The 72,089-nt window shown below is 36.9% G+C and overlaps 1 protein-coding gene across 1 annotated transcript; it reads left to right on the top strand.

Moving 5' to 3' along the window:
- The first annotated feature begins 14,838 nt into the window (after positions 1–14,838).
- LOC110702769 (multiple RNA-binding domain-containing protein 1-like) lies at positions 14,839–31,674 on the top strand. The gene is made up of 16 exons (XM_021880514.1): positions 14,839–15,004; positions 15,947–15,998; positions 16,415–16,522; positions 16,635–16,749; positions 18,063–18,697; positions 18,815–18,946; positions 21,243–21,332; positions 23,882–24,002; positions 24,804–25,127; positions 27,179–27,243; positions 28,085–28,250; positions 29,218–29,322; positions 29,405–29,506; positions 29,634–29,807; positions 30,989–31,120; positions 31,313–31,674. Coding segments are annotated over exons 2-16 (2,412 nt in total). The 5' UTR covers positions 14,839–15,004; positions 15,947–15,996; the 3' UTR covers positions 31,454–31,674.
- Positions 31,675–72,089: the final 40,415 nt, after the last annotated feature.

Below are 72,089 nucleotides of genomic sequence, written 5' to 3'. Positions count from 1 at the left end.
TTAGGGGGCTTATCTAGGGTCTTGAGCTTTTATCCCTTTCTTCTTCAACCTTTAGCCTAGCCACGTTACAACCCTTAAAAAGACCTTTTTGAGGTATACACACACTTGTGAGGTTCGAGTAGAGCTACGTTCAGCCTGATTCCTAACAGATACGTAGGCAACCTCACATCGAGGTGCGGCCGTAATAAACATGCATTCACATTCACACACCATGATCATATCAAGGGATCCCCTATGCTCATCCCTATCTACTTAGAGCTAGACTTGGGGCTTGATCCTTACATTGTTAGCCTACCTAGCCTAAGAGTCACCATTATTTGACTCTTCTAAAAATAATATCTTTTTTCCACACACTTACCCCTTGCGGCCTAACTTTAGTATCACTTTCACACACCGCACACACACATGACCAAATATATTTTCCCTTAGGAACCCTTTGTCATGAAATCTTAACATAACGCTAAAGCATGCCTTGTCATATCAACATTAACCATCATTGCATCACAAAGTATGAAGTACTTAGCCTCCGCGCCTAAGTTACCTAAATACTTTCATTATCGAGTCAACTAGGATAGTCTAAGATGTTACAATCCTTGTACTATGAGAGACAACATTTGATTAAGCTCATTCAACATGCACCTTCAAAAATTTCGATTCTTTCTTTTTACGTGTCTTTCTTTTTCGGGAGAAAGTCGGTACCCTCCACAAAAATGACGGAAATTTTTGCTTTTTTGCATTTTCGAGTCGCACGATCACAATACAATGCACACACGAGTCATGAGTCACACACCTTGGGTCAACCTCAAGTCAGTCAGTCACGTTGAGTTAACCTCAAGTCAGTAAGTCACATTGAGTCAACCTCAAGTCAGTCAATCACCTTAGGTCAACCCTAAGAAAAAACATAAAGCCTTAGGTCAACCCTAAGAAAAGCACCATCAAAGTCTTTTGGCAATCTTTTGATTTTTACAGGATACAATCATTCAGAAAATCTCCTGTTTGCAGTCAACCGAACGATCGCAACAAACATTCAAGTATCAAAGCTCCTTGTTTAGAGACGCGTGGACATTTCTTTCAAGCTCTTTTGCTCAAAGACGCGTGGGCATCCTATTAAAAGCTCTTTTGTTCAGAGACGCATGGACATTTCTTTCAAGCTCTTTTGTTCAGAGACGCTTGGACATATCATCAAAGCTCTTTTATTCAGAGACGCGTGGACATATTAAAAAGAAGCTCTTTTGTTCAGAGACGCGTGGACATATCATTAATACTCTCTTGTTCAGAGACGCGTGGACATATCATTCAAGCTCTTTTGTTCAGAGACGCGTGGACATATTAAAAAGAAGCTCTTTTGTTCAGAGACGCGTGGGCATATTAAAAAAAAGCTCTATTGTTCAGAGACGAGTGAACATCAAAACAGCAAGGTGGCGTTCCATAAATTGTGGAAGGTTGTCACAACAGCAAATGCAACAACTAATCGGTTACCTCCAGAGACGTGTGCTCGACAGTGCAAGATACGCGTTTCTTAACTCTCTTATCTGTTTAACTAGCGCTAGTTTGCAAGTATCGGCGTTACAAGAGTGATTTAGGATCGCAGAACGTTCTGAATCATTCTCCGTCCCTATCATTACTTTGACTTTCGTTTTTAAAACTTGTGTTTCTCCATACTCAGTCAAAGTAGGGGCTTCTGTAGACACCCAAATGTGTCTCCCCAAAACCAAACCCGGTCATGAGTATCTTTCACATCGAATCATAATCGAATGAAGTGAAAGTGTGGAAAGTCTAGTGTTGCGGTTAGTTTTTAATTATTTTCTTTCTCTTTGTTTTTTAAAACCTATTTTAAGAAAACAGCCATTCCAGTTTGGTTTGGTCCATAGCAAGGGTCCAATAATGGTATAGTTGGGTCGGGTTCGAAAAGAGCTTTCCAACGATATATATTATAAGCCCAATTCCGATGAATAATGAGGAAGTTATGGCCAAATTACTAAACTGGACCCGGTTTGATCTTTATGTGCAGCCCAATGATCTAGAGGAGGGCCTAATATTTATTTGTCATTCCTAATGCAGTTAGAATTGATTTTAGTCTTCTAAATTCTTCTAGAAGGTTCTTTTCATTCCTAATTTAATTAGCATTGATAAATTGACTTTAGTTGACTTTTTAGAGTTTTGATCAGAATAAAAGAAGTGTTTTTTTAAGGAAAATACGATTTTGCCCTTCTGTACGGCTAAGTTTTATCAAAATTAAGAAAACGCGTGAAACTGGTTTCTAGTGCCTGACGACAGGATTAGCGCCTGACGCTAATGTCTGGCGTCTGGCACTAAGTCTGTTTTATTCTCTCAAAACTCTGATTTGTTTTTCTATCCGTCCGGCTGATTTTCTCTATAAATAGCCACCTAAAACCTCCGTTTTCAATCATCAACAACAATTATTTTTCTTATTCTCTCTAGTTTTCAAGATTTCTCTCTCTAGCTTTTGCATACAAAATTCCGCATTCACAAGATCTAGAAACACCTAGCCGAGTTCGAAGTTGCCTTCGCCCTAGACGTGAAAGGTTAAATTTTGAGGGTTTGGTCCCAAATCTCTCTTTCAATTATTTAATTAAATTGTTTTGATTTATTATTTTCCTTGAAGTTACTAACGCGTGTATTTTGTTATTAGAAAGAGATACGAGGCATCCAAGTAAGTACTTTAATTGATATAGAAATCATGTCTAGGTTGTTATTTTGATTCCTAGTATCATGTTAGGATGTTTTTCTTAATTTGATGTTTTAAATGACAACAATAAGTTCCTAGTATCATGTTTAGGGTAAAGTTATAATATCAAATATGCTTATTATGATTTCTGTGATGCCTTTTATTGTCTTTCCTAATATTCATGTTAGTATCATGTTAGTGCTAAAGCTTTGATCTTTATTGTTTAGTGACATGCTAGGGTTTGTTATTAATCTTGTTAGTATCATGCCTAGGATCTTGCTATTAAAATTATGCTTTAACATGACTATTATTTTAATTATTATTGTTATAATTGTTATAATTTATTATGATTATTATTATGTTGCTTGATATATATTTATTGTTATTGCTTGATCACACCTCTTATGCATGTTTAAAGGGAAGTTGTACTTGTAATCACACTTAATAAGATAATTAATAATCTTGTTTAGGGTTAATTTGATTATAATTCAAGTGATCGCCAATAATAGTTTTATTTTTGCATTAATATTCAACCAACATAGATAAACAGGTTTAGGGTAAACCTATTGATTGCATGTTAGTCAGAAAGCGCACATGAATACGATCAGAATAGAGTAGAGGCCTATTATTAGGGCAAGTTCAATCTCTTTTAGGTTGGATTTGTACCTTCATCCCCGAACTACCAGTCATGGTTCCAAACCTATTGGAGTTGACGATCTCCTGGATCGTTAAGGGGTGTAACCTTCACCCTGTGAACGGTTTACAAGTTCTTAAAACTTGTTGGCGACTCTTTTGCTCTAGGTTCCTTCCCTTTGGACGCCACCATGCTTAAGTGTATGATCACAGTGGGGTTCAAGCTAGGGATAATGCTTGAAATATTCCCTACACTAACATAAGTATTATTTCTTACTATCATCTAAATCTCTATTTCTTGAACATGGAGTTTTATTATGTTTCGAGTGAATCCTTGTCTCCTTGATTCATAAAACTAAACTTGCATCACCACAAAGTATACAAATTAAATTGTTAATATTAGTATACTATTAGATAAGCTATAAGATAAAATTAGAATTAGTAAGAAATATCTAAATGAATTATATATATTCTAAAAAAATATATACCTTTATCTTATTTGATGTGATTTGGTCGGATGAATTATGATCCTTTTTCGTTGAATCGATATTATCAAAAGGGCATTTTACGGTTTCTTTAATGACTGTAACTTCATCTTTTGAAGCATCTTCATTATCTTTTATGACATCTTTATTCTACATCAAAATTATTTATGTAAAGTTTTGAAAAAATATAATTTAAAATTCATGACTTCTAAATAAACATTAAATACTTGTAACAATTATTAGTACCTCAATGACACTTTTGTCAAAAATTCTCATCATCGTAAAAGTTTGTCGAATTGTTGTACGATTATAAGCGGTGATTTTAACTTTGAATACTAACTCTCTTCCAATGATATTTGCAATCATCTTTGGAATTTGTGTATCATCATCTTCATTGTCATTATCATCATCTTTATGATCATTGATCTATTAATATTATTAGATATAAGTGATAAAAGCATTTATTAAACAATTTAATCTTTAAACTATTGTTTAAAAACAATAATTAAAACATTTTCATAAGTATTAGCCTAAAAAAGATTACTTGCATCTTGTTCTATTAGTTTCTTTGCTTCTTCATCAAAAACTACAAATATTGTTGACCCACTATGATCGATAACACTAAGCTCCAAAGATATCTGATCGAAAAAAAAATAATGCATGAAGAAATTAGGCACTATATAATTTATTATTCGTTTAATCTATTATCGTAATAATATGGATAAAGTAGAAATTTGAAACAAACCTTGGGATGGCCCTTTCAATTTGCTTTTTACAAGCAAAGCACCAAAATATATGTTTTTCTTGGAGTGATGCGTCTTTGACATGCTGGGCATGAGATATAATACTAACTATTTTCACTCATAATTGCATCCACTTTTGCCATGCAATAGATGATTAAATCCTATATGATTTATAAATAAAATTAGGTTTGAATTTAAGATTTATCATATATATCGTATTAAGTATAATAAAGTGATGTATTTTTTGTTGAAGGAATAATAAAGTGATGTATTAAAATACCTTTTCTAAAGTTTTTTGTACATGATTCATAAGCGTTAAAATATCAATTTTTTTAGAGTTAATTTCTTCGGGTCCAATCTTGATATTTTGAATTTCAAGTTTTCCAATGGTAGCATCATCTAACTTCTCACTGCATTATAATGATCATATATAAGTGATATATTTATGTAGAAAGAATAGTATATAAATTAAAATTATTGAAATTACATATCTCCATAAAGATTTCAATTCATCAACCTCGGAAATTTGAAGATCAATATAAATTTTGGTTGATGCAGAAGTATTTAGATTAATTTTTCCTGTAAACAAAATGACAATGTCAAATTAAGTTATTCGTTGTAAATATTAAAAATAAAATTTATTATAACGACTAATATATGAATATGATACTTACTATTAAAATATTTGACCATTGTTGAAGTAATAACTATACCAAAAGGCTTAGTAGAATCAGCAAGTAGGTCTTTTTGTCTTGAATATTCAGGAAATACATTATCCCAAATTTTTAGTGGAATCAACCATGATATCAAAATAGAAATGATTTGCTAATAAATCTTAAAATAATCAAATAAAATTATCTTACAATAATAAATTTTAGTTTATCGTAATTGATAATAATAAGATATAAAAATATATCAAAATAATAATTACCATTTGTCTTCTATTTCAATTGAATCTCCAACTTCATTTACAACCATGCCAACCACACCTTGTAGGACAAAGTGATAAAAAAACAATAAAAAAAATTGAATGACAACACTATAGAATTTTTTAAAAAAATAAAAATTTAAAATATATACTAGAGAGTGTTGCATTACTACAGAACTGATCTAAATGTTGCAATTGAACAAAATCAAATCTATGCAATGGAATTTTATTATTATTTGCAACGCCCTTGACAGTTGTATTTTGAAAAAATTGTATAATTATGTTGTTATCGCTCACAATTCGATATTCATTATTGTTAGGTACAACGGAAAAATATCGAAAAGTGTAAACTTTGCCTTCAATGAGTTTAGAACGAAATTGTTGAACAAATTTTCTTTTGATTGAAGCATGAACATAATCACCCTACATATACAAAATAATATTGTAAGTTACACAATAGATTTAAAAAAAATATATTATATATTATTCAATAAATTTAGAACCATAGGACATTATCACCCATAAAATTAAAGGCATGCATACCTCTTCGTCAACTAAAAAGCCTTGATACGCGTACTTTAATTTTCCAATCATTTTTGTGTAACTTCGTCGATTCGAAAACTAATCAAACTATTATGTTTCCAAAAGTTCAAAATATCAAAAAGCCTTGATACGCATACTTTAATTTTCCAATCATTTTTGGAAGAATTAAGTTCTCGAATCGACGAAGTAGACCTAAGAAAACAATGCAATGAAAAAAAGTACGCCGTAGTTAAAAATAATATTACCATTAACTACAATTTGAAAAAAAATGAGTTAAGGAATTAGACGTACATTTTCTTAAACCACAATATAAAATTCTAATTTTCTTTGTATGAAGTATTGTGTGATTCTTTGGTGCTCCGTGAATTAGATTAATGCCTATTTATAATAACAACAAATCATAAGCTTATTAAATCAATCCATATCTTTTTCTTAACTTAAATGATAAGAATAAATTTTTTTTAAAAGGATTAATTTTTTAAGATTTATTTTATTTCCGTTTGATGTTTTAGTTTGAGAATAAAAAAAACCCCATGAATGGTGTTTAAAAAAATTAGTCATAAGAAAAAGATAAGTTTTTGTTGGGTTTGAATCACAGTACTTGAGCACGGATTGAATTGAATTTATCATAGATTATACTACACATTTTATTTGAAGTAACTAGATAGACCATTAGAAAAGTATGATAAGTTTTATTTTTATTTTGTTTTGCTGCTTAAATTATTTTTTTTTATTTTTTTTATTTTAAGCTTACACAGTAGTTAATGAATTTGGATTGTTATATTTTATCTTGACTTTTTCTTAAAATTTTATTATTTTAATTTTTAAATAGTTATTATCCTACGTGGCACATATCAAAATCATATTTCTATGTGACGCGCTATTTTTTATAAAAAATAACAAAATCCTACGTGGCTCTCTAAAAACTCAGGAAAAAACTCTCCTTAATATATATATATATATATATATATATATATTAGATTAGTCCAACTAATTTAAAATATATCAGTAAGCCAAGTTGAATAGAAAAGTTGAAAATCCCATTTATATAGACACAAGAGAGTAGAGAACAAATCTCCATGGCTTTACCAATCGCGAGTTTCTCAAATCACATGGCCCGCAAAGGCAACCATTTCATTAACAAATGGTAATTTTTTTTTATTTTTGTTATAAAGAAAACTTAAAAAAAAAACTAAAACTAGGAAAATGAAGCTCCTTTGTTTGGATTTGATGGCAACAATCAATGGATTGAATGATAATTTGGTACTACTTTGAACAAAATAATTAAGAACCGTATACATTGGATTTCGGAGCATGGGAGGAAATAGGAGAAATGAGATATAACTTAGAAAAATCGGACAGAAATATAGTATCAATTACCAAAGTTAATTACCAAAATTAATGAGTATCAATTACCAAAGTCAAGTGATTTAATTACTTTCGTAAATTAAAAAACAAAGAATGAACAAGTACGGAGTACTTAATTATGGAAGTTGAAGGAGACCAAGGAGTACATGGTAGAAAGAATCATATCAACAATCTACATTGGGCTTCAGAACATTTCGGGGCCCTAAACTTATTGGGGCCCTGTGCTAAGGGTCTGTTTGCACAGGTCCTTAGCTGGCCATGATTAAGACATATTTATAAGTAAAATTATTAGTACTCATTAAATCATTTTATTTTAAAATTTTTGTGAAATAAATATGGTACACATTTATTTATGTTTTCACTCACCTAAATTAATGGTATATGCACTTAATTATTATTATAATAATAATAATAATAATAATAATAATAATAATAATAATAATAATAATAATGTTCAAATATGCTCTGCTCTGCTCGGCTCTACTCTGTTCGTCTGTTATCCTGAAATATGCTTTGCTGAAATTAAATCTGCACCGCTCTATTGACCCCTGCTCTGCTCTGCCTAGAAGCTCAAAAGAACAGGGCCTTATACTTTATATTATAAAAACTTTCTTTACCTGCATTATTTTATTGAAGCCTACAAACATACTCTATCTATACTTAGTACTACCTCCGTTAATTGTTTTGTGCAACTTTGAAGGGGTTCACGGTTGTCAATGCAAAAAATGGAGGGCATTGATTAAGGGTGAGTAACATGCAATTAATTAAATGTAGAGGAGAGAGAGAGAATGGTTCCTCCATGTGTTTTGTTGGGGAAATCAGATTTCTTTGGTAGGAAATATGATTCCCTCCCATTATTTCACCAAAATTTCAAACATTTTGAAATTTAAGGTGGGATTAAAATTCCCTCAACCTTTTTTTTTAAATAAAAGCATGCATTCAATTTTTGTCCACCATTTAAACAACCACCATTCATCATTTATGAGGCTTATAAAATGAAGCCCCCATTGTCAAAAAGCTTTGATAGTTCAAAGCATTAATTAAACCAACAACAATGTTTAACCAATACTATCAAATGTTTACCCCAAAAGTTAGCACCTAAATCCTAAAATTAGCCCATATTAACCCAAAAAATTACAACCTAGATTACATTAGTGGTGCACAAGGATACCCACCATCTTCAAGAGTGCTTAGGCTCGTTCTTTATGTACACAAAAGTTTAGGGTAGCTTCATCTTCACAAAAACCTTCATCTGCCACCCCTACAGCATCATCAACAACCTGGAAAAAAAAGGGACCCCACAATGGTATATTTCGATGAATCTTAGTACTATGAAGTTGATGAATTACTGATAGAGGAACTTATGGCAAAATTGTACTTTGAAGAGGAAGAACAAATTCATGATCAAGACACGGAGTTCTATGACTCTGAAAATGAAAACATGTAGCAGGAAGAAGATTCTGAAGAAGGGACTCAAGAAACGGATGGGGCAGGTCATGAACAGACCATCCATTAAGAATCAGTACATGCAACAAACACAATCAACAGAAAACAACTTACCATGTACCAGAGAAGAAAGATTGTTGATGCAATGTTGATGAAGATGCAAGATGGTGCTTTGCAAGAGGATACAAAATGCAACTTTCAACACAATTCAGAGTGCATAAATCAACAATCACCAGAATATTCACAAACATAAAAAAAAAAAAAAACAGATGCAGAAGGGAATATGATTGATATCAGGACTAAGAAGTATGGCAGAACAGGTCCAAAGCCAAGGGAATTCACAGATGAATTCCTACAATCAGTCCCTCTTTATTTAAGGCAGACAGAAAGGTCCTATGCAGCATCTCTCAACATTTCTCATGTCACTCTACACTATTTGAAGAAAAAGGGAAGGCTAAGAACACACACAACAAGTTGCAAACCAGCACTGACATCATATCACAAGATAGCTAGAATGAAGTGGGTAAGTCATATAAACCCAGTTAAAGGAAATCAGGACCCCACTTTTGAAGACATGAGTTATGTCATTCACATAGATGAGAAATGGGCCCTTCAAAATGTAAACACGGAGGTGATCAGAGAGATGTTGCTTAACAAAGTAATTACAGCAATCATGGATAAATGGCCTGAAAGTCTGCCTAAGAATGTTGTCATCCAATGGGACAATACAAGGCCACATCAAATACCAAAAGATGAAGAGTTTGTTGCAGCAACAACAGACAATGGATTTAATATTCAATTTGTGTTCCAACCAGCTCAATCTCCTGACCTAAATGTGTTGGATTTAGGTCTTTTCAGGTCTATCCAGTCCCTACAATATCAATCTTTTCCTAACAATCTTGATGAGTTAGTTGAGAAGGTGATTGACTCTTACAACACATTCAAACCCGAAGTCAATAAGTACATATGGGTCACTCTACAGAGATGCATGATCAAAATACTCAAGGCACAAGGTGGGAATAGGTACAAAATTCCACATATGAACAAGAAAAAACTTGAAAATCTAGGCATTCTGCCAGATCAAGTGCATGTTCAGAAGGACATAGTGCTAGAGGCTGTAGAGTACTTGAACACAATGTTCAGACCAGCACCAGAAAGGACTCATGAAGCAGCAGAGGACATGGAGGTGGATGCAGATTAGACCAGAGTACACAGCAAATCAGGACATCAGCATATACTGCCACACATAATCATCTAAAGCCTTTTTTTTTTGTTTTTTAATCTTTTGAAATGGTAATGAACAGGTGGTCAGGTGTATTTTGTGTGTTAGGTTGTCATATACCACTAAGGCAGTGATGTGTGTTCTAGTACTCATGTAATAGGCTTTTTGTAGCCACATTTTGATTGGAATGAAGAAGCAAATTATTCTGAAATCAAAAAAATCCATCAGAGGAATAATAGTGTGTTGAATACAACAACTCAAACAAGTTTAGCTCAACAACAATCACTTCATTGTGATTGATGCAGCAACATACTTGTTCAAATTGTAATTCATTGGAGTCCCTTCATCATATGGATTAAACAATAACATCATACTCAGAAAAAAAAAATGGGACTCTCTACTGAGTACTACACAGGCAACAATTAGAGACTCACATTAAGTGGTTCTACAATAAGGAATTCACAGTGTTCACTTTTAAAAAGATCATTGAGAACATTATTTGCAACACACAAGCCAAAATAGCCTCATCATTCATCAATCATATTCCCTTAAAGGCCATAACTAATTCAAACACAGTAATCAAACAACAACTACAACAAAGGCCATTAACACACAACATAACCCATCATTCTGTCCATAATCCATCAAACACCAATAATAAATCAACCAACAAAACCCACAAACAAAGTCAAGCCAAAAATACACCAGATCAAACATATTATCCACTATCCAAAATTTGTCATATTCCATACTCCAACAACAATAATCAATCAACCAACAACACCCACAACCAGAATAAAGGCCAATATACAACAGATCCAAGAATTTATCCACAACCAAAAGAATCATATACCATACTCCAACAACAACAATCAACCAACCAACAGAACCCACAAACAACACCATTAAACAACTAAAATCAAGCATTAAATAGGGACTTAGTAACCAGCAGATAACTAGCACACAATCACACACAAACACCAGATCAATTGACCACCATACACAAGCATCAACAAAGAGGGACTCAAACAATTTAAGAAATAAGTTAGGGTTAGGAATCGTTATGAGAGCAATCACTTAGAGGGTTGAACACTAGGGTTCATCCGCCTCACATAGCACTTCACAATAGGGACAGAGCAAGAGACTGCCTCTGGTTTGTTGGAGGGTGGTTCCTCGTCAGCCTCCTCATCAGATGAAAGCACGATCAACTCGTGGTCAGGAAGCCCACGCATCCTTCTCAAAGCAACACGCGCCGCCTTCCTCGAAGAACGAACCTTAGGTGGTGGCCTTTCCCTCTTATATTTGGGCTTAGTTGGAGCCACAACACTTCCCTCTCCACTCTCAGCAACCAGATCCATAGGATCCTTAGAGAAATCGAGTGACTTTCTACGGGACTCACCCTGTCCTTCCTCCCTCTTTTGTCTTTCTTCCTCCTCAATACTTTTTAGGACTTGACCTAGAGATCTATGGTGTATAAGGTACTATACAGTAGGGACCCGTTTTGCTGGACTCATAAAAACGACGAGGGAAGGGAGAACCAATCTCAAAGCAGTGGATGAGATGGTGGATCAGATTCACCTCTTCTTTGTCGTTGGTAGCCATGTAAGCATCATTCAAAGGATCCAAGTTAACCATTGTTGAGAGGGGACTTGTGTTTGAGAAAGATCGAAGGAGAGAAGATTAGATTTGGAGAGATGAAGTGGGAAATCGAAGAAGAAGAGGAGAGAGAAAACCCCAGATGATGAACTACGGTTTATATGGAGAAATCTCCAGAAGAAATAGAGGAGCCCAACCATCGTAATTAATTTTTGGTGGTTGGGGATGTGAGTAAATGAAGAGAGTTGGGGGGAATTGGGGTAATAAATGGAGGGAGTCATTGGATTTGGGTTATGTGATGAGATTAGGTTAATGTAATTAGATTAGAATAAGGGCAAAGATTAAAAAAAATGGTTAAGTACGGGTAAAAGCATAATTTTAGGCTTTTTTTTAACTAAAAATAGAAAGAAATCAGAAAGTTGCACATAATACAAAACATCCCGAAATGGCAAAAGTTGCACAAAACATTTAACGGAGTCTATACCTAATATTTAAAAATACAAACCATCATGCCCATCATGCCACATGTACACTTTATTTTTCACCAATGCAATGCCATATGTCACCTCATTAACATTTTATTTAATTAATCCCCTTTCTCATATATATTTTTTTTTAAAACTAGCTTTAATTCAATACATGTATGAATGTTGTTTGGTTCACTTTCCCTCAACTTAATATCTTCTACAATTACATTTAATTTTCACCTCTTTAATTTGTCTCCTTTATAAACTATTTATTTTCCAATAAAAATATGTTGTAAAAAAAAAATTAATATTGTATACATATAAATAACCCGTGCATTGCACGAGACAGAAGGCTAGTTATTAGTATTTAAAAACTCAAACCAAGATGCACACATGTCTCCACCTATATTATCTTTTCTAATTGAATGTGTCAAGTGTTCACTATTCCAATCCAATGTACCACATGTTCACAATTTTAATCAATGTGCCACGTGTGCACTATTATCATATTAATTCAAAGGGAAAGTTATTATTTAATTAAAAATTTATAATTTATAATTAATAGTTTACTAAGTATGTAGTAATTGTATATTAATTATATCTTTTAACAGTATATCCACCATCCATGGCCTCTTCACCTTCATCAGCAAACCTACAATAATCGACCCCACACACTCTTTATCTTCATCTCCCCTCTTCAATTTCCACAAATTAATTTCTATAATCATCTTTTCGGTTACAAAATCCTCCCATAATAATGATGATAATTAGTTTTTGGTATTTATTCACAATTCACTAACCTCGCTCAATGCAATATTACCTATAATTAACATAGCTCCACCTCCATCACATTTGCATGCAGATTTGGTGAGTGACGTACTATAATTAACATAGCTCCACCTCCGTCATAGGAAGTCATGCAGGGTTAAATTAGTGTAAAATCACTTTCAAACCTTTTACAAATTAGAAATCATGGGTTCAAATATATTGGTAATCAAACCCTTCATCTTCGTTGCCTTTAGGATAAATATTTTAGTGGTTGAAAATAACTTAAATCATATTGTTTTTTTTTTTACTTATAAACAAAGGCTTATTACATGCTTTAATAATTATTGGCATCTACTTAAACAATAACTAATTTTGACTTATTAACACGTCTCAAAGTGATAAGACCCATTACTTAAAATATTCTAACGAAATTCGTTAGGGAGATCAAGAAAAAGAGTTAAAATATAAATCGTACATATGCAAAGAGAACAATATCATCGGCTGAAAAAGTATCCTTAAAATAAGCCCGTACATTGTATAGGCCAAAAGACTAGTTTTTTTCTTAAATTACGAATATTACGTACACTCCCTACCGTTACGAACTTACGATTATTATAAAACAAAGGGAGTATCCCTACCTTATAAAAAGTGGGAAAATACTCTTATGAATAGTGTCAAGACTATAATACCCTTAAAAAAGTTAATTGACATATTTACCCCCAATTAAAATTAATTTTGATGCATTTAAGTATTTGACCTTTCATATTTTTGTCCTTTATTTCTTTTGTTTATCTTCCTTCTTATCATTCCACTGAAAAGGCCAAAAATTATTTCTCAATTTCCTTTTTTCTAACGAACTCCTTTTCTGGTTGCTGGAAAATACTGCCAACATGTCAGTTTCCATTCCCTCGGTCACCACCCACCACCGCGATAATTTTATAAGGATGATGACCCTGTGGTTGTTTTTTTATACTAAAGGAAATGTAAAGTTTGTGCAATCTATTTGTTTATGTTATACGAAGAGGGTAGGTGAATAAGCATACTATTCGGAGATGCCCGTATCCGGTTAGAGTTGGGGACAGCTCAAGATTGGTGGAGTTGACGAATGAATGCAATAATGGTACCTTCGTAGTGGTACGGTGGAGTGTAAAGTGTAATTGCTTGGATACCATTAAAATGATAAAAAAAAATAATAAAAAAAATAAAAATAAAAAAAAAAGTATTACTTTTGGGGTAATCTCTTATAGTTGTGTTTATAAGGGAGTCAAACAAAGCAACTCATTTGATGAATCTTTTACGGAATGTAGCAGTTATGTCTTACATATGAGGTACTATAGTCTTATACTTTTGATTAAGAGGTTGTTTGAAGATGTATTTTGCTTTAGTTACTATGTCACTGGCTCGATTTTTATCCTAGGAAAAACTTATAGTTTATGATTATAGGAAAGAGTTAAGACGTACTCATACATCATTAGTTAAATACTCGTAGCTCATAAATGTTATCTCCTCCATTATATGGTCCAAAGACTATCTAATTTGCAGGGAAATATACTAATTCACATAGCCTTTAATTTGTGCCAGGGTGTTCAATGAGGGTTTTGTCCTCTCCATAACACTCCTATTGTAGTTATAGAATGATGCAATAGCTTTGTTCGCCTTTTTATATAGTAATGCGTACATTGGCGAGTTATAACATATATATAATCATTTTCAAAATAAATAATCATAACACAAAACATGTTTTTACAATTATATAAATTAAGATATAATCTCTTATTGATCGACTTAAGACAAGTATAATTCAACAGCAACTCAAAGTATGTAAACTTTGAGGTTCGAATTTTTAACTCCTCTGCGATGGCTAGCTGTATCGCGCGTATTGCGTGTGTAGGCTTTCCTAGTTTAAGAAATGTAAGGATAAAGAAAACTAATGCTGTACGAAATACTCCGTACTTTAAACAGGTTTACTTCTAATATTAAACCCTTGTAAACCCCTTATGTCCCTGCCTCCTCCTCCTGTTCTCCTCTCTCACAGTTATCCATTGAATCGCAGTTGACATTCTCCGTTGAATCGCACTTCAAAATACTTGTATCCTTCATCGAAGCACCTTCAGAGGTAAGTTGTTTCTTATCAATTTCATAATCTAATTTAATTGTCACTGCATAAATTGTAGGGTTCGAAAATCTCAACTATTGGTTCTAATTACTAAATGGCGATTATTTTACCAGAATATAGAATTATTAGCCGAATTTGATTATTGAATCAAATATCCCTAAGATTATGTGAAATTTCGAGATAATTGAATCAAATTTGGTTGCTTATGTATTGCACAACCCTTTAATGTTAGGATTCAACTATGAATTTTGACCTCTTTTCCCTCCTGCCTTGTGTCCTGTGTTTGTTGGTTCTTCAATCAATTGAATCAAATTTGGTTGCTAATGGGTTGTATAGGACCCTTTAATGTTAGTATGGAACTATGAAATTCGACCCTTTCTCCTAAGGCCCCGGTTTAGTTTATCGAACAATTGCCAAAAAGCTTTGGTTTATCTATCTTTTTCAATAACCTGTTATGATTAATTGTCAGTCTAATTCTTCATTTGTGTTTCTGTATATTGACAAAATCTCTTTTTAGTGGGAATCACAATAAGAGATGAAATTAAGCTGCTGTTTTCCTCCTTACACATTTATGTAAAAAAGCTAAAGGCACAAGCTGTGCAGTCGGCAAATAGGCAATAGGGGGTTTTGTGGCGCCTTGAGAGCACCTGCTTGTACCCTTTTCGCCTAATGCATTAGGCACACCCATTTTATTTTATTTTATTTTATTTAATTTTTTATGTCTCCCATTTTTCCTTGTAATTTTCAAGTCCTTGGTGTTTGTTCTGGTTTTTTGGCTGTAAGATTATATTAAATTTGTTGTGAAATAAAATATTTTTGCGACTAAAGTCTAGTATATTTCTGTATATTTGTTTGGCCTTTGACTACATTTTGCACGTCTTTCTAATTTTTGTTTCACTTATAAGTTGTAACAATGTGTAACGTATTCTCTTGTCCTTGTAGGTTATAAATATTTCAGACGCCAAGTGCCACTGGTGTATGTATAACGCAAGATGTATGTTAGCTACTGCATTTCAGATAAATGATTTTTGTAAACAAGATCAGAGAACATTTTTTATTTTCTATGTACATCCAGTGTAAATTATTTGAATATGTGTCAATCATTTTTTTAATGGAAACAATTAATCCTAAAGATGATCCTCCCTGACATATTTGAGGCTAATTAAGATTTTGCCAAAATTTTTAGCCTCATGCCTCTCCATGGATGGCAACAAACTTTGCTACACTCCTACAGGGTGCTTTATATTCCTTTCATTTAATAAGATGACTTTCTTATTCGTCTACTCCGATGGGGTGCTCTATATTCCTTTTATTTTAATTGGACGACTTTCTTCTATTCGGCTAATTTGTTTTTCCTTCGCTATTATGTGTATGGTATCTTGTTTTTTTATCATTTTAATAATTGTGTAGGTCTCGAATTATTGTGAAGAATTTGCCCAAATATGCAACTGAGGATCGTCTTAAAGAATTCTTTTCTGAGAAGGGTGAGGTTACTGATGCCAAGCTCATGCGTACCAGGTCAAAATTTTTCTGGGCTTCTATTGCTCCCAGTTTCATGGTTTCCTTTTGTTTTTATAATCTATTGTAATTTAATGGAAAACTGATTGATTGAATATATTGCGAATTGCAGAGAGGGTAAGAATAGACAGTTTGCTTTTATTGGTTACCGAACTGAGAAAGAAGCTGAAGAGGCTATAAAGTACTTCAACAAGTCTTTTATGGATACATCAAGAATTATATGCGAGGTTTGTTGCATATTTTAATGCCTTTTAATTTTATTTTCTTTTCTTATTAAGAATGAAATGGTAAGTGGTGGTGTTGCTAAAAGTTAGTACAAACCAAGATGTGGAATACAATAATGACATAGTGAATAATATGCTAATTGTTCTTTTAATTTTATAGTTAATAATATACTTATTCTTACGGCTCAAGGAAGAATGAATATTATCTTACCTTGGAATTTGTATAATTAATTACCTGTAAACTCAGAACCGAACCCTCCTTCCTCTTTTTTATTGCATCTTCTTAAGAATTGTATAATAGAATCGGTTAGTGAATTGGTTGGATACCAGTAAGTATCCATTGATGTTCCCATCATCACTAATTCCCTTGAGGCAATTTGTTCTGCTTCCCTGTGCCAAATTGAATTCTGTACCATGTAACATTGATGTAAACCCTATTATTTAGAGTGATTTATCAACTAACTTTGAGTTGTGTTCTTTCCCCTTTATTGTCTACTAGTTTATAAGTATTATTTAGTACTATGAGATTTCAAAGTTTTTTTGTTTGACTATTTATTTTCATATAACAAAAGGTTTAGTGACTAATTGAATAATAATTGTCTACTATTTCAAATGCATCTCCCTCATTAGTAGGTTTTCTTGTATGACTAAACTAATGGTTCTAATCTAATTGTTCAAGTGAATGAAAAATTGGAAAGGGAAGGAGGGAAAATTGAGAATTAAACTCAATTGAATGAGGGATTTAGTTGGAGGGAAGGAGGGAAAGTTGAGAATTAAACTCTATCGAAGGGATTGAGTTGGAAAATTGAAAGAATCTATTTATACATGGGAAATTGATCTTGATGTTTGAAGGGGAAGATGAATATTTATTGTTTTTTTCTTAAAAAAAGGGCAAGAATGAAAGTGAATAAATGAAGATGGGTTTATTGGTAGCTTTGGAAGAGACGAAAGGAATGGAGTTAGAATGGTCATTGATTGAGTTGTCTATGAGCAAATGATACCGAATGGGTGAAAAAGTGATAGTGGTTATTTAGTATAAAATGATGGAAAAACTATTCTGCATAATTTTGTATAGGTTTTATGTGAGGTTTTGCTTCTGCCAGCTGGTCGTTTAATGTCTATTTTAATTTTTAATTTATTTTTATAATAAGTTTAGTAATCATTCATGACAAGGACTATTCCAAGCAAGATTAGCTTTTATCTACCTTCTATAAATGTTTAAGTCATTTTTTTTTTAATTTTATTTATTTTTTTTTTTTTTTTTATTGATTTCAGATATATTGACCATTTAATAATTTTTTGGGGTTTTTGTTAAGGTTGCTTGGAAAGTTGGGGCTATGGATATTCCTCGTCCTTGGAGTCAGTATTCTAAGGAGAAGCAAGAGATAAAGCCTGAGAAGAGCAGTAAAATTCTTAGTGGAAAAACTAAGCCAGACAAGAAGAGCTCCAACTTGAGTAATGAGAACGATGACGCTAAACTTAAAGAGTTTCGTCAGGTTATGCAGCCACGAAGCAAGTCGAAAATGTGGGCAAATGATCTTGTAGTTCCCACTCATGACCAAAGTGGTAAAGGTAACAAGGAGCATGGTACGTTAAAAAAAGATCTCAAACAGCTGAACAGGGAAGAAAATTCTGGAAGGGAAGTTGAGATGCCTGATGAAAATCAAGTGCTCGGAGGGGATGATGAAGACTCAGATACAGATTACTTTAAAAGTAGGGTAACAAAAGAATGGTCAGATTCAGAAAGTGATGGGGATGGTGAAAACGAGTTTAATCTAGATCCATCTGAAGGTAATTTGGATAAGAAGGATTTTAATGAAGAGGATATTGACGAAAGTGATTTTGAAGAATCTAATGTGAACCCTGGAAATGTGTCATCTAACTCTGAAGACACTAATGAAGTGCTTCAGTCTGGTCGCCTTTTTGTCCGCAATCTTCCCTACGCTGCAACGTATGAACTTTCCATTTTTTTCTATTTTAATTCTATGTACACTAGTATTAGCAGCTAGCTAATTATTAATATTTGATCTGAGTTTTCTTGTTTTGTCTTAATTGCATATTTTTTCAGTGAGGATGAGCTGGCGGAGCTCTTCAGTAAATTTGGAAACATTTCAGAGGTCCATCTTGTGATTGATAAAGAGACTAAGCGGTCCAAGGGTTTTGCCTATGTTCACTATAGAGCTCCAGAAGATGCTCTCAGGTAATTAATTTATTTGGCCTGCTGTGTACTGATTGTTTGATGTGGGAATCTTGTAGATCTCAAATAGAATGATTGCTATAAGTCTTCATCTCATAGCATGTCATGATTGTTATAAAGTTTTAAAGGATGAAATAACTAATGGATTGTTGGTGCAGAATTTTCAAAAGGAAATAGTCATTGGTCAGAATCTCATGTTGTGTAATGTCTAGAATCATTGTAATGATGATTGGGCCATTATATTTTGTTTCTTTTTTTTTTTATAGGTATGTGTCCAATACTTTAACAATAATGAAATATGACTCAGAAAATAGAATGGCAACAACGTATTGATTAGGATTAGATTAGCAGAAGTTTGTTTTAGATCTTAATATTTTTTATGCAAAAATTGGCCACAATAGCACAAACTATTGAGCCTGGGCATGGAGTAGCATATCCTCACAACCTTATCTCATGCATAAAGTACGGGGTATGGATGTGACACATTACATAATTGTCCTCACTCTTTGGGTGATTTGCCGGAGTCGGAATGTTTTGATTTTTTTTTTCTTTCTTTCTGTATAAGCAACTATCGTTCTAATTATTATTTTTATTTAATCCAACTTTTAACCTCACATCCTCATGTGACCTTTCAATCAAGCAAAGCCATGGGGCAGGTACATGAACCAAAAGTGATTATTCCGTATAGTCATGCACAAAAATTTTCCTCCTCCATCCCTTACGATCAAATACCTCATTCTAATGCAAATCCATATGCTTTATATCCTTCCTAACTCTTTCCAACCAAGTCATTTTCGATCTCCTTAACTTTTCCATGATCTTACTCTTCCACTATTCGTACAGTGCACTGTGGTGTTACATGTCCGAACCAACGTAGACGATTTTACCTTAGTTTGTCTGCAATGCCTGCTTGCGACACTCACTTTCTTGCAAAAAACTTCATTCCCGATTCTATCTCTTATAGTGTTAGCGCACATCCATCTTAACATGCGCATTTTCGTAATCTCCATCTTTTTAATGTGCTTCTTCTTATAAGCCCAACATTCTATACCATCTAGACATAGAGCAATGTTGGTCTTATGGTAGTCCTATAGAATTTCCCCTTCAAGTCTTGGTCATGTAACACTCGTGTGACCTCTTTCCATTTAGGGTACCCTGACATAATCCTGTGAACCACATCTTGATCAATGTCACCATTCTTGTGGATGATCGACCCAAGATATTTAAAAGACCTTTTAAAAATTAAATCTTAGTTCGCCACCGTCTATATCATCTTCATCCTTCTCTCTCTTTCCTCTTTTACTAAGCCTTAGTCATCATTAATTTCTCTCCAATTCTTTTTGGCATCCTAACTAATAAAAGCACTATTCAAAACACAATGCTGAAAATGGTAAAAGAAAACCGTTGTCATTTTTTGCTAACCCAAAAAGTGCAAGTGAAAAACCATTTTAAGAAAGAATTTATCAGGGGAGATGTGATCCAATGACCATTGAGAGAGGAGTTGAATGTGGTGAGAGTGCCAGAGTTGGTGGAGTTAATGTTAATGGGGGTGATAGTTGGGAGGACAGAGAGTGGGATTGGGAGAGGGATGCAATCCCACTAAGGTCGAGAGAGTGAGATTGGGAGAGGGATGCAAGTTTGGGCATCTAGGTTTTTTATGTTTTTGCAATTTTTTTTTTAATTTTTTTATGCTTAGTTTAGATAGGGCTATTTTTCCTTAAGTCATTCCTTCCCCCCCCCCCCCCCCCCCAAAAAAAAGATTGGGCTATTATAATTTTTTGATCTTTTGGTTTTGACTAGCTCATGGGCATGATGAAATACTCTAATTGGATTATTGTTATATCTTTTTAAGACTATCTTGATTGAAGTATTGTATTTGTTGTTGGCTGCAAATTAGTGCTATTTGTGTTATATTTTTGGGTTTGTTGGTTGGTGGACAAATGTGGATGAGGAGAGTGTTTGTGGTGGTTGTGGCAGTGAATAGAGAGTGTGGAGATTATGTTTGAGCTACTGATGTGATGTGGGGCTGAAGTAAAATAAAAGGGTTTACTAACTAGGGGAAGGAATAAAAAAAATGAAAAATGCCAAAAAAATGAAAAAAAAATTAAAACATTTTAACTCTAGTGAATATCCGGTAGGAGAGTCATCTATGTTTGCGTGGCACCAATATCACATACTTTGCGCCGGGCTTTGCACCAAAGTTCATGTACCCGGGGAAAATAGCTTGTGGCCTTGCGACAGGTTTTGCTTTTTTTGTTTTGTTTAACTTATAATTTAAATTTTTTATATTATTTCTCAGGGCTTTAGAGGAGCTAGATCATTCAATATTTCAAGGTAGATTATTGCATATTATGCCAGCAAAAGCAAAAGATCTGTCATCTAATCAAGGGTAAGTGTCTTGTAAACTTTCCTTTGTTTTATTTGATTTCCAGCAAATCCTAAAAGAAAAGATTGGATGCCATGCTAGGGTAAGCAAAAGATGCTCGGAAAATCATAACAAAGTTTCTATATGTGGGTTGTTGACAAGCTAAGAATTAGGTCATTTGTTAAATCTTAGATATCAAACAAATAAGTAAAGCTCAAGCAAGATACTAGTTCTAGTAGCAAGCACGAGGTCGAACCACGAGGAAAGGGGAAGCTAATTGCAATAGTTTATGATTAAGCTATTCCGAAGTCCTTCAAATGATGCAAATTAAGTAGGAAAACAAATGCTAAAGGCACTATAGAGTTAGGATCCACATTATTACAAGCAATTGAGATAAAATGGGGAATCAATCAATCAATCAATCATTATGTAAAGAATAGAATGTAGGGAGCAATCAAAAGCAATCAAGAACACTTTCTCAATTTCCTAAGCCTAGATCACTCTATGACTCATTCCAAAGAGAAACTTGATAAAAAAATATGCTATCAATTATGATGATCCAAATTCACATTCCCATGCCAAACAAAGATCAACATGCTATTATGCTTATCAACAAGGTTAGCTAATCCTAATTTGATAAACAACAAGCAAACCTCATCGAATCACCTTTAATCAAAAAGTAACTTTGATTAATTTCCCAAATTCTACTCAAATCACCATATAATCATGATTCACCCTAATAGCTAGGAGTCTACTCACTAAGCATGATTATACTATCAAGCACAAAATCAAACAAAAGCATCATCAAAACTGAAATTGGGTAAGAAATTACCTAGAGGATCAATTAAGCTAATCAAATCAATTAAGATCAACTAATACCAAGTAATTCAAAGTAACATCAGCACAAATTATAGTGCAGAAGTAATAGATTTTTCTAGAAAAAGATGCTAGAATTGTGAGGAAATCTTGAACAATGCTTGAATTAAAATTGAAGATCAAATGTTGAAATCACACTATCTCTCTCCTCTAAGTTGAACTAAAATTGTACTAAAAATCTGCTTAACTCAATTACAAATGGTCAACTCCTATTTATAAGAAAAGAAGTGAAAGAAGAAATAAAACCGGGCTGCAAAGCTCAGCGCGTACGCACCAGGCTGCTGCTTGCGCACGCTGAGGGGTCGTACAATGCTTGAGTGAGAGCAGGTGCGAGCGCGCTTGCGAGAGTGATGATGCAGCTGTGAGCGAGGGGGATGAAGTAGGGGAGGGCTTATGCGAGCGTGGTGGTTAGCGATGATGCTAGTCAGATTCATTTGCACAAAAGAATCCCAATTTGGTGGGGGCACACCAGGGGACGTGAGAGGAGGCCATTAGAGCACCAAGCTGATCCTCTTACTCTTCTTTGCTATCTAACTCCTCAAATGCTATAAGCTTGGCTCCATGACTTCCAAAATCTCCGGAAAATACCTCCAAATCACATCTTGAGCGTTGACTAAATCCTACACGTAACGAGAGAAAGACGAGTGAAAGAATAAAAGAAGAAATAAGCAATTTAAGCATGAAAATGTAAATTAAGCACTAATTCATAAACCATATTTAAAAGAGACGAAATCAAGCATTTATCGGAAATGAAAGCTACAAAAAGGGAGAAAATAAGGCTAAAATACTACCCTAAAAGTGCCATAGATGCCACTCATCAGTTGTTTAGAATTCAAATATTGATTTTTATAAAAAAATAAACTATATATAGGAAGCTGGAAGCTTTGAGAAATGCATTTATGACTATATGAGATCCCTTCAAGTTCAAAGGCTAAGATAAGGGAAAGAGAAACAGAAAGGGGAACGCTTGGGAATTACGAATTTCTTCAACCCTCCCTTAATAAATCGGGTGAGAGGGGGGGTGGTTCAGTATTCTTTTCTTTCTCCCTCTCAACAAACTCTAGTTGACTATTATTAAATGTGTATCCATAATGATCTAGGTACTAGATTTTAATTCCCTTACAGAATAACTCTTCTGCTGAAGATATGGTGGTAAATATTGTGGCTTTCTGGTCAGTGCTTGTGGTCAGTTGGTGGCCAGGTTTTGATCTTAAAAGTCTTCAGATTGGGGGCAAATATATTTGTGAGTAATAGGGAGAGAAATGGAGGCAAATATATATCTGGTATCTGAATAGGAATAGGTCATCAATCAGTGATTGTGAAAAATAGTTTTCAAGGGAAGGTTTTGGTGATTGCGAACTATCTCTCTTTACCTGTCAATAAGAGTCTTATTGTATTCAATATTCAATATATATCTTAATCTCGTTTTGTTTTTTGGTGGTTTTTGTGTAAGTTTGTGTATATTTGCCTATTGGACCAATCAAAATCCTATTCCAGCAAAAATTTATGCTGAGTTGTGTTTTAATAAGATGCAATACGCAGAGAATTTTGTCTCTTGATAATTCATCCCAAATGAAGTGAACAATTTAATCCTTACCAAAATTCCTACTGTAATTTTGCTTATCTGTCTTGTGGCAGCATTGATTCATGGATTTGTATTTGGAACAATTTAATAATTACTAAATTATCTTATTCAGAAATCTTTTCACGGAGGGGAAAACCAAAACACTGAAGGAGCGGAGGGTGGAAGAGAAAAAGGCATCAGAAGCTGATGGCAATACTCAAGCTTGGAACAGCTTGTTTATGCGTGCTGACACTGTATGTCTCTATTTCTTTTATGAAAATCTTTGACCCATTTGTTATGCTTGAATTTTCAGTTGTCATGCTGTTGGACTCCTTTTATGTTAAAGGAGTCTGTTCTTTGTGTGGTCTGTACAAATGTTATCTACTTGATGCTTATTATCGTAATATATCTTAGTGTATATGACTCCTAAAGTGTCCGTGCTTTAAAAAAACGTTTGTCATTGCTTATGATTTGTGTCGGGTGTAGTGTTATGTTCAACTTTTAAAGCTATGTGCTATGCTGGTGTTTGTGTGATTCTGGAGTCATAGGTGCTGTAGGCGTTTTTTACATATTGGGCTTTGGTTTGTCTAATGTGTGCCCATGGGCACTTGTTAAGTTACAAAAAATAAATATAGTCCGGCTACACAACATAGTAGGTGCTGTAGGCGTTTTTTACATATTGGGCTTTGGCTTGTCTAATGTGTGCCCATGGGCACTTGTTAAGTTACAATAAATAAATGTAGTCCGGCTACACAACATAGTAGTTGAGATTATTCTAGAAACTCCTTGTTGGGACTATTCTTTTGAACATTTTGTTTCTAATAATCATTTACATTTGATAAAATAAGTATCCCTGCTTCCAATTTTTGACAGTTATTTGTTTTCTGTCGTATCCATAGTACTAGAATCATCATATCATATGTGGTGCTCTGCATATCCATTATTTAGAGACAACCTCTGGCTGTTAAAAGACAAAGTGTTTACATTAATAGAGACAGAACGTCTGGCTGTTCTCAATTGTAGCATTGATTAATATGAGCTCAATTTCTCCACAGATTGTAGAAAATATTGCTAGGAGATTTGGAATCAGTAAAAGTGACTTTTTAGATCGTGAAGCTGATGATCTTGCAGTACGCATTGCTCTTGGAGAAACTCAAATCATTGCTGAGACTAAAAAGGCTTTGACAAACGCTGGAGTAAATGTGGCTTCCTTGGAAGAACTTGCTACCAGGACAACTGAAGGTGTAAAGAGAAGTAACCATGTATTACTTGTAAAGAACTTGCCTTACAGCTCAACTGAAAGTGAACTTTCAAAAATGTTTGGCAAGTTTGGTAGCATTGATAAAATTATACTTCCTCCAACCAGAACATTGGCCTTGGTAAGTCGGTGAGATGCTCAGAAGATATTCTTTAATTTGAGTTAAATGCAATTTCTGCTGGTCTCAATTACGATTTTATAAAGCTTTGTTTATTAAGTTTAATGTCCACGTTGATAGCTGGCCTTCTGCTGGATGATTGTCTTTATTGTCTAGTATATGGTTCCTTTTTCTTATCAATATGCTAGAAATTATCGAGACCCCCTGTTTTAAGGGTAGAATGAAGGAGGGATGGGGGTGGGTAATGTAGTACTGGAATGGCTATGAGAAATTGAATTCTGCAGTGACTACAAACTTTTTTATTTCATTTGCAAATGCAAAACCTTTTTGTACTTGTAACTAATAGTTTCAGTTTGCTATTGTGTGAGTGTTGGCTATTTTGTGAAAAAATTCCATGATTTTGAACTAAAAGTGAAGTGTCCGGGTGTCATATCAATGTCTGAGTGTCTAGGATCCAACACCGGTAGTGAGGTGAAATGAAGCGTCCGAGTAACATAGACTGTGGTAGGGTGAGTGTTGGCGGTGAGGGGTGATTCATTAATCACCACCATTTTCTCTCTTCAACTTAATCTAACCTTTAATAATTTACTAATATAAGCTTGAAATATTTTGCCTAGGAGTCTATGCGGATCTCTTTGTTGCAAATAGAAGTCAATGGAGGTAGTAATGATATAATTTTTTTTATTTATTTTTTTTTATTTTTTTTTTTCAGTTGAAGAAATAATTACTCCCTCTATTTTTTTGAAGTGCCCCACTCACATTATATGTTACTTCTCTCTCTTCCTTTTGACACCACTATCATTTTATAATATTTTTCCCTCTCACATTATACCTAGTGGTCCCATTTATATCTCTTTCTCTCTCTCTTACTTTTCCAAAATTTTTTATTCCTAACCATACCCACTTATATGCTTTCTCTTTTTTTTTTTAGTTGACACCATTTGACTTTTGCACTATTCACAAACTACACTTTCACTACCTTTTTTGATTTATAACTACGATAAAGTATAGTCACGTGAGATCTTGTTTCAATTTATATTTTATAAAATCTATTTTTTCAAAAATTTTATAATATCAATAATTAGAGATATTAATCGTTAAAATAGTGCATTGACAAGCGTGATAATAAAAAGGTGGCAACGCATTATTTTACTCTTTTTCCTAAAACTCTGCGTAGGTGTACACCCCAATGGGGCACTTTAAAAAAAAACAGAGGGAGTATCTGAATTTAAATAGCAATGACGAAAGCATTCTTCACTGTAGAAGGTATAAAAACAACTTATATCTCCCGAAAAAGGTCTGAAGTATTGACAAAGAGATAGAATTATCTGGCTTGTAGAAGCAAATGTAGTGGGCAGCTAAACTTGATTGATGTGTCTATACTTCTTTAGAGGTGATGGATAAATGGAATTTGGGATTTAATGTTTGACGAGTATATTAAGGTTTTAAGGATTATGTATTTTACTCTTCTTTTAAATAACATAAGATCAATTGTGAGTTGAATGGTGCAAGTCGCCGGTTGCTTGATGGTACAGCAGTAATCTCAAGTTTGTATTCATCTAATCATCTTAATTGTGGTTATCTAGTACCTTTGTGATTTATATTGAATGTCATGACAAATATTGGTATTTTCTTAAATTTTAATTGCATTATGTGGTGTGTCTAATTATCTGTATTCTGTACAATTATATTAAGCTTAATAAATTTAGCTTAGTGTTACGTCAGATTTGGTAACTCCTATGGGCTATGGCTGGGCTGCAAGATGGGAATGTTTGTTCAGTTTGAGCTTCATGCATATATTGTCAACTGGGAATTACTTCTTTTGTTCCCATAATATCGCAACATGACGAGGGGACATGTATTTTAAGGAGAGGAGAGAGATAGAGAGGAATAAAAATAGGTAGCCATTTGATGAAGAGAGAGAAAGAGAGTGAGAGAAAGAGAGAAAACGTGTGCAAATAGGGAAATGTTGCAGTATTTATGGAATGGAGGAAGTATTTTTATAATAGTGAAATTTAATATGATGGTATTCTTGTTCACTCTTGGTAATTTAGGTAATCTTTCTTGAACCAGCTGATGCCCGTGCTGCTTGCAGAGGCCTGGCATACAAGCGTTATAAGTAAGTCTTATGTGCTACTATTTGAAGTTGATAGATGTAACCATTCCTTAATTTGGGTACTTTCTCCATGTTTTAATAAGTGTTAAGTGTTACACTTACCAAAAGCGGCCGTGTTTTTATAAGTGTTACATTTATATCTCTATATTTTAATATTATATCTCTCTCTTCTCGTGGTCCCCCACCACTACTTTTTTTATTATTATTTATATCCTTTTACGTTCATTATTTTTCAATAAACTATTAACCCCACTATCTTTCTTTTACAATATTTTAGTACTCCAACTACCTGCTTACCTCTTGTTCTATTTAAGTCAATTAAATTGCCTAAAACTATGTGCCGGTCAAAGCGTAACACTTATTTAAACACGGAGGGAGTAATGTTTTCATTCAGCCTTTGGTAAGTGAAGTAAAATTGACTCTTAGTATCCTTTGTCTCAACAGCAGTTATAACTACTAAACCTTTCCAAATGATTGATCTTCTTTTGAAAAAGACGTCACCTTTCTCTGTGTATTTACTCTCATGTTTTTCCTCTCGTGTTGATCATTAGAAGTTATCTACTGATATCATCTTCATTTAGCAGATTGACTGGTCCTCAGTATAAATGATAAATGCCTCGTTAACCCTTCCATATAATTCTGTACTATTGTATCTGGGGAAGGTGATAAACCAATTTTACCTCTGCCTGTTGATCTGAATTATTGGATGAAATTGTGTAACCACTGGCACTAACCATTCACCCACGATCTGTTAATGTTGCCATGTTGTGACCTGGTCTGCTTTTAAATAGTACTGCTTGATTACTAAATGAAGCTTTGGTCTTATTGTACTTTCTGGCTCCAGAGATGCTCCACTGTATTTGGAATGGGCTCCCGGTAATATTCTTAGTCAAGATTTGGACATTGACAAGAGTAATATGATTGTTGGTGAACAAGAAGCTAAGAAGGTTTCACTTGAACATCAAATTAAGGAGATATCTCAAGATGAACTGGATCCTGATCGTGTTGAGGTTTGACAAATTACAATTTTCTTTTCACTATGTTGTTTCTATTAATCTGATCTCATTTGATAGGGTGTTAAAAATAATTTGGTGTATTAATTATGTCTTTTCTTGCTGAAAATATTGAAGAAGTAAAGGGGGATTCTGGGAGAGATATATTGATTTAGAGATAAAGCTATCTTTTTCCGTGGATAAAATTCAAAAGAAAAAAAGGAAAAATTTAAAGAGAAGGGGACATGTGGTACTAATGGTGAAAAAAATAACCGGCATATGTATATGTTAATTGATCTCAACTCTCTTGGCTAATCGAAAAGATTTTATCACCTCACTGGCGTGCCTGACCTTGTTTCGCTTCGCAATAAAAATTAGAATGCTAGGAAAACAAATTGACCAATAACCTTTTGTTATTGTGTAATATTAATGGTGGCTCGAAAACCCATCAATGCAGTTGTAGATATAGCAATAGGTCGTTTGAATCAGGTTCGGGATTGGCTTTTGTAAGGATTCTAAGGAATCGTCCAATTTGGTTTTGAATTCGATTTGATTTTATGGCCAGTAAGCTTATTGTGATAACACAATCATTGTTGGACAGATTGATGGTTGGGTTGGGTTGGTGTGGGTCAAGTTTGGGTTGTGTCAATAATAGGTGTTATGATTATGGGAAGAGTTTGAGTTTTGGTTCGGGTAAGGTATTTGGGTAAGTTTCAGCTTTGCTTGGTGTATACAGGTGTACAACAAACCTTTTAGCAAGAAATTGTTGGAAAATTTGCTTCAGATTGTTATTCTTTCCCCTCTCTCATCTCTATTTATAAGTTCAACAGAAATTGCATTTTAGTGAAGGCTCAAGCTGTCAATTTAGTTACTGGCATATCAGAAGCAAATGGCTTATGATAGGACTGTTAATATGTGATTAAAAAAGTGTGTTGCAGTTTATATTATCCGTATTATTTCTCAACTTCCATTTGTTTCATTTCAGTCGCGTTCTCTTTTTGTGAAGAGCTTGAATTTTAAGACAGCTGATGAAACTTTGAGGAAGCATTTCAGTGAAAACATGAAAGAAGGGAGAGTTCTAAGCGTCAAAGTGAGCATGCCACACACTCTATTACAGTTTGAAAACTTTTGCTCGCAGTAGCTTGTAACACTCAATTTTGTTCCCCCTCCAGATAAAAAAGCACTTGAAAAATGGGAAGAATGTTTCAAAGGGATTTGGGTTTGTAGAATTTGATTCTGTGGAGACAGCAACAAATGTATGCAGGGATTTACAGGTAAAATAACTATTATTTTTGCTATGTTTATTATGGTCAACCTCAGCAATTGTAAGTTATGTAAAACAAGCAGCTTATTGTGATTTTTTTTAGAGCTTCCACCAATTGTAATTTTGGTTATTTGTAGGGAACTGTGCTGGATGGACATGCTTTAATTTTGGAACTTTGCCACGCTAAGAAGGATGAAAAAGTTCTGAAGAAATCTGGAAATGATCAAAGCTCAACAAAAATAATAGTAAGAAATGTAGCATTTGAGGCAACAGAAAAGGATCTCAGACAGTTGTTCAGTCCGTTTGGTCAGGTAAGATACTTTGTTCTGTTAAAACTGCTTCTCCAACCAACATCTTCACAGAGTACCCTTTTTTTTTTTTTTTTTTTTTTTTTTTTTTTTTTTTTTTTTACATAAACTCATTTGCAAACTTTTGATTCCTCTGTCAATGTTTTTATCAAACTATTTCTGTGTTTTTATTCGCATATAATTCCTCTATTCTTTATTTTTAAACCTATTTTCAGACATTCCCAAATTTATTTATCTGTTTCCGCTTCTGTTTTATTGCTCGCTTTGTTTTGTTCATATTTTTCGTCCACTTTAATATTATCGCTTTTTTTTTTTTCAACTACAATTTTTGCGGATGGTTCCTTTATGATTTATGTTAGCTCACTTTAAATCAATTTGGGACTAAGGCGTAGTAGTAGTAGTAGGAGTAGTAGTTCTGCTAGGCCTGTTATACTCTGCATTTTTTCCCCTCACCCCCTTACAAGAATATTTGTTACTGCATACACACTCAAGGGATATCGTCAGATTATTGGGTTGGTGACTTGGTGTCATTAGCTAGAATTCATTGTTCGTTTGAATTAGTGCCTGTGGCCATGTGGGGCTGGGTTTTAGCCTACCTATTTCAGTTTAGCTCATCACTAATAAGTCAAAAACCAACTGGATCCAACAAGTCGACAAAAAACGAAGAGACTTGAACACATTAAACCTTCGTGCACTCATCAATTCATTACTCTCCATTGTTTTTTCAAGTGCCCTGTTTTATACCAGCACTAAGTTTTAGAAAGTTAGTTGAATGAAATTAAATATTGTGTGAGTGGGTCGATTGTGGAATTAAAAATTATTTATGAGAGTTAGGTCCTGTTTTTTCAACTTGTTTTTAGCTGAAGTGAAATTATATTATTAATGAACTAAAACAATTTTTGCTTAGCTTGAGTTAATTTTTCTAACTCAAAATATGTTTACCATATTGAAGTTATTTACTATTTTCTAATATATATACTCTCTATAGTTATTTTTACCGAATTGAACTTATTTTTATTGAAGTGAAATTAATATGAATTAGACCTAATCCACAACAATGGTTGATTCAATTTGGTACCCTCCATTCCATGTGTTATTGGTCCGATTTGTAGTATGATTCTATTTGCCGGTTGTTTTTTTTGGAATTTACAATTTGACAGTAATAACTCTTTCATGTGTAACAGATAAAGACCCTGAGGCTTCCAATGAGATTTGGGAAACACAGGGGTTTTGCATTTATCAAATTTGTCACCAAGCAAGAAGCTCAAAATGCTCTCAATGCTCTATCGAGTACTCATTTGTATGGGAGACACCTGGTAAGTTTTATTTCTGTTTGTATTCTCCTATATTCTTTAGGTTTCATGTAGTTTTTGCTGCAATGCTGTAAATTAATCGAACAGAAAATGTTTTCACATTTTCTTCAATGTTCATAGTTGTATTTTGCTCAACCAATGTAAATATGCATTAGGGTTTTTTTAAATGAATTCTGAACCAATTTTATTCTTAAGGTCCTAGAAAGAGCAAAAGAAGGAGAAACTTTGGAAGAACTTAGGGCTCGAACTGCTGCTCAGTTTGCTAATGATGAAGAAGGGTTCCAAAATCCTACCAAAATCTCAAAAAAAAGAAAAATTACAGCTCTTGCTGATTAGTGAAGATGATTTTTTTTCCCCTCTTGTAAGCCTCTAATTTTTGTTTATCTTCTTTGAATAGCCTAAGTGAGCTTGCTATGGTTTTGTTTAATTTTTGGTATCTCATTTATTTATAGATTAAATTTTCAGGTATGATATCTAATCTAATCTAATAAACTTAAAGCACAACCAAATACTCCATCCGATCTTTTTTATTTGACATATCTTGACCTTTTGCACTATTCACGTCCTCTTCTTGACCATTTTTTATGATTCATATGCAAATAAAAACATATTTTTCGCGTGATCTTGTTAGAATCGTCTCAATAAGTATTATAACAACATATAATATTATAATTTTTTATAATTTTACCTCTTTCATTAGAATTACAAATATTGATGATTAAATTGTTTAGTGTTAATGTCAAAAATTAGAATCTGTTGTGAAATTAAAGAGAAAGAGGAGAAAGTAGGGAGAGAATATATGTAGGGAATATTTCAAGCATTACCCCAAATTTAAACCCCACTGTAATCATACACTTAAGCATGGTGGCGTCCAAAGAGAAGGAAGATAAAGCAAAAGAGTCGCCAACAAGTTTTAGGAACTTGTAAATCATTCACAAGGTGAAGGTTACACCCCTTAACGATTCAAGAGATCGTTAACTCCAATAGGTCTGGAACCAAAACTGAAAGTTCGGGGATGAAGGTACAAATCCAATCTAAAAGAGGAAGAACCTGCCCTAATAATAAACGTCTACTTTATTCTTCTCGTATTCATGTGCGTTTTTTGATTAACATGCAATCATTAGGTTTACCCTAAACCTGTTTAATCTGTGTTGATTGAATATTAATACACAAATAAAACTATTATTGACGATCACTTTAATTATAATCAAATTAACCCTAAACAAGATTATAAATAATCTTATTAAGCGTGATTACAAATACAATTTCCCTAAACATGCATAAAAGACGTGATCAAACAATAACAATAAATATAATCAACACAATAATCATAACAATAATAATAATAATAATAATAATAATAATAATAATAATAATAATAATAATAATAATAATAATAATAATAATAATAATACTAATTATAATCATAAATCATAAAAAAAAACTCATAATCATGTTAGAGCTTAATATTAGCAAGATCCTAGGCATGATACTAACAAGATTAATAACAAACCCTAGCATGTCACTAAACAATAAAAATCAAAACTTTAACCCTAACATGATATTAGGAGAGACAATAGGAAGCATCATAGAAATCATAATTGATATAAGCAAATCACCCTAAATATGATACTAGGAAGCAATAAAACAACCTAACATGATACTAGGAATCAAAATAACAATCTAACCATGATTTCTACATCATAATATCAATAAAGCAATTAAAGCACTTACTTGGATGTCTTGTACCTCTTTCTAATAACAAAATACACACGTTAGTAACTTCAAGGAAAATATAAAATCAAACAATTAAATTAAATAATTGAAATAAAGATTTAAGACCAAACCCTCAAAATTATCAAACCTTTCACGTCTAGGGCGAAGGCAAATTCGAATTGGGCTAGGTGTGTCTAGATCTTGTGAATGCAGAATTTTGTTTGTGAAAAGGCTAGTTTAGAAAGAGAGAAAATATCAACAATTTCTTGATGAGAGTTGAAAATTCAAAACGGAGGTTTAAGGAGGCTAATTATAACGAAAATAAGCCGGAATATGATAAAAAAGAATCGGAGTTTCAAGAATAATAAAACACGACGATGTCGCCGTACTAGCCTCTGTCGCCGCGCGACAGGCCTGTCGCTAGTGTGTAACTTGCACCGTCGAGCACACGTCAGCCTGTTGTGCGGCGCTGCAGGCAGTTTTCCACACGTTTTCATATTTTTGATAAAATTAAGCGTACGAGGGGTAAAATCGTTATTTCATTTAAAACACTTCTTTTATTCTAAATAAAATTCATAAAACTCAATTATTAATGCTAATCACATTAGGATTCAAAAGAACCTTCTAGAAGATTCTAAAAGAATGTAATCAATCCTAATTGCATTAGGAATGATAATTCATAATAGGCCCTCCTTCAGATCATTGGGCCGCATATAAGGATCAAACCGGGCCCAGTTTAGTAATTTGGCCATTATTTTCTCATTATTCATCGGCATTGGGCTTATAATATATCGTTGGAAAGCTCTTTTCAAACCCGATCCAACTATACCATTACTGGACCCTTGCCATAGACCAAACTAAACTGGATTGACTCTTTTCATAAAATAGGTTTTCGAAAACAGAGAGAAAGAAGAGAATTAAAACTAACCGCAACACTAAATCTTTCACACTTTCAGTTCATTCGATTATGATTCGACGTGAAAGGTTATCACCGGATTTGGTTTTGGGGAGACACAAATGGGTGCCTACAAAAGCCCCCACTTTGACTGAGTTTGGAGAAACGTAAGTTTCGATAACAAAAGTCAAAGTATCGATAGGGACGGAGAATGATTCAGAACGTTATGCGATCCCAAATCATTCTTATAACGCCGATACCTGCAAAACTAATGTTAGTTAAACAGATAAGAGAGTTAAGAAACACGTATCTTGCACCGTCGAGTACACGTCTCTGAGAGTAACCGATTTGTTGTTGCATTGTTGTTGTGACAACCTTCCACAAGCTAGGGAACGCCATCTTGCTTTTTTGATGTTGATATGTCCACGCGTTTCTGAACAAAGAGATTTGACGATCTTCCTCAAGCTAGGGGATACCGCCTGAAGACTGCTACGCTTGTAACTGCCTCCAATTTCCGCTGTGATAGTCTTCTGCAAGCCAGAGAATCCTATCGAAGACTGCTTCGCTTAAAACGATCTTCATCGCTTTGTGTCCATCTTCCGCAAGCCAGGGAACATGATCGAAGATTGCTTCGCCTGAAGCGATCCTCATTTGTTGCGATAATACTCTGAAGAATATCACTGAAGACCAACGCTTGTCAATCCCTTAAAGTTTGCTTGAACTTGCTTTTGCTATGCCAGTGCGTTGATATGTCCAATTTATATAGTGTTTTACCCCCGTCCCATGGTCATAATTAGTAGTGTTTTTGGCTCTTTAGGGCCACTTTTATTACTAATTTGTGTTTTCTAGTGTTTTCGTAGTTTTAGTTGTATTTTTAAGAAAGTTTCACTTTTGGAGCATTTTCCCGGGTTTTTATGGATCAACTACGGAAGCTAGAAGGACACAGCCACTCTTGAAGCCCAGGATCGGTGAGAGCCGATGATTAAGGGCTCGGTATGAGATACAGGGGCTATTGGATCGATTAATCAAGACCTGATGAGGAAACTTAGATTGGGCCGAGGAATTGAGCCCGATCGAAATCTAAGCCTCGAAGAAGAAGACCGGGCCCGATCGGGCAAGCATACGCCCGATCGGGCGGCTGCGCGCATAAGGACCCTCAAGGAAGAGGCGCGCTCGATCGGGTGAGCGTAAGCTCGATCGGGCGCGGTACACCAGCAGCGGGCAAGGCAAAAAGGCGGGCCCGATCGGGCGGCCCTTCGCCCGATCGGGCGCGTGTTTTTCTCAGAGCTGATTAGATTAGTTTTAATTTTTGTTTTGAGGAATGTTTAAGTACGAATTATGTACGTAATTTTGGATTACCTTCTTCTTTAGACTTTCTCTCTTTACTTAGGATATTTCTCTCTCTTAAACTCTCTCTCAACTTTTGTTCTTAATTACTTTCATTAATCCAGATTTCTTTTGGTAACAATTTCTTCTCTTTTAATTTCAGCTATTTTATTTACTTCTTTGATTATGCTTTGCTTTATTTATTTGATTAGTTTAGTTATGATGATGCTTGAGTAGTTTTATTTCTAGGGTTTATGGGGATCTAATAAATGATATGAAGGGGTAATTTTGTGATTGTTAATTATCAATGCTTGGTTAATTTCCTATTGATTGATTTTATGCTATGCAATTAGGTTTGGCCATATTTAATTGTATGAGTTTAGCAATATTAATTCGAGATTCGACAGATGAGAATTGATGTTTAGGCTTAGTTTCAATATGCGGACTAATTTATAAATGGTTAAGTCGAGATTCTACAGATGAGATTTAATACCGGTAAATTAACTCTGTGATTATAATACGTAGCGAAAGCCCTTTATAATCTGATCAATCAATGCTTGATGATTGCTTATTATGATTTTCCCTGGAATATTGCTTATTAGTGAACCTATGCCCTAGGTCTTTTAATATTTGATTTCCTCCTATTTTATTTCTTCCGACCTTATTCTTCGTAGTATAGAATTTATTCCCAAAAATATTGGTTACTTAGATAATTTAGATTATAAAAAATTAATTAGGAATAGAAAGACTTGTTTCCCTGTGGAGTTCGATCCTACTTCCCTATCTACTTTAGTTAGAGGACTTAGGTAATAATTTTGATTAGGGGATACGACTTTACCCTGTCAAAATTTGGCGCCGTTGCCGGGGAAACGGTTTTATTTTTATTTTTGATTAATTTTTTGTAGTCTAGATTATCCCCTTTTGTTTCAGAGAATGTTAGTTCTTTGAGGAAATTCTCATATTTGTCTTTTAGTTCCTTGTTTATGCCCAGGTGTTCCAGATCAGGTTACATCCCATTCGATCCTGAGATCGAGCGCTCTTTTCATAGGCAAAGGAAAATCTATAGACAAATTCTGGCGGGTTCCGAGGAGGACAACAGCCGAAGAGATCCTCCCTCTGATTCTAGTGACACAGATATTCCTTCAGATTCAGAATCAGAGATGACGGCCCAGAAGAAACTCAGTGACTACTCGCAGCCGAAGCTCACAGATTTCCCGCACCTTACTCCCACTCCGGCACTAGATGGAGTTCAGTTCGAAATCAAGCCCCAATTTATCACTATGATAGAGAGGAAGCAATTCAGTGGAGCTAAGGGTGAAGATCCTAATCTTCACATCGCAGATTTCTGCCAGTATTGTAACACCATTAGACAAGTCGGGGTCACGCAAGACCAAATCAGGGAGATTCTTTTTCCTTTTTCATTATGTGGCAAAGCTAAGTTATGGTTTAATGGTTTGAATAGAACTGCACTTGGTATTACTGACTAGGAAACTCTTGCTTTGTATTTCTATAATAAATATTATCCTGCAGAGAGAACAGCGGTACTAAGGAGTGCTATTCAGAACTTCGCTCAAGAAGCCGACGAAACGCTATATGAGGTTTGGGAAAGGTTCAAGAATCTACATAGAGAGTGCCCCCACCACAATTTAGCATAATGGCAATTGATCCAAGCATTCTACACTGGACTTGGAAATTCTTCTAGATCAGTGCTAGATTCTGCAGCCAGTGGGAGGTTCATGAATTTAAATGTGGACGATGCAGGACAGGTTATCGAAGACATGGCAATACACAATTCCCAATACGGGAATCCGAGAGGGTTTTTAAATAAAGGAAAACATAATGTCGATTCCGTATCCTTTTTGCAAGCTCAATTAACGTCTATTTGTCAAAGATTAGATAATCTTACTATTGCCCCTAACTCTGTAGCTAATGTTTCTGCTGTTGCTAACAATGAAGCTTTTTGTGAAAATTGTGGAATTGTAGGGCATTGGGAGCAAGATTGTAGGAGCTCTATGGAACAAGTTAATGCCTTTCAAACCTATAGGTAGAATAACCCATATTCCAATTCCTACAATGCCGATTATAGGAATCATCCATATCTTTCATACCGGAGCACCAATGTACAAAACCCTCCACCTCCACAACAACCACAACAACAAACCCCACCACAGCAAAAATATTATCATCCTAATTCCGGCCAGAAAAGCCAAGCATCACCCTCATCATCTTCCGACCCTGCCATGACAGAAATTAGAGCAATGCTTGCTAATATGCAAAAGCATATGGAGAGTAGGGATGCGCAAATTGATTCCATTCTAGCCCATAATAAAATCATGGACAATCAAATTGCACAACTTTCATCTACCCTACAATCCCGTCAGCAGGGAGCTCTACCATCACAACCTATCCATCCTACAGATCATGCCAATGCAATCACTCTAAGGAGTGGTTCACATTATGATGGACCTCCTATTCCAAAGGAAGATAGACCAGTTCCTGATCTAGATTCCTCTATACCAAACGCTAATCCTGCTAGCCCTGCAGGGCTACAAATAGATACTAACTCTACTAATGTTTCTGTGCAGAGTAAATCACAGGATAAGGGAGGAGATGTGCAGAGCCCGGTTATCAAACTTCCATTCCCTAATAGACAACTGAAGAGTAAGTTTGATAAATAATTCGGTAAGTTTTTAGAGGTTGTGAAAAACCTGTAGGTAACAGTTCCTTTTACTGATTTAACCACTCAAGTTCCTGCTTATGCTAAGTTTATGAAAGACATTCTGACTAGGAAAAGGGCCTTTAATGAAGTAGAAACTGTAGCTTTCACAGAGGAGTGTAGCGCTTTATTGCAAAATAAATCCCCTTCTAAATTAAAGGATCCCGGTAGTTTTTCTATCCCTTGTCATATAGGGAATGTTTTTATTGATAAAGCTTTGTGTGATTTGGGTGCTAGTGTCAGTGTCAGTGTCATGCCATCGTCTGTCTGTGCTAAACTTAATATGGGAGAATTAAAAGTTACTAATATAACTTTGCAAATGGCAGATCATTCGGTAAAATACCTCTTAGGTATTTTAGAGGAAGTCCCTATTAGAGTTGGTAAATTTTTTATTCCTGTTGATTTTGTTGTATTAGACATGGCAGAGGATACGCAAATACCCATTATATTAGGTAGGCCTTTTCTCCATACTGCAGGAGAAATTATAGATGTTAAAAATGGTAAACTAACCCTTTTTGTAGGTGACGACAATGTTACTTTTAATTTAGGGAAAGTTTTGAAAGGGCCTATGCTAGAGGAAAATTGTTGTTATATTGATGTAATTGATATAATGGACGATATTTGTGATGATAGCTGTAGACACCCATTTGTGTCTCCCCAAAACCAAACCCAGTGATGAGTACCTTTCACGTCGAATCATAATCGAATGAAGCGAAAGTGTGGAAAGTTTAGTGTTGCGGATAGTTTTTAATTTCTTTTCTCTTCTCTCTGTTTTTGAAAACTTATTTTAAGAAAACAGCCAATCCAGTTTGGTTGGTCCATGATAAGGGTCCAATAATGGTGTAGTTGGATGGGGCTTGACAAGAGCTTTCCAACGATATGTTATAAGCCCAATTCCGATGAACATTGAGGAAGTTATGGCCAATTTACTAAACTGGGCCCGGTTTGAGCTTTATATGCGGCCCAATGATCTAGGGGAGGGCCTAATATGATTTATCATTCCTAATGCAATTAGGAATGGTTTTAGTCTTCTAGATTCTTCTAGAAGGTTCTTTTCATTCCTAATTCAATTAGCATTGATAAATTGACTTTTGTTGACTTTTCAGAGTTTTAATTAAAATCAAAAAGCATTTTCGAGAAAAATATACGATTTTATCCTCCAGTACGGCAAACTTATCTGATTTTCGAAAACACGTCAAAAACAGGCCTGACGCCTAACTCCAGGCATTGGCGCCTGGAACCAGGCTTGGCGCCTGGCGCTAGTGTTGGTGCCTGGTGCCAGTTAGCCAGGGTTGGCGCCAGCTCTGTTTTACGTGCGCCAAGTGCTCTATTTTGATATTTTATCTTTTTGGCTGATTTTCTCTATAAATAACGTATTAAAAACTCCGTTTTGATGGACCTATAATCAGTTTTCATTCGCAATCATCAATTTCCTAATTCTCTCTTAATTCATTCATCTCTCTTTTCAAAACTTGCTTTTCAAATACAAAATTCCGCATTCACAAGATCTAGAAACACCTAGCCATATTTGAAGTTGCCTTCGCCCTAGACGTGGAAGGTTTAATTTATGAGGGTTTGGTCCCAAATCTCTCTTTCAATTATTTAATTTAATTGTTTTGTTTTATTATTTTCCTTGAAGTTACTAACGTGTGTATTTTGTTATTAGAAAGAGGTACGAGGCATCAAAGTAAGTACTTTAATGGTTTTCAATTGATTTATTGATGTTATGATGTAGAAATCATGTTTAAATTGTTATTATTATATTCCTAGTATCATGTCTAGGGTAATTTTAATAATAAATATGATTGTCATGATGCTTCCTATGTTCTTCCTAATATTTATGATTGTTAGTATCATGTTAGGGTTAAAGATTTGATTTTATTGCTTAGTGACATGCTAGGGTTTGCTATTAATCTTGTTAGTATCATGACTATGATCTTGCTATTATTATGCTTTAATATTAACATGAACATGATTATGATTATAATTGTTATAATTTTATAATGATGATTATTATTATGATGATGATTAGTATTATGTTGCTTGATGATATTTATTGTTATTGCTTGATTACGCCTTTTATGCATGTTTAAATGGAATTTTATACTTGTAATCACGCTTAATAAGATAATAAATAATCTTGTTTAGGGTTAATTTGAATATAATTTCAAGTGATCGCTAGTAATAGTTTATTTGTGCATTAATATTCAACCAACATAGATAAACAGGTTTAGGGTTAATCCTATTGATTGCATGTTAATTAAAAAGTGCACATGAATACGATCTGAACAAAGTAGAGGCCTATTATTAGGGCAGGTTCAATCTCTTTTAGGTTGGATTTGTACCTTCATCCCCAAACCCTTATTTGGTTCTAGACCTTATGGAGTTGACGATCTCTTGGATCGTTAAGGGGTGTAACCTTCACCCTGTGAACGGTTTACAAGTTCCTAAAACTTATTGGCGACTCTTTTTCTCTATCTTCTTCCCTTTTGGACGCCACCGTACTTTAGTGTATGATCACAGTGGGGTTCAAGCTAGGGGTTAACGCTTGAAAATATTCCCTACAGTTTTTGGCGACTCCATTGGGGAGGATTTCTATTTTAATTCCTGAATTTGTTTCGGCAATGATTTAGAATGAGTGGATGAGACTCGAAACGTTCTAAGTATTTCATGTGCGTAATTTTGATTAACATTATTGTCATATGCATAAAAAAGATCTCATTGAAAAGACCATCCGTAATGAGTTAAAAACATAGTATTTTACACGTAGGAAATTTGAGAAATATCTTTCACAACTAGGACCGACATAACGCCGCGTGAAATCGAAAAATTTTATCGAGCACAGAAAGCTGCCGAGGCATGTGGGAAGTAGCGTCAAGGACCAGAGCATTGGCGCCAGCATTTTAACCATAGCGCCAGACGCCAGTATTGGCGCCAGGCGCTACAATTAAAAGCTGGCGCCAGTCTTTGATTGCTGGCGCCAACCTCCCCCAATACCGAGCCAGAAATATGCGTTCTAATTTCGACCGGTTTTTCGTATTGTTTGCTCGATCCTATTTCCTGATTGAATTTTTTTTTTTCTCACTTTTCTGAAACCCATATGTGTTCTACATATGGACATAACCCTTTGGGAATTCATGCTCCATCTACCCGATTGAACGTTCCGTGCAACAAAGGGTACATCCGAGATTTTTGAATTCACCAAACCATGGAAACGAGTTTTTTCTAAAACTCGCGGTGTCCCATCCACTCGCACCAACCCTTCACGGTTAGGCTTCCACGCGGTGCATCCGGACAATTTACCATGGACCATCTATTGACTAAACCATATCCCGAACTTTAGAGAACTAGAGCCATGGTTAGGTTGCAAACTCATTGCATCATATTGTGCCTACTTGACTAATTGTGCATATGTTGGTGTTTGGTGAGTCCGACTCACCGCGGAAACAACCTCGACCCGAGGAACCACTCACAATAATTAAAATCATAAAGCATAAATAAATAATCACAAAGAAAAGATAACGAATCTTACCCTCAAAGCGAGCTTCGCCAAAAAACCGTGGCTCTTACTTGAAAGCTACGAGCACGTCAAGCGCCGCGCCTCCGATGGTATCCACCCACAAAAGGCGAACACAACTTTAAGGTCCGCTACCTTGGGGTTAGCAAGGTCTGACCAAAACCCGAGTGTTATTAGAGTTTAAGAGTTTTCCCAAAAATATGGAATGCTCTTTCTAACTCCCACTCAAGCACTTCACTCCAAATGCCAAGGTTGGTATTTATTGAGGAAAGTATGAGTGGGAATTTCTATCCCATCAATGTGGGATCATGAAATTCCACAAATTAATTTAAAGCTAAATTAAATTAAAATTGCAAACTAATAATAAATCTACAAGTGGCATTACCATGTGAGATGGGTTGGTGAGGACCACATGGAGAGTAGGGGACCATACTTGCTCCCCACTCAATGCTCTCCTTGTGCCACATGTCCTCTCCCACTTGCTCCCATATTCCATGCTTCCCCTTAATCCACGGCCCTATGGCCCGAGCCAAGCCACGAGCCAAGCCCGAGCCCGGCCCGAGCCCAGCCCGAGCCCAGCTGCTGCTGTGGCGCGGCGCGGCTGCTGCTGTGCTAGCGTGCTTAGCCGCGGAAGCTAGCTGCTGCACGCACCATGCACCACGTGCTGCGGCTGCTAGCACGGTGCGCTAGCACGCACCAGCCAGCCATGCTAGGCTCGGCTTAGTGCTTGTTAGCCACCTTTGCTAGGACATTTTTGCCCCTAGCATTCGGATGCTCGGGGCACTCCGATGCTAGGGGTATTTTGGGAATATGGTCGATTTATTATTATTTTTGCGCGTCTCGTCTTTTATTATTTTGACTCGACTTCCGATGATCGGTTTCGACGCTCTAAGCTCGAATTACCGACGTCTAAATATTTAACACTCGGGCGACGAATTAATTTCTTCCGAATTAATTCGTCGAGTTGGTTCGTATATTTTGCTTGGGTGTGACCCGAAGGGTTCAGTCAAGATTAAGCTGTAATATTAATTATATTAGTATTACTGATCGGAAGCGGCCTCCACCCAGGTATTCCGATCACTTGACCTTACTGAATATATTAGCTTTCTAATAATTCTGAACCCGCTATCAGAATAATACACTTGTTCGAAGGACACAATTCCTTTCAATCTCCCACTTGTCCTTCCGGACAAGTGTGCATTTAGAGTATAGCCCTTATCCTATGTCTCTTCATGTCTCTTCATGAACTACAGAGTAAGATTACTAGTCATCTCTGTTACGTCCAGAAGTGTTTCTCTAAATCCGAGTTTGACTGTTAATAAGCAAATGATTTCTAAAATCCATCTGAGCACGGCATGCATTTTTCACAGTCTCGCTCTTCGAGAGGCCTTGTAAACAACAAGACATGTTCCCTATTGTTAGTAGGGGGACATTTCCAGTCTTGTAATGTAGCTTCTCTTACTAAGAGGACTCACCCGCCTGATATCTGGCTTTATAATCCCCAGTTACGGCAGACGTTTGGCGGATACCAAAGCGGACCAGTACTCAAACAAGAGATCTCCCACTACTCATGGTCAAAGGAAAAGAGTTCCGATAGTAATAATGAGAAAATACTTGTGACGATTTTTAAATCTCTTACAGTATCCTCATAGGTCGATCCAGTATGGTTCTGAACCAATACCTGTGCAAATGATTTATATCCTTATAGCACAAGAAACGGTGCTACAAATCATACTACACACTAATCTCTGATGGTCATCAATCGTCCACAAAATATGACCTTGATTAGGGATAATTTTCGATTAAAATATTCAATGTTCACTTAATAGGTGTTTCTTTATCCAAGCCATTGACTTGATAACCTATTTTGAATATTTATTAAAATCGAATGGACTCATTATTTAATTCTAAACCACAATTAAATAGAGACGGAGTGATTTAAATTGCATGAAAATTTTAATTACTCCAAAACTGAATGGTTCATCATGGTGCTTTACATCAACATTGTTCAAAATTTGATTAAAACACTATAAAATGAAATTCAAAGCAAGTTCACGACATGCTTGATTCCCATTGCCTCAATGTGTTTGTTGTGCTTCACTTGAGACAAAGGTTTAGTAAGTGGATCGGCTACATTGTCATCCGTTCCAACTTTGCAAATTCTGATTTCACCTTCTGACTTCCATTCTCGAATCATATGAAATCGCCTCTGGACATGTTTGACCTTCTGATGTTCTTGTGGCTCCCTAGCCTGAGCAATAGCTCCATTGTTGTCACAATAGAGGTCTATTAGACCCTTGATGGAGGGTACAACACCAAGTTCATCAATGAACTTGCGAATCCAAACTGCCTCCTTGGCTGCCTCAGATGCTGCCAAGTACTCGGCTTCAGTTGAAGAATCAGCGGTTGTGCTTTGCTTTGCAATCTTCCAACTAAACGCTCCTCCATTGAGACAGAATATGTATCATGATTGTGACTTGAAGTCATCTCTGTCTGTTTGGAAGCTTGCGTCGGTATATCCCTCAACAACCGATTCATCTTTACCGCCATAGACCAGGAACTTATCCTTGTTCCTTTTCAAGTACTTTAGAATATTCTTGGCCGAAGTCCAATGCGCCTCTCTTGGGTCTGATTGGTATCGGCTCGTAGCACTTAAGGCATACGATACATCTGGCCTAGTACATATCATGGCATACATGATCGATCCAATAAGCGAAGCATACGGAATTCGACTCATCCTTTCTCGCTCATCAGGTGTCTTTGGACACTGCTTCTTGCTTAAGGTTATGCCATGTGACATGGGTAGGTGCCCTCTCTTGGCTCCTTCCATTTGGAATCGAGCCAGTACCTTATCGATGTAAGTACTCTGACTCATTCCAATCATCCTTTTTAATCTATCCCTATAGATCTTGATGCCTAATATGTACTGAGCCTCTCCCAAGTCTTTCATTGAAAAACATTTCCCGAGCCAAGCCTTTACAGACTCTAGAAATGGAATGCTATTTCCAATGAGCAAAATGTCATCGACATATAAGACTAGGAAGGCGATGTCACTCCCACTGACCTTCTTGTAGACACAAGACTCATCTGGATTCTTAATAAAACCAAACTTACTGATGGCTTCATCAAATAGCAGATTCCAACTTCTGCTTGCTTGCTTTAATCCATAAATGGACTTCTTAAGCTTGCATACCTTCTTAGGATTATTCTGGTCGACAAAACCTTCAGGCTGTGTCATATACATAGTTTCTTCCAAAATCCCATTGAGGAAGGCGGTTTTGACATCCATCTGCCATACTTCATAATTGTAATATGCAGCAATCGCTAGAAGAATTCGAACGGACTTAAGCATAGCAACCGGAGAAAAGGTTTCATCATAATCAACGCCGTGAATTTGCCTGTAACCTTTTACTACCAGCCTTGCTTTGTAAATAAATACATTTCCATCTTTATCGGTTTTCATCTTGAAAATCCATTTACATCCGATAGGTGTGTAACCTGCGGGTAAATCAACCATGTCCCATACTTGATTTTCAAATATGGAGTCCATTTCGTATTTCATGGCCTCTTGCCATTTTGCAGAGTCGGGGCTCGTCATAGCTTGCTTGTAGGTTGCCGGCTCATCTCCATCCACTACTAGGATGTCCTGATCTTCGGTTAATACAACACCGAGATATCTGTCAGGTTGAGATCTTGGCCGAGTCGACCTACGTAGGGTAATGGACTGAGCATTTGCATTGCCGGGTTGACTTTGCATATTTTGACTTTGACCAATGTCAACAGCTGCTTGGTAAGCACTTTGATTGTCAACTTGTCCTTGTTGCTCGTCCTCTCGAACTTCGTCGAGTTCGATTTTCCTCCCACTTGTCATTTTGGAGAGATGCTCCTTCTCCAAGAAGACACCATCACGAGCAACAAACAATTTGTTCTCGGATTTGTTGTAGAAGTAATACCCTTTGGTTTCTTTTGGATAACCCACAAAGTAAACCTTGTCAGATTTCGGATGAAGTTTGTCAGAAATGAGTTGCTTGACATATTCTTTGCATCCCCAAATCTTGAGAAAAGACAACCTTGGCGGTTTGCTTGTCCATAATTCATATGGAGTCTTTTCCACTGCTTTTGACGGAGCACGATTTAGTGTGAGTGCCGTAGTTAAAAGTGCATGTCCCCAGAAAGAGATTGGAAGTTCACTAAGACCCATAGTAGATCGGACCATGTCTAACAGGGTTCGATTCCTCCTTTCAGATACTCCATTCCATTGAGGAGTTCCCGGAGGTGTCAACTCTAAAAGTATTCCATGTTCTTTCAGATGGTCATCCAACTCTTGGCTCAAATATTCGCCACCTCGATCCGATCGAAGCGCTTTGATTTTCTTGCCGAGTTGGTTTTCAACTTCTTTCTAAAATTCTTTGAATTTATCAAACGATTCAGATTTGTGCGACATTAGATAAACATAACCATATCTACTAAAGTCGTCCGTGAAGGTTATGAAATACCGATAACCACTCCTTGCGGGTGTACTCATTGGTCCACATACATCGGTGTGTATTAGTCCCAACAAGTCACCGACCCTTTCTCCTGACTTGAAGAATGGTTGCTTTATCATCTTGCCTAATAAACATCCTTCGCAATTCTCAAAGGATTCTAAATCAAATGAGTTAAGAATACCTTCTTGTAGAAGTTTCTTGATGCGTTTGATGTTAATGTGGCCAAGGCGACAATGCCACAAGTAAGTTTGACTAGACTGTGTAGTCTTAGCTTTCTTTGCAGGATTATTAACGTTATAAATTTCCTTGTCTAGTGATAACACATAAAGACCATTTTCTGAATGTGCCGTACCATATAAAACATTATCGAGATAAAATGAACATGTTTGGTCTTTAACTCGAAATTCAAAACCTTTGGCGTCCAACGCCGAAATTGAAATGATTTTTTTGGTAATGTTGGGAACACAATAAACATTGTCAAGTTCCAAAACTAGCCCCGTGGGCAAAGGCAAACTAAGAGATCCTACGGAAATAGCACCAATCCTTGCTCCATTTCCTACCCGGAGCTCGATCTCTCCCTTTGCTAGCCTCCTAGTGTTCCTTAGTGCCTGTGAATTGGAACAAAGGTGTGAGCCACATCCGGTATCTAATACCCATGAAGCCGAGCTAGTGAAGTTAAAGTCTATAACGTAAATACCTGATGTAGAAGCAACGGTTATGTTCTTCTTATCTTCCTTGAATTTGAGGCAGTCTCTCTTCCAATGTCCCTTCTTCTTGCAATAGAAGCATTCAGAATCAGACTTAGAAGATGCTACCTTTTTCTCCTTGTTGTCTTTGGTAGCTTTCGGCTTAGGCGGAAAGTTCTTCTTCCCTTTCCCCTTGAAGCCCTTCTTCCTTTTGCCTGCCCTTTTGAATGGCTTACCCTTCTTAATCATGAGCATATCATGCTTTCCCTCATCCTTGAGCGTCTGCTCAGCTTGCTTCAACATCCCATGAAGCTCGGTGAGGGTTTTCTCCATGCTATGCATGTTGTAGTTCATCTTGAACTGGTCATAGCCTTTGTGAAGGGAATGGAGAATGATGTCAATAGCCATTTCAGTTGAATACCCCGCATCAAGCCTTCCCATGTTCTCAAATAATCCGATCATTTTGAGCACATGTGGGCTGACTGACTCTCCTTTCTTGAGCTTAGTCTCAAGGATCTGCCTGTGGGTTTCAAACCTTCCAGTTTGAGCCTGCTCTTGAAACATATTCTGTAACTCAGAAATGATCTCATAGGCCGATTCCTTCTCGAAGAAGGTTTTCTGAAGTTCAGGAGACATAGTGGCTAGCATTACGCACTTGACATCCCGATCGGCTACTTGCCATCGGTTAAGGGCCGCTTGAGTTACCTCCTCATTGGGAGCCTCAGGCATTTCCTCATCAAGGACATACTCTTTCTGTTCTTGCATAAGAATGATGCACAAATTCCTTTGCCAATCAAGGAAATTGGTACCACTCAACTTCTCCTTGTTGCGAATTGAGCGTAATGAAAACTGATTGTTTGAGGTTGAAGACATGATTCTAAAATTGAAAGAATTTTAATGAAAAACCATTCAAAATTATTTAAATAAGATTGAATTTTATTCATGCAAATTTTCAATACTTATTTAACGTCTTATTCACATGTAAAATTTGTCCCTATTTTGTGAAAATAAGGCGATTCCAAGATCCGAAGAAACAAAAAGTGGTTAAGCATGCTTTGGCTTGTCTTAAAAACTCAATCTTCTAGGGTAAGCATTTCCTTGCTAATGGCTCTAAGCCACTCTTGGTTAGACAATCGTCGCATCTAATGCATCTTTGACGATGTATCTCTTTTGCCACGGTATGTGAGGACTCCTCACTCATACCGATGAGTTAAACCAAAACCAACGTGCACACCCAGTGTGCCTTATGCCCCTTGGAGAAGTGATGGCACCTCGCTTTGGCGTAGCCTACCATCACCATCGTCCGGTTAGTAAGTGTTGCTTTGGAAAGGAAAGTTTGACTCAATATTATTAGTGACCTAGGATTTCTATGTTGGTTGATTTAAGTGAACTTAACTAATCATCGCAACATCAAGAAAAACCTAAAACATGCATCTAACGAATAATTCACACACATATATATATAAGCATAAAATATAGAGCGAAATTATAGATGCATATTGGCAACTAGCATGACCCCTTGAAATCTTCATATCTTCAAAAGGTCTTCATTTGCAATTCAAGGCTTTGTCTTCCAAGATACGCCGTCTTCAAGACTTAACCAAACTATGAAAAAACTAGTGTCTACAACTAGGAATAATCTAAATATTAAAGTACAAAAATACTTAACGGTGCGTAGACCGTATTTAGATTTACAAAAATACATAACGGCACGTAGTCCGTATTTTCTATCCTAGTCGGGTCCCACTAATTGCCATTTCATAAAACCTGTGAGAGAGAATATATATATTCCATTCATCCATTCACTATTTGTGAATGACCCATGCAATTTACAAATTTAAAACAAAAGTAAAATGCATTTAAACAACGCGCGCACTAGTAACTTATCTAGGTGGTTAATCCGATTAACACGCCTAATTAAAACTAGTCAAAGTTGTTTAAATGATTATATAATTTACGTCATTAATAATTGAAGCTCCCACTAAATTTCGCATTTCCTTAATTAATCTAATTAATTAAGTCGGTAGCACCCAAACTTGTCAAAATGAAATTTTGCCAATGCCGCTCAAAACCGAGGCCTAGCCTCCCAAAATTTTAATTAAATAAACAAAATTAATTAAAATAAGTAAAACGGCAAAATAATTAACATAAAGCCTTACTACGGCTAGTCACCTCACCGCACCAAGCATACGCACATGCCAAAAAATCGAACACACGACCCACGGCACACCGCCGCGAGCTGCTGCCACGGCACAGCCGCGCGTGGCTGCTGCAGCTCGCGTGCTGCTGCCGTGCGTGGCTTCTGCCGCTCGTGTGGCCGCAAGCAAGGCGGCGCTGCCACCTTGGCAGCCACATATGGGCTGCTGTGCAGCCCGGCTCGCCAAGGTGGTGCATTGCCTCGTTTTGCGTGCCACGGCCTCGGGATTTGATCCCTTTTTCGCGAGACAAAAATAATTAATTCTAAATTAATTTTTTAGAACTAATTTAGAGGGCAAAATAAAATTTTAAGCAAGTCTAACTTAATAAAATTTTCAAAGTGCAAATAATCAAAATAATTCCAAGAACCATTCTTAATTAAATTGGTTTATCTTGGTGCAACATAAAATTGAGGCAATTCACTTTCAATTTAATCAATTTAAATTAAACTTGAGAATTTGACAAAGTAAAGGGAAGTTGGAAAAATATGAACTTTAATGTTCAAATGAAAATTCCAACATCTAAATTTTGTGAATCCTTGAAAATTATATCTTCCAACATGAAGATAACCAAATTTCTATCACAAAATCAAAACTTTATGTTTCCAGTTAATCAACTCAAAATGATTAAAACAACAAAGTTTAACACAAAATAACATGGAATTTAGTGGTTTTTAAAAGTTCAATCACTTATCACAAATAAAGATTGAATCTTTAATACTTAGGAAGCCTCAAAAATAAAACTTTCACACTAAAAAGCAATTAGTTTGCAATTATGTGAAAATAAATCAACCTTTAAGCATCAAATACTACCAAGTAAGTGTGCTTTAAGGGGACATAAAAATGCAGAAAATAATGAAAATAATCAACCATATAATCAACAATTTATGCCAATAATTTCAAGGTTAGAAAAGACTTAAAATTTTTCGTCAAAAACGAAAAACCCCTCGAAAAAGGCATTTCTGGTCAGAATTTGGCTAAAATTACAGGCCCCTTAGGATAAAAACCTTTCCAGAACACGTTTCCCACCCAAAATTCACTAGTCTTGGGCGAAAATCTGGGTTCTGGGCCAAACTCGACATTATAAACGGGATTAAAAAAAAACTAAAACCGAGCTACTAATCTAATTAGCAACTTAAACCAGAAAATTAAGCCAAAATAAACCTTGAAAAACATGATTATAAAAATAAACGAGCGGGGCTCTGATACCACTGTTGGGGTTTGGTGAGTCCGACTCACCGCGGAAACAACCCCGACCCGAGGAACCACTCGCAATAATTAAAATCATAAAGCATAAATAAATAATCACAAAGAAAAGATAACGAATCTTACCCTCGAAGCGAGCTTCACCCAAAAACCGGGGCTCTTACTTGAAAGCTACGAGCACGTCAAGCGTCGCGCCTTCGACTGTATCCACCCACAAAAGGCGAACACAACTTTAAGGTCCGCTACCTTGGGGTTAGCAAGGTCCGACCAAAACCCGAGTGTTATTAGAGTTTAAGAGTTTCCCCAAAAATATGGAATGCTCTTTCTAACTCCCACTCAAGCACTTCACTCCAAATGCCAAGGTTGGTATTTATAGAGGAAAGTATGAGTGGGAATTTCTATCCCATCAATGTGGGATCATGAAATTCCACAAATTAATTTAAAGCTAAATTAAATTAAAATTGCAAACTAATAATAAATCTACAAGTGGCATTAGCATGTGAGATGGGTTGGTGAGGACCACATGGAGAGTAGGGGACCATACTTGCTCCCCACTCAATGCTCTCCTTGTGCCACATGTCCTCTCCCACTTGCTCCCATATTCCATGCTTCCCCTTAATCCACGGCCCTATGGCCTGAGCCAAGCCACGAGCCAAGCCCAAGCCCGGCCCGAGCCCAGCCCGAGCCCAGCTGCTGCTGTGGCGTGACGCGGCTGCTGCTGTGCTAGCGTGCCTAGCCGCGGCAGCTAGCTGCTGCACGCACCACGTGCTGCGGCTGCTAGCTGCTGCTGGTCGTGGCTGCTAGCACGGTGCGCTAGCACGCACCAGCCAGCCATGCTAGGCTCGGCTTGGTGCTTGCTAGCCACCTTTGCTAGGAAATTTTTGCCCCTAGCATTCGGATGCTCGGGGCACTCCGATGCTAGGAGTATTTTTGGAATATGGTCGATTTATTATTATTTTTGTGCGTCTCGTCTTTTATTATTTTGACTCGACTTCCGACGATCGGTTTCGACGCTCTAAGCTCGAATTACCGACGTCTAAATATTTAACACTCGGGCGACGAATTAATTTCTTCCGAATTAATTCGTCGAGTTGGTTCGTATATTTTGCTTGGGTGTGACCCGAAGGGTTCAGTCAAGATTAAGCTGTAATATTAATTATATTAATATTACTGATCGGAAGCGGCCTCCACCCAGGCATTCCGATCACTTGACCTTACTGAATATATTAGCTTTCTAATAATTCTGAACCCGCTATCAGAATAATACACTTGTTCGAAGGACACCATTCCTTTCAGCATACTCTATGTGATTTTTCCTAACCGTTTGTTTGACTTGTGTTAAGACTAAATAAACTGATTAATGACTAAAGGACTTTGTTTAATTAATTAATTTGAGCTAATAAATAAACATAAAATCGAGTCATAGTTCCTTTAAGTCAACCCGGATTTTTATTCCCGTATACTGCACAAGCGTCCCCGAGTTTTATCTTTAATTTGGTGTTTGTTTCATCTAAATCAGAGTCACAGACAAAAAGTTATGACTTAAATACCACAGCCTATCCAGTTTAATGCATATACGTGAGGTCTTAACTTAGTCTTTAATTGAGTCTAGTCACATAGTCTAGTCACATGGTCATGACACGAGTCTTAACGCACCATCTACACTCACTAGTCTTAGCACACACTTTGAGTATATGTCACCATGACCATGTCTTAGGTTCATGCATGAGTTGGTCTTTTCCGTCATTTGAGTTGGGGGTACATTCTATTCCAAATCTTCTTTCACATTCTATTCCAATCTTTCTTCACTTCCTCTATCCATTGCATGTTTAATAAAGTTTGAGTCAAATAATTAACAATGAATATCCCCAAATTCCTTTTCCACAGTACTTGGTCGAGGAGAGAAGGGCGATTAATCAAGGACAACCTTTTTATTCAAGTCTCACTTTTTGATAAATCGATTCGTTAAAAGAGGAAGGCTAAAAAGATAATGGCAAGTCAAAAAGAAGTCAATGAGCTTAGGAACCGATTGGTTATCGTGACTGAGACACTGAAGCTACTCACACTCAAGATCGATGATCCCGTGAAGCAACAACAGATGGACCTCATGCAAGAAAGTTTGAGCAAGCTATCTAGTGACGATAAATTTCAAGGCATGAGTTCACAAGGGGTCTCGCTAGACAAGGAACTTCTTCCGCATAAGTTCAACGCCACTGACATCCCTAAATTCAAGGCAACAGGTAACCCTTACTTCCATCTAAGAGCTTTCGAAACTATAGTGAGTATTAAGAGTATCGATAAGAAGGTTTTCCCCTCTCTGTTCCCACTATCTCTCGACATTGTTTGTCAACAATGGTTCTTTTCTCCCGTGAAAGAGAAAACCTCTTCTTGGGAGACGATAACAAACGCTTTCATAGATAGATATAAGTGCAACATCCAAGACGAAACAGACCACAGACAACTTGAGATGCTAAAACAAAAAGAAAACGAAGGGTTCAATTCTTTCTTCAACAAATAGAGGGAAACTTCTGCTAATATGGTCAAGGATCCTACCGAAAAAGAATATGTGAGGATGTTTATCAAGAATCTCCAAGGGAAGTATTCAAAGCACTTAAAGTACCAACACAATTTGAATACTTTCAAGGCTGTGTATAACATAGGCATTGACATTGAAGATGACCTTCTGAAAGATAATAGTGCGAGAGGAAAGAAGAGCGACCATCCTTCTTCTTCCTCTCCCATTAATGAGGTACATGCCACGAACACCTCTAAACCACGAATCCAAAGGTCAAAAAGAGTGTTCACTCAACTTGGTATGAGTTATGAAATGGCTTTCGAGAAGCTACATCACAAAGGACTAGTCATGCCCATAGGGCCCATCAAAGATCCAGTTCTAGAAGCCAGGCCACCTAAGTGGGACCCTAATAAGCACTGCAAATATCACCAAGGAAAGGGTCATGACACTAAGGAGTGTTGGAAACTCAAAGAAGCTATTCAAGATCTGATCGATAACAGTGAAACTTCCGAGATTCTAGCCATCGAAGATGACCAAGAATCCTTCGATCCATCACTTCTTATCACACCTGTAGGAGAGCCCATGATCGAGACAGCTTATATGACCTCTCTCGATGAAGTGGCCATAATCGAGGAGGATGAAAGTCTTTTCTTAGATAATACCAAGGAAGACTCGCCAAGTCTAAAAAAGGATGTTCGAAAAGTGCCAGATGTCATTGCCATGCTCTTGAATGTGGTAGAAGGACTAGCAAATCGGGTAATGGCTATCGAACAAAGTTCTCGCCAAGGGTTTAATGAAGAACTCAATGCTCCCAAGCCACAAGAAAAACGGACCATTGAAGAATACACACCAATAGGAATGACTTACAATGAAGCTTTTGACTGTCTACATGATCAAGGTCATAATCACTCCATTGGTCCCAGTCAAGACCCTACATCTGAAAAACGTTTTCCCAATGGGGATCCAAATTCCTATTGTCGATACCATAAAGGTCGCGGTCACACTTCTCGCCCTCAAGGATCGTGTCCAAGACTCCATTTATTCAAATCTCCTTCATGTTCCTCCGCGCGACAAGAAGGCCAAGATTAGTAAAAATAGTAACGGTGGCTGTAAAGGGAAAAAGAACGACTATCCTTCTTCTTCTGGAAACACCTACTCTAGCAATAGTGTTGGTACATTCGACCTTAGTGAGATCCTAGCCATGGGTAATCGAAAGCAACCGAAAAGGGAATTTACCCCTATAGGAATTAGCTACGATGATGCTTTCGATCGGTTCCATGCCAAGGGAATCATTACTCCCATTGGACCTATTAAAGATCCCCCACTTAAGAAAAGATTTCCTAGTTGGAATCCAAACGAACACTGCAAGTACCATCAAGGTAGGGGTCATACTACTGAGAGCTGTTGGAAGCTAAAAGAGGCTATCCAACATTTGATTGATAATAACAAGATTCCCATGCCTCCAGTTAACAAGAAGAGTGAGTGATGGTAAAGGAAACAACACAAGACAAGAGGCGAACTTCAACGACAAGATTTCGTGACCTCTTTTTTCTATTTCTTTTTCATTTTACCCTTTCCCCAATAAGTCTAGCATAGGCACCTTTTTTATTCTCCTTAGATTTATTTTGTAGGATCATTATATATTTTCCTTTAATAAAATGAGCATTTATTTTCTTATATATGATCATTTCATTTCATTACATTAAAAATAAAAAAAATTCATGTCGAATTAAGCACAAGGTATATCAATGATTTGAGGCACCCCTTGTAGCCACATCATATCTCCTTTCACCTTTCAAATATGCAATCCTTTCTTCATAAACCACTTTGAGCCTCGTCTAACGATAGACCTTTCTTTTTTCAACCTACATCTACCTAACCTTGGGATGGGATGGTGTGCAACTTTTGCAATTCTAAAGAAATATTGAGCAAATTCAAGAGATTAAAATAGCAAAAATAAGCAAAAAATAAATAAAAGTGTACAAAAGGGTAAGTGTTCCAATGTCTTTAACATGAAAATATCTTTGATAAGAACACGTCTCAGATCGCGTCTCTTATCGAGTGCTCGGTACCGTGCCTGAGAAACATGAATGCCAAGTGAGTGATAGACCGCATGATCGGGATTTCCCACGCTTATAAAAATAAAATAAATGCTAAAGCAAAAGAAAAAGCTAAAAAAGAGTAGGAACTCAAGCATAAAAATATAAAGATTCAAAAGCAAGGTTGCACACATTGGGGGCTTATCTAGGGTCTTGAGCCTTTATCCTTTTCTTCTATAACCTTTAGCCTAACCAAGTTACAACCCTTAAAAAGACCTTTTTGTGGTATACACACACTTGTGCGAGGTTCGGCTAGAGCTACGTTCGGCCTGATTCCTAACGGATACGTAGGCAACCTCACATTGAGGTGCGGTCGTAATAAACATGCATTCATATTCACACACCATGATCATATCAAGGGATCTCCTATGCTCATCCCTATTTACTTAGAGCTAGACTTGGGGGCTTGATCCCTACATCATTAGCTTACCTAGCCTAAGAGTCACCACCATTTGACTCTTTTCAATATATTTTCCCACACACTTAGCCCTTGCGGCCTAACTTTAGTGTCACTATCACACACATCACACATACATGACCAAATATACTTCCCTTAGGAACCCTTTGTCATGAAATCGTAACACAACGTTGAAGCATGCCTTGTCATATCAACATCACCCATCAATCATAATCATCATTGCATCGAAGTATGAAGTGCTTAGCCTCTGTGCCTAAGTTACCCAAATACTTTCATCATGGAGTCAACAGTTGAGATAGCCTAGGATGGATTAATCCTTGCACCTTGAGAGATAATATCAAATGACATTTGACTAAGCTCATTCAACCTGCATCTTCAAACTTTCGAATCTTTTTTCGCGTCTTTCTTTTTCGGGAGAAAGTCGGTACCCTCCACAAAAATGACGGAAATTTTTTGTTTTTTTGCATTTTCGAGTCGCACAATCATAAAACCATGCACACACGGGTCATGAGTCATACGTGTCATTTCACTTCGAGTCGAGTCAACCTCGAGTCAGTCAATCACAGTGAGTCAAGTTTATGCCTTGAGTTGTGTCAAGTCAATGAGTCAAGCGACATTAAACCTTAGGTCAACCCTAAGATAATTAAAGAAATTGGCAAAGTTCTATAGTCTAAGTAACTACAGGTGCAGCAGAATAGGGAAGACCCTACCCCAGCACCGGACGAAAACATCTAGCGTCTGGAAATAGATTTCAGCGTCTGGCGACAGAGTCAATTCTTGGCGCCAGAGATATTTCAGCAGCGACAGAGCTCGAAGCCTATCAGAAAGGTGATTTCGACCTCATACAGCAATTTCGGGTTCCTTGGTGCGCCAGTTAGCTTCTATAAGCAATTTGACATGATTAAGTAGTCAATTTGATTACAATCACAATAAGTGATCGACCTGATGAAAGATCGTCTCACTTAGCTTAAAGCGCCTCATCACGGAGACACCGACATACTGGTTTTAGCGGAAGAAAAGTTCAGGCGAGCTTTAGAGATTGACAAACGTTGGTCTTTGGAAGTTTTTCTTTAGAATATTATCGCAACAAACGTTCAAGTACCGAAGATCTTTTTTTCAGAGACGTGTGGACAATCCTTTCAATATCTTTTGTTCTGAGACGCGTGGACAATCCTTTCAAGCTCTTTTGTTCAGAGACGCGTGGACAATCCTTTTCAAGCTCTTTTGTTCAGAGACGCGTGGATATTTCCTACGAGCTCTTTTGCTCAGAAACGTGTGGGCATCCTATTATCAAGCTCTTCATTCAGAGACACGTGAACATATCCAAAAAAAGAAAAGAAGCTCTTTGTTCAGAGGCGCGTGAACATATCAAAAGGAAGCTCTTTATTCAGAGACGAGTGAACATCGAAACAGCAAGGTGGCGTTCCCTAGATTGTGGAGAGTTGTCACAAGCAATTGAGGATTGTTTCAAGAGAAACAATCTTCGATAGTATTCCCTTGGACGTGGAATATTATCATAGCGGAGGAGGATCGTTTCAGGCGAAGCAATCTTCTAATTTGGAAGCAGTTACAGGCCTAGCGGTTTTCAAGCGCGATGGCATTCTCTAGCTTGCAGGAAGTCATCAAAACAATCAGTTACTTTCAGAGACGTGTGCTCGACGGTGCAAGATACACGTTTCTTAACTCTTTTATCTGTTTAACTAGCGCTAGTTTTGCAGGTATCGGCGTTACAAGAGTGATTTAGGATAGCAGAACGTTCTGAATCATTCTCCGTCTCTATTGATACTTTGACTTTCGTTTTCGAAACTTGCGTTTCTCCAAACTCAGTCAAAGTGGGGGCTTCTGTAGACACCCATTTGTGTCTCCCCAAAACCAAACCCAGTGATGAGTACCTTTCACGTCGAATCATAATCGAATGAAGCGAAAGTGTGGAAAGTTTAGTGTTGCGGATAGTTTTATATTTCTTTTCTCTTCTCTCTGTTTTTGAAAACTTATTTTAAGAAAACAGCCAATCCAGTTTGGTTGGTCCATGATAAGGGTCCAATAAGGGTCCAGTACGGCAAACTTATCTGATTTTCGAAAACACGTCAAAAACAGGCCTGACGCCTAACTCCAGGCATTGGCGCTTGGAACCAGGCTTGGCGCCTGGCGCTAGTGTTGGTGCCTGGTGCCAGTTAGCCAGGGTTGGCGCCAGCTCTGTTTTACGTGCGCCAAGTGCTCTATTTTGATATTTTATCTTTTTGGCTGATTTTCTCTATAAATAACGTATTAAAAACTCCGTTTTGATGGACCTACAATCAGTTTTCATTCGCAATCATCAATTTCCTAATTCTCTCTTAATTCATTCATCTCTCTTTTCAAAACTTGCTTTTCAAATACAAAATTCCGCATTCACAAGATCTAGAAACACCTAGCCATATTCGAAGTTGCCTTTGCCCTAGACGTGAAAGGTTTAATTTATGAGGGTTTGGTCCCAAATCTCTCTTCCAATTATTTAATGTAATTGTTTTATTTTATTATTTTCCTTGAAGTTACTAACGTGTGTATTTTGTTATTAGAAAGAGGTACGAGGCATCAAAGTAAGTACTTTAATGGTTTTCAATTGATTTATTGATGTTATGATGTAGAAATCATGTTTAAATTGTTATTATTATATTCCTAGTATCATGTCTAGGGTAATTTTAATATTAAATATGATTGTTACGATGCTTCCTATGTTCTTCCTAATATTTATGATTGTTAGTATCATGTTAGGGTTAAAGATTTGATTTTTATTGCTTAGTGACATGCTAGGGTTTGTTATTAATCTTGTTAGTATCATGACTAGGATCTTGCTATTATTATGCTTTAATATTAACATGAACATGATTATGATTATAATTGTTATAATTTTATAATGATGATTATTATTATTATGATGATTATTATTATGTTGCTTGATGATATTTATTGTTATTGCTTGATCACGCCTTTTATGCATGTTTAAAGGGAATTTTATACTTGTAATCATGCTTAATAAGATAATTAATAATCTTGTTTAGGTTTAATTTGATTATAATTTCAAGTGATCGCCAATAGTAGTTTATTTGTGCATTAATATTCAACCAACATAGATTAACAGGTTTAGGGTTAATCCTATTGATTGCATGTTAATTAAAAAGCGCACATGAATACGATCTGAACAAAGTAGAGGCCTATTATTAGGGCAGGTTCAATCTCTTTTAGGTTGGATTTGTACCTTCATCCCCGAACCCTTATTTGGTTCTAGACCTTATGGAGTTGCCGATCTCTTAAAACGTTAAGGGGTGTAACCTTCACCCTGTGAACGGTTTACAAGTTCCTAAAACTTGTTGGCGACTATTTTGCTCTATCTTCTTTCCTTTGGACGCCACCGTACTTTAGTGTATGATCACAGTGGGGTTCAAGCTAGGGGTTAACGCTTGAAAATATTCCCTACAATAGCTTGCCACAGGTTCTTGCGAGGGATCCCCTAGAGGAAGATCTCTGCGGGAATTTATCTAGAGACAATGCAAGAGTTTGGTATAATGAGGTACAAGATATTGAAAAGGCTCTTTCCTTAAAAGAGTTAAGCCCCAAGGAAATATTGAAGGTAGTAAATTTAGTTCAGGAATCAAAACCTGCAGAGGTCAAGAAACTTGAGCTTAAACCTCTCCCTTCTCATTTAAAATATATTTTTCTTGATGAACAGGAACTATACCCCGTGATCATTAGTAATGTACTTACTGACCTACAAACTTCCCAACTTCTAGGGGTTCTAAAAACCCATAAGAAAGCTATTGGGTACAGTATTGATGATCTCAAGGGTATTAGCCCTGATTTTTGTATGCACAGGATACATCTAGAGGACAACTATAAGCCCTGCATTCAACCCCAACGAAGATTAAATCCCAACATGCAGGAAGTAGTCAAGAAGGAGGTCATGAAATTACTTGATGCAGGTATTATCTATCCTATTTCTGACTCCAAATGGGTAAGTCCTGTGCAGGTAGTGGCAAAAAAAGGTGGGATGACTGTAATAACCAATGAAAAAAATGAATTAATTCCCACTAGAACTGTAACAGGGTGGCATATGTGCATTGATTATCGTAGATTAAATATCGCCACTAAAAAGGACCACTTTCCTCTTCCCTTTATAGATCAAATGCTTGAGAGGCTAGCTAACCATAAATTCTTTTGCTATTTGGATGGGTATTTAGGATTTTTCCAAATTCCGATTCACCTTGAAGATCAGGAAAATACAACCTTTACATGCCCTTATGGCACTTTTGCATATCGTAGAATGCCCTTTGGTTTATGTAATGCACCCGCTACCTTTCAACGTTGTATGATGAGTATTTTTTCTGATTTCATAGAGTCTATTATGGAAGTCTTTATGGATGATTTTAGCGTGTATGGTTCTTCATTTGATTCATGTTTAATTAATCTCGCTAAAATTTTGAAACGATGTGAAGAGTGCAATTTAGTTCTTAATTGGGAAAAATGTCACTTTATGGTGACAGAGGGAGTAGTTCAAGGTCACATTGTATCTGATAAGGGCATACAAGTAGACAAAGCTAAGATATCAGTGATTGAGCAATTACCTTCCCTAGTTAATGTTAAGGGAGTTAGAAGTTTATTGGGTCATGCGGGGTTTGGCGGTTTTCTATACTTGAAGAAAAATCCACCGATAACGCTTTCCAAGCTTGAGGAAAGCCGACTTGGCGGTTTTCTATACCTGAAGAAAAATCCACCGATAACGCTTTCCATGCTTGAGGAAAGCCGACTTGGCGGTTTTCTATACTCGAAGAAAAATCCACCGATAACGCTTTCCATGCTTGAGGAAAGCCGACGACTACTGTAATCGCTGAAATTTGCAAGTGTATGATGGTTCGATTATCCCCGAACGTGGGCCACAGATGATTCACACCTTCAATTTGATTATCCGACCATATTAGGTGCTTAAAATATCGACAAAAATTGACTTTAATGCTTCTAGGGGCAAAATAGTAATTTTGGTACCCTCCAACTATCAGTTAGAATTTTCCGCGTAATTTTACTGAAAAATTAACTGTCCAATTTGCGCGGAAAATCGTGCAATTTTGGTTAAAATGCCAGGAATATTCGCTAATAGCTTCAAGGGATATGCAGGGCAGGCGTAGGACCACCGTGTCACGAAAGAGGATTCCCGTGACACGGCAGGGATCCCTGTCACGCGGAGCAAATTCCCGTGACGCGGGAAATTTGTTGGCTGCAAATCAGTCAACTGGCATCTTTGACCAGTCCAAACCACGTGCGCCATGTCAATATGTTACCGTTACATGGTAACGGAAACCGTCGCACGGGAAACGGGATGTAACAGGATGCTTTTTTTGGCTTTAAATTCAAGCTGCTCTCTGCCATTTTCTTGCTATTTCCGCACTTTCTCTTCTCCATTTTCTTTTTTCTTCTGCTCAAATTACCGAACCACGACAAGGTATCACCGACGCTCGGAGTTTTTTCCGTCAGACGGAGTTCTCATCCGTGGCGCGGCGGTTCTGCTGGTTCTTATTTTCGTTTTTTTTTCTTCGCTGATGTTTTGCTGCTGCTCGTTTCTGCGCTTGCTGTCGCCGTCACCTGAGGTTGCCGCTTCTACTGCCGGAGTTCTGCTACAACCCAAACTCACCGTGACACGGGCCGTTCTTACCGTGTCACGGCAGCTGCTGACCATGTCACGGCGGTCGTGATGCGGTCTTCACGGCTCTTCGAGCTTTTGGAGCTTAAATCTTCATCAATTGTGCTCTAATTTTTTGCTACTTTCCTCATTTTCGATTCTCTACAAGGATCCATGTAAGTTTTCTTTGATTTTTGTCTCGAATTTGCTTCAAACGAATAATTTCATGTAAAAACCCTTAAAAATCAATTTGGGGATTTTTTTATTTTTATGTTGAAATTCTTGCCATGAATTTACTTGCATATGTGTGTATGTGTGTTTGTGAGCGATTTGAGACAAAAATTGTATGATTTGGTGAAGAATTGAGCAAATCACCATTTTTGGTACTTATTGTGGTAAATGGTGTTCCTTGTTGTTCATGTTGTTCTTTTGCACTTGAAATGAAGACATGTTGGTTGTAGATCTTGTAAAATATGCTATGATGCGTCGATCTATTGTTTTTGTGCAATTTTGAGACATGTTTCGTATTGTATATGTACTACATTGTCATGGAGAACATAGTATCATGCAATTAGGAGAACATAGTATTAGTTCGTCATGGAGAAACTAAATACTATAAATAATTCCATTATTTTGCCAATTTTTAGCCTTGAGGTAAAAATTTAACGTATAATGCAATAAATAACTAAATAACCTAGGAAATGATGCTAAGCATTTAGATTTTTTATTTAAACACAACTCGATATAAATAACTAAATGCCTTAGGAAATGATGCTAAGCATTTAGATTTTTTATTTTTATAATAGCATGCCTAGACGACGGGACCACGATCTTTCTACCCATGGTCGTCGTCAGGCTTTTCGGGAGGACACTCCCACGATTCCCGAGGGTATGGATGACGACGCCTTAGAGTATAAGCCTCGGGCCTTTACGGGTAGAGGTAGGTGGATTCCACCCCCGTGGACCTCAGACCAGTTGGTTTTCTGTCGTGAGAACCACGTTTCTTATCGCCCACTTGCCGGCATAGTTGACGGTATACTTCGCCACAACGGTTCTGGAGCCGGAGATTTGATCCCTCGACTTCACCGGATTATCACAAGGGATCCTGCTACGAACGCCTTATGGGAATCAGCTGGTTTAGTGGACTTTTATTCGGCGGTCGTAAGGTTTCGCAGCCCCCGGGGTGGTGGTGCGATAGTCGTTCGCGCGTTGTTGGAGTATTTTTGGGATACTACCAACACCTTTCACTTTGCTTGGGGGGAGATGACAGTGACCCCTCTGGACTTTAGCATGATTAGCGGTCTACGCTTCAATGACCGGGCCGTAGCACATATGTCTGATCTTTCTTGGGGAGCGGCTGAGGCAGCCGATTTGTTAGGTCCGATCGTTCAGCATATCAGGACCCAGCCAGTGTCTCGAGGTGGTCCTAGGAGTGGGCGGTCAGAGCTGGCTTCGGTTCTAGCCCGTGGTTTTGACATGGAGGAGACATCACCTGAGCAGCGAGTGCGGATCTTCATTTTGATTCTCATTTCCATGACTCTTTCTCCTGATAGGAGTTCTCGTGCACTCCTTTGCTACCTCCCTTCTTTAGTCAGGATCAGTGAGATAGGATCCTTCAGTTGGGCCAGCCTCGGATATGCCGACCTTCTCTTGTCGTTACGTCATGGCTGTAGGCGCTGGACGACGAGTCCCCTATCACTGTCTATGGTTTATGGAGAGTCGTAGAGGTGACGATCCTTTCCTCTTCTTGTTTTACTTTAATTTATTTGACTCATGTGCTCAAAGTTTACTTTTCATTGCAGCTATGGTTCTACGAGTACTTCCCAGGAGCCGTCGAGGAGCGGTTCATGAATTCCCTGTCGGGGCCAGCTGGCGGGCCCAAGGAGAGTCACGGGTGGAGTCTGTCTCTGCGCTGCGCGAGCTGCTACGTCGAGGCACCTCTTCTGTTGGCGTAAGAATTAGTTTTGTAGCTTGTTATTTTCTCTCTTGACGTTATTTCCAGTGCTTCATGTCAACTTTTTATGGTTTTCAGGTTGTTATTGATGTCCAATATCGTCCTTGGGCTGGGATGACTAATCTTCCCGAGGCCTTGCAGCTTTCAGCGTACCGCACTGTTTTGGTTGGTATCGGATGCTTTGTCTGGTATCTGGGGGAGCGTGTCGTTCGTCAGCACAGTGGTGATCGCTTTGTGGTGCCCTTATCTCCACCGGAGTCGATGCTGGACTCACGCTTGCTTAGGGAGTTGATAAACAGGGGAGAGCGCTACACTTTTCCTTGGCAGGAGCTTGTGCGCATGGAAGGTGATTATGCGCAAGACTTGCTCCCCTTTCTGGCTCCTCCACCCCGCCTTCCTGAGGTATGATTTCTTTTGAGGAGTTTTGTCGCTAGTCTTTGTTTAAATAGTCGAATAACTTGATTGTTCAATCGTATTTTTAGACGACTGTTCGCCCCGTGTGGAGGATTGAGATTCCGCCTCAATCTTTCCGCTACCCGGGGCCAATTGGTATTATTGAGGACCATATTGCTGACGCACCAGAGGGTTTCAGACAGGCGCAAGAGTCTCTGCCTGAGGTTTTTGAGCCGGTGAGTTTTTGATGCATTATTCATCCCTTTTAACACCGCTTGTTACCGATTTTTATTTGTTTTTGTTCTCAGCCTAATCGCCCGGAGATGAAGGGATTCATGAAGCTGGATGATGCTCTGAAGTACTGCATCATCAAGCTTTGGCGTGGTACGAGTTGTCGGAGCAGTTCTGGCGATGTTCTTGAGGTATGTTCACTTTTTCCCATTTCTACCATTTGTTTTATTTTGCATTGTTGACGCCTTTTGATTTTGTATCTTTCAGGAGCAACGGAGGTCCCGCTCGCGCTCGAGGCATAGAGGCTCGGACGAGGGGGAGCCTAGTCGTGGTAGACGATCTCCTGAGGTTCGTCGGCATTCTCAGTCTCCGCGGGATCCTCAGCCGTTTTAGGAGGCTCAGTGGCAACAACCTCAGTCTTCCCAGCGCTTTCAGGGTCAAGGTCAGAGGCAGCGACAATCGTTTTCACAGCCTTCTCAGCCTGTGTTTAGGCCAGTTTTGACTCCCGTGGATCCTGGCTTATTTTCAGCTCCATCGTCTGGGATTCCTCCACCGGTGTCGGGCTTTTTTTTCAGTTCCAGTGTATGGCACGATGCCTCCACCGACGATTCCCATGTCTTTGAGTCAGTCTACACCGTTTGCCAGTTGGACGAGTCCTGCTTTGAGTTTGACTGCTGCTGGAGTTACAGGGACTAGTAGGGATACTACTCCTCGTACTCGGATGATGGCGGGACTCTTTGGGTCACCGTTCCCATATTCACATGCTGGAGATGATACTGATCCTAACTCTTCTAGTTCTGCAGATTTTTGACCGAGGGTCTTTATTTGTACATACTGTGATGACACTTGACGCTGCTTATTTATTATGACTCATTTTGTACATTACTCACAGTTTATAAATTTATTAGTGTGTGTTAGTGTGTGCTTGAGACTCATTGTGTGTGGTTGTTAATTTATTAATGACGCGACAAAAAAAGGTAAGTGGAGTAAGTGGAGGGTACCGACCTTCCCCAAAAGAAAAAGAAATAAAAAGAAAGGAAAAGTTGAATAAGTTTTACAACTACTCCCAAAATAAATATATTTGGAAATGGGACGAGGTTTATAACTTCCTCAAAGAAAAATAAAATAAAAATAGAAATAAAATGATAAATAATAACGATGAATAAAATAATAATAAATAATAAATAAATAAATATAAATAAATAAAATGATAAAAATAAATAAAAAAAATAAAAATATTAAAAAAAGTTGAGAATTTTATTAGGAATGAAACTCTCGAAAAGCAGAAAAATAAACGGTGAAGATAAAATACTAAAAAAAAAATCCGGATAGATACAAGAAAAGATAAAAAAAAAACGCGTGGGCGCCGCGACACGGCACTGTATACCTTGTCACGGCAAGATCTGCCGTGTCGCGGCACAAATTCCCGTGACACGGTGGGACTTCCGTGTCACGGTGCGCGTATTCTACAACGGTGTGGTTTACGCGTATAGAAAGATAATTTCTGAGTAGTTCCGAGCGCTTTTGCTATAAAATAGGACCAGTATATTTGTGATATGCATAATTACAAAACACAAAATAATTAGAATTTCATATTTCAATAATAATGTCTCAGAATTTTGATAATATATTGCGCGACTGGTCTTATTCTTTGCTGTTTTATCAAAGATTTTTCTAAAATTTCTAAACCACTGACTCAACTTTTGCTCAAGGATGCTCCTTTTATTTTTACTAACGAGTGTCTTGAGGCTTTCATCAGGATTATGCAGGCTTTGATATCGGCACCCATCATATGTGCTCCCGATTGGAATCTTCCTTTCGAGATCATGTGTGATGCAAGTGAATTTGCGCTAGGAGCCGTGCTTGGACAGAGAAAGGAAAAGGTTTTGCATGCTATTTATTATGCAAGAAAAACTTTGGATGAAGCCCAAGTCAACTACGCCACTACGGAAAAGGAGTTTCTTGCTGTTATTTATGCTTTAGAAAAATTTAGATCATATCTTGTTGGTTCTAAAGTCATTGTTTTTACTGACCATGCAGCATTAAAATACTTGATAGCTAAGGCGGAATCAAAGCCAAGGCTACTCCGATGGGTTCTCTTGCTCCAAGACTTCAACATAGAAATAAAAGATAAAAAGGGAGCAGAGAACGTAGTGGCAGACCACTTGTCATGTATCAGGTATGATGAGGGTAAAGATTCTCTACCTATAGATGATTCTTTCCATGATGACAACCTCTATTCAGTTGTAGAGTGACACCCATGGTATGCGGATTTTGCTAATTATTTAGTGACGGAGGATCTCACTTTCATGAACAGAAGTTAGACACCCTCCTCAAAAAGTATGGTGTCTACCATAGGACAGGTTTAGCCTACCACCCCCAAACTAGTGGCCAAGTTGAGGTTTCAAACCGTGAGATCAAGGCCATTCTAGAGAAGGTGGTGGCAAAGTCAAGGAAAGATTGGAGCGACAAGTTGGATGACACCCTTTGGGCGTACAGAACTGCATTCAAGACCCCTATCAACACACCCTTACCTCAATGCACCTGTTCACAAGCACACACCAATCAACAAGACACAATGACTAGACACTAATTAATTCATTTAGCGTTGATTACGCATCAAACGGGTTTCCACCTCCTAACCTCCCCCAAATAAATTTGAGGTTAACTGACACGGGAGCTAACCGTGCCAACGACAAAACCACTCAAAGGTGGCGGAATTCCTGCGCATAATAATAAATAAAAAAAAGGAATATACAGCGTCCTGTACTCCATTAGAAGTTATGGTTAAATATAAAACCCCATAACTCCCCCCATTGTTCATACTCAAGGTATATACGTTCCAAGAGTTTTGGTGCGTAATCTCTTTCACTTTACGTTATTTACATGTTATCAGACTTGTTGATGACTCTCAAAGCATAATAAATCAATCAACCATAATTATTCAATCAACCAAACATACCAATTTAATTCTTGAATGATTAGTGACCACATATTATTTAATGTTGAACCCTTTTTAATTCTACCTCAGTTTCAAAGACACCTTAAACGCATAATGCGCCAAAAATCCTATCCCTGGGTGTTAAAAACACCTTAAGAGCACAAAGGCACCAACAAACAATTTATTCCTTGCGTACATAGACACTTATATAGCTCCTTCCTCATGCTTAAAGCATCAATAAAAATTATTTGAACCATAATAAAATTCCTTTTCAATATTCCAAACATAATTAAACATGTAGTTTAATTAATCATGCCTTCTAACATGCCATAAATAAAAATGTGGTTCAACACAACATACCAAAAATATAATTTTCCAATCCATAAACCATCACAAATAATTCATGCTTCACCATTCAATCACCAACACCATTAATTCACAATTCCATACATAAACCTTAGCATGATACTACTTGTAATTGATTGAAATCAAGCCTAGCATGATTCTACATCATCAAAATATGCTTAGTACGCGAACGTACCTCAAATAAGCTCTTAAAATAACCGAGTACTCTACAACAATTCTCGAACCAAGTCTCCTACATAAAGGGACAATAATACTATATTAATTACCCTTGTATACACAATTTTCAGCAACTTAAACTCACTTTAAATAACTTATAATAATCTTAAAATTATTTAAAACCCCCTAATTAAACTCCTTTTTAATGGATAATCACACCCTTTTATTAAAAATCACAATTATAATACTTTAAATAAAATTCCAACATTTTAAACTAATCAAAAATCCTTTAAAACTTCATCAAAATACATCTTTATACTTAAATTATCCATAGAAACATTAAATTATCTCTTACCCCTTTTAAACTCAAATATAAAATTTAAAGCATAAAAAAAAACTTCGTTAAAAATAAAAAACTGCTCGAAAATCGTATTTAGAGGCTGAATTATTCTTAAAACGTTGTTTCCACTCGAAAAACACTACTTTTTTTTTATCAAAATCGGAGGAGTTTAGAATCTAATCGGGATTAAAACAGGATTAATATTAACGAATGGAAATCTAATAATTAAAACATAAATTTACGTGTTCAAAATAATCTGGAATTAAGTTAAACTAATAAGTAGTTATAATCACCAAAATTTCAAAACATCATTACTATAAAAGCCCTAAATCAATTATTCATAAAAACCCTAAAATCATGATTTTCAATAATTAAAAACCCTAGGTTATAAAATTTACAAAATCTGAAAATTATAAAGTTTAATCATCAAAATACAATTTGATACTAATTAAATTAATTTCAAACAATAAAATCAAAACCCATAAATCAATAATTATAATTACACAAATTAATAAAACAAAGGAGAGAGAAAATAAGACTAACCTTTTTGTGTGGGAAATTTTTGGGGATTCATGGGGTATTTATATAGTAGAGAGTGTAGGGTTAAATTTGGGCTTATAGAAATGTGTGCTTGAGTTATGGATGGAATGGGTTATTCCAATAAGAGTATGTAGGAATAATTTACATTGTCCAATAATTAATAAACGTTTGGCCCAAAACATATTTTACTTTTATAAAACTTTATATTTAAAATACTTTAACACTTTAAAATATTTAATTAAAATACTTGAGCCCTTGACAATACATTTTATTAATACTTAAATACTTTATAAAAATACATAAAAATACGGGGTATTACAGCTTTACGGGAGGCAACCTGTATTTCTTGCTTTCTAGACTAATTCTTTATTTTATTTTTATTTTTACTTTTTCTTAGAGAGGTGAGGAGAGTGAATTTTACCTTTTATGAGTGTTTTTGTATAGGTTTTAGATTACAAAGTACGAAGGTTTCAAGAGAAAAAAAATAGGCGAAGAAAGAGAAGCTCCAGGCCTGGGTATGGGCCCGATCGGGCGAGCCTCGCTCGATCGGGCGCGCACCTAAGGTTAGAATTGCAGAAAACTTCGCCCGATCGGGCAACGACGCCCGATCGGGTGCGCAATATTGATTTTATCGGAGCTTAAATTCGCCCGATCATGCAAGGAGGCCCGATCGGGCGCGCAAGTCAGGGAAGAAATCAAGGGAAATTTCGCCCGATCGGGCGGGTTTTGAAGAAATCGAGTGCCAAAAATGAAATATCGGGCGAAGCGCGCCCGATCGGGCGGGCGAAATGGCGATTCCTAGGTTCGTGTTCGCGCCCGATTGGGCGCGCACTTTGTAAATCAGCATAAGCTACCTTCGCCCGATCGGGCGAGGCTCGCCCGATCGGGCGCACCTTTTTAATCCGGGGTTTTAAACCCCCTTCTCCCTTTCTCTTTTCTTTTTCTTCCTTACTTCTTCTTTCTCCTTCACACTTTCTCTCTCTAAAACCTCCATTTTCAAACCTTCAACTACACCTTCAATCCAAGATCTCCTCAAATTCACCCATCAAAACCTCAAATTTCTTACATATTCTTAATCCTCACACCTTTCACTACATTTTCCACCCATTTTCTCTCACTTTCTCTCATACTTCCTTCAAACCCTTAGAGAGAGAAAGCTCCATATACCCAATTTTCCACATACAATGGCTTTAAAGCGTTCAAGGACATAAAGGGGTGAAAGTTCATGGGCACAACAACCCATGGTCAACCCGGAGCTTCAAGTACCAGGATGGGAGGAGGTTGTAATCACGTCGGAGGAGCAACGGGCTAGGATGCTAAACCTCATTGATCGACAAGTAATCTCAACCCGTTTTGTTCATCATCCCACACTAGCCAGATTAGGTATAGATAAATATGTGGAAAATTGTTTAAAGGTATAGGCATGAGTGGTTTCTTTCAAATGTGCCATGATACATATGACTATTTAACATTAGAATTTATCTCAAGTTTTAATGTTATTCAAATGAATGCATTAATCACTCATGTGCAATTCCGATTATTGAACAACGATGTGAGACTAACTCTTAAAGAATTTGGAAAGTTGTTTGATTTGAAATCGGATAAACCAATTGAACCCTCTCGAGACCACACTGCCGTGGTCTATAAGAGGCTAACTGGGGAGGATTTGGCTAACCTCCAACATGCCAAAGGGACGTGGATTCAACATCCCGTCCCAAAATTTTGGCAAAGATTTGTCGGCCTCACTATTTTTGGGAGGCATGAACCGACAAATGTGAGGAGGGATGAATTGGAACTATTGGCATCCTATGTAATTCCTAACGCTGAAAAATTGAACATACCCCATAGGATAGCCAATCACTTCCAAAGGGCGGCCAATGCGGCTGAAGCGAGTAGGTCTAGGGAACCTATTTATTTTGGGGGGTTAGTGACCCATATCGCCAAAAAACACCTAGGTTGGAACCCGGATGTAGGGGTGTACACCGGTCCAAAACCGGGCCGGACCTGGACCGGACCTGTTTGGACCGGGGACCTGAATTGGGTAATTATGAGGACCGGGGACCGGACCTGAATTAACAGGTCCGGTTCCGGGCCAGACCTGAAAAATCAGGTCCGGTCCGGGTTTGGACCTGAATGGACCTGTTTTGTGTCTTTTTCGTTTTTTTTTTTTAATACAAAACCTGTTGGACCTGCATATGGACCTGTTTTGTGATATTTAGACTTGTTGCATAATTTAATAATTACATACAAACCAAAATTATCAATTACAAAACTACATAAAGTCTATAAAGTCCCGATTCTCAAACACCAAAAATACAAATGAGTCCACCGAAAATACAAATAAGTCCACGAAAACTCAGTTTCAATTTTTCAGAGTTTGGTTTTCTTCTTTTTTTTGTTTTTTTTTTATTACGATTTTCCCGGGTTTCTGGTCCGGACCTGAAAACCCCGGGTTTGGACCGGGTCCGGACCGGGACCGGGAACCTGGATTTTTAAGAACCGGGACCGGACCTGAATCAACAGGTCCGGGTCAGGTCCGGTCCGGTTCAGGTCGGTTCAGGTCCGATTTCAGGTCCGGGCCAATTTTTGTACACCCTTACCCGGATGGGCATAGGAAAGTTGTAGGCTCAAACCTCATGGACCTAGCCTATTTAGGGAGTCTAAACTGGGTGCAACCCGTGGGGGGTGACACTTGGTGGATAGTCCACCGACAATCGAGTAGGAGGGACCAAGCCTTCACCTTACCGAACCCCGCCTTGACCAAATTTGAGAAGGGGAAGCCTTCTTATACATTTGAGATTCACGGTCAAGGTGAGGTTCAACCACCTCACCCTTCACCACAACCCCACCAATCTCCCCAAGACCATTCACCCCAACACCATTCACCACACTACCCACCACCTCCACCCTTCACCTATGGCATACCCACTTCCTCGGTCGACTATAACGTCGACCCCAATGCCCCTTATGACTTTTCAGCTTTTCGGAGCCAATTGAACCGTATAGAGATGGGGCAAGGGAGAGTTGAGGGTATGATGCAAAACCCAGATTCTAGGTTAAGCACCTTGGATAGTCGGGTAGGAATATAGAGAGGAACCTCGGGAGGGGTGTATACCCCATGTACGATGACTATGCACGCCGAGGGGCTATTTCCCCCGAGGCATTAGTTCCCGACTGGTTCCAATACCCCCAAGGAGGGTATTCTCACCCTGGTGCATATGGTACTTATGTGGACTACTCTTTAGTCCATGGATATGGGGGTGACGCTCCTTTTGGGGGTATGGGGGTAAATGTGAACCCTAACTACTTTGCAGGTGGTTCGGGTTATGGTGGTGCTGGACCGAGTTAGGGTGGTGCTGGCTCGAGCTATGGAGGAGGATATGAGAGGATGGATGATGATGAGGAGTAGCTTCTCCTAGCTACCCTCCCAAGTCAATGAGGGCATTGCTTGATTTGGCTTGGGGGGAGATTTCTTGTATATATGGTAACTTTCTTTCTCTTTTCTCTATTTATTGCTTTCCTAGTGTAGATTTTACTGCTTTCCTTTATGAAAAAATACAAAAAAAATTTGAAAAATAAAAAAATACGTTCCAATGAATATTGTTTTGATTCTTGGTATATGATAATGAGCTTTGTGAATTTGTTGATCATGATTTGAAGTTTAATTGTTTGGATTCCTAAACATGCGTCAATTTTGCCAACTATTTGTGAATATAGTGCTCGACTAGTTGATTTGGTTAGGAATGTGTGTTAGTTCCTGGTATGTCAATGAATTTGAGTATTGGTTTGCAACTATTAGTAATATTTATATAGCTCAATATTATGCACATTGAGTAGGACGAAGGCATTTGTTCTCCTAGGAATCCTTCAGACGATATTAGATACATTTGTTTCCTTCTTGTTACCCATGTTGTTGCTTGTGCCCTTTTATTGTTTATTTAGCCACATTACAAGCCTATATGAGCCCCATTGGTTACTAGTCCCAAGCTTGGCTTGGGGGAGCTATTAGTTGGTGAGGTGAGGGAGTTGTGGTGTGCACATTATTTGCACAATGTGGGAATAAAAGAAGAGTGATTGTTCTTTGATTGGAAAATATTGATATGTTGTGTTACAAAGTTGAAATTTCCAATATGAGGTAAAAAGAAAAAAAAAAAGAAGAGCAAAGAAAAAAAAAAAAGTTGTTTCATATGTTCAAAAGTTATATTTGAAGGTTGTTCAAGAAAAAAAAAATAAAAAAACTCAAAAGAAAAAAAAAGAGTTCAAGTTTGAAAAAAAAAAAGAAGAAAAAGAATAAGTGGTTCAAAGTTTGTTTTAATTCACTCTATTCCGTATTATCATATTTTGTGAGTGAATATGTAAGTGTTGGGATTGTGTTGTATATACGATTGTTTGGTGAACTTTTGTGGAGTTGAGTTGTGATTGGAGATGTTTTGGTCATCACTTGTTGTGACCTTGGGTTTTATTAGGATATGGCTCCCTTAAGCATGGCTTTACTCTCACATTTTCCCAAATTTTTCCTACCCTTTACCCTAGCCTTACATTACGAGCTTTAAAGACCTTCCGACCTTTGTGCATAGAGTTATATGAATGTGAAAGTGTCGTTTATCAATGCAAATTATGACTTG

This window comes from Chenopodium quinoa, unplaced genomic scaffold (genome assembly GCF_001683475.1).
Source record: "Chenopodium quinoa cultivar QQ74 unplaced genomic scaffold, ASM168347v1, whole genome shotgun sequence".
Classification (NCBI taxonomy): domain Eukaryota; kingdom Viridiplantae; phylum Streptophyta; class Magnoliopsida; order Caryophyllales; family Amaranthaceae; genus Chenopodium; species Chenopodium quinoa.
This window is presented reverse-complemented; position numbering and strand designations above follow the sequence as displayed.

Excerpts from the sequence above, each read along its gene's own strand:
- LOC110702769 (XM_021880514.1), top strand. Across the intron at positions 29,323-29,404 it reads GGAGAGTTCTAAGCGTCAAA|ATAAAAAAGCACTTGAAAAA; the intron begins GTGAGCATGCCA and ends TTCCCCCTCCAG. Across the intron at positions 31,121-31,312 it reads ATTTGTATGGGAGACACCTG|GTCCTAGAAAGAGCAAAAGA; the intron begins GTAAGTTTTATT and ends TTTATTCTTAAG.